The sequence below is a fragment of the Zingiber officinale genome, chromosome 7B, assembly GCF_018446385.1.
Source record: "Zingiber officinale cultivar Zhangliang chromosome 7B, Zo_v1.1, whole genome shotgun sequence".
NCBI lineage: Eukaryota > Viridiplantae > Streptophyta > Magnoliopsida > Zingiberales > Zingiberaceae > Zingiber > Zingiber officinale.
Genome location: NC_055999.1, coordinates 106,038,340 through 106,103,413, shown reverse-complemented (window position 1 = coordinate 106,103,413; position 65,074 = coordinate 106,038,340). Strand labels below are relative to the sequence as shown.

The window sequence follows — 65,074 nt, the reverse complement described above, 5'->3', positions numbered from 1 at the left end:
AAAAGGCTTTCGAGATAAAAATATATATTCAATTCATCTATCTAAAACAATACCTAAATGTTTTTTAACAAATGATGATGAAACTTGGTTGTGGCATAGGAGATTAGCTCACACTCACTTTAGAAATTTACTAAAATTAAATAAGAATGGTTTAGTAAAGGGTTTGCCGAAGTTAGGGAATCCTATAAATAAATTTTGTAATTATTGTCAACAAGGAAAACAAATTAAATCAACTCATAAACTTACTAATCAAAATAGAACTGCATGTTCCTATAGTTAGCATCTCACAAGCACAGTAGGATCCCTTGCTTGATAACTTAGAATGGGTGAGATGCTTAGGACCTAGCCTAAGATTTCAGATGTTTATGTTAGTGCATCACTATAAATCTGGGCTTTAAACAACAAACATAGATCAATTTAAGTTGACTAGCAAGTAAAAACCTGGTTAGTCCTAAACACTCAAATTGACCAACCTGAGTCAATTGCTACTATCTTATGGTAGTTAGCTTAGTACAAAGGTTGGACATTTCATCATAAAGACATTTTTCCTTAGTCTTTTTGCCCATGCTTGGACTTTTAGGTTGTCATCAATTCTAGGGGGAGCCTTGAACTATTATTTTTTTCTTCTCTTTTTGAAAAACTTGTTCAACTTCGTTAAAATTTTCACATTTTTATCTTAATCAAAATTTTTCAAAAAATTATTTTTCAAAATATTTCTATAATTTTTCACTTAGTGGAACTTTTTATATCTAGTAGATTTCTAGATTTATAAAAGTGTTCAAAATTATTCTTGAAAACCTTTTCAAAAATTGTTTAATTTTTTTTTTACACTTAGTACAATTCTTTCATATTTTTAGACTTTTAAAAGTATTCAAAATTATTTTTGAAAAACTTTTTCAAAAACTTTTTATATTTTAATTTTCAGATTTCTATTTTTTAAAAACCTTTTACACTTAGTAAAATTCTTATTTTACACTTGGATTTCATATTTTTCGACTTTTAAAATTGTTAAATTTATTATCTTTGAAAAATTTAGGTGAAATATTTTTCTAAAAACTTAGTAAAACTTTAAAACTTAGTAAGATCTTTTTACAACTTGATAAACCTTTCAAAGTTACTATACCTTGAGAATTTTAATTATACTGGATTGTTAGTGTTATTTTACAAATAAAAGGATAACTCTCTTTATAAACCTAGCTAAACTTTTTAAAGTGTTAAAATTTTCAAACGTTAAGGTTCAAATCTTACTTATACTTGGTTTTTGAGTCTTCCCCTATTTTTGATGTGTGTCAAGGGGGAGAGTTAAAATTTAAAATTACTTGTTTATTTAATTATTGCATATTTTAACTTAACTTTGAACCTTTGTTGCCAAACATCAAAAAGGGGGAGATTGTTGGTGCAAGTTGCACTAGAATCAAACATAAGTTTTGATGTTGTTAAAGGTTCAAGTTAAGTCTTGTTATGATCTAACAAGTTGACCGAGTGTGCAGGATGTTTACTCAATCAGGAAAGACCTAGTTGGAGGCTAGGTAGGAGAAATCTTAGCATATCGTGGAACCCAGGTGCAAGTCCAAGTAGGTCGAGGGGACCCGAAGCTTGGCAATGCGATTAAGAGGTCTGGAGGACCGAAGATCAAGAGAAAAGTCCTGGGGAGCCGATCAAGGCTGAGTGAAAAGTCCAAACTAGATGTGGAGGATCAAAGTTTGGCAGGTAGGTTGAGGTAAACAAACTAGAGGAGCGACAGTGAGGTCGTGTTCCCGAAGGGAACAACCTAAGGTCGCTGATCCAATTGAAGAAACCGGGAAGGTTTCAAAGTTGAGATTAAGATAGTTCTACTGTTTTTCATATTACTCTTACATTATAATATTATTGTTCTAACGTCTGTTTTGTAGGAGATTTTTGCTTAACACTGTTTTGTAGGTACAACTGGATCGGTCGACTGAAATACTGTATCGGTCGACCGAACAAGGAAAAATCAGTGCAGTATTTAGACCAGACCAGAACAGAGTCCAAGTCCGATCAAATACTGATCGGTCGACCGAACCTTATGATTGGTCGACAAAACCCAGATGACTCAGCACAGACAGCAACGATCAGAGCAGAAGGAAAGCACACTGATCGGTCGACCGAACCCATGGATCGGTCAACCGAACCAATCAACATTAAAGGTGCATTAACTGTTGATCTCGACAAATCATGATGAACAGGGAAGGAACCTGTTCGGTCGACCGAAAAATGGGATCGGCCGACTGAACCCTTAAAGAGCATTGATTGCCGGAGATCGAGCCAGCATCAGACTCCAGCCAGAAAGGAGGGGAGCGTGTTCAGTCGACCGAACAGGAGGATCGGTCGATGGAACGTTCAGTATACCTATAAAAGGAGGCTCAAAGTCTACGACTATACAACACTCTTTCTGATCGACTCAAGCTCTGTTTTGCAAGCAAACCATGCTACAAGCCTTCATCAGTTCAGCAAGCCACACTATCCGGAAGTGCCGACCAAAGCTTCAACTGCATTTACTTGTCGGTATATTTTTATATAAGCTTACATTGCAATTCACTTAAGCAAGATAGTAGGGTTGTTACTATCTTGCTCATTTGTATGATCTGTTTCTTTTTGAGGATCTTAGAAAGAAGGGCTATAGTGATTTTCCCATCGGTGCGATCAAGGATCGCGGGCCTTCGAGTAGGAGTCGAGTTAGGCTCCGAACGAAGTAAACAAACTTGTCCCTTTATATTTTCCGCTGCTTACTCGAATTGTTTTGAAATATGAAAAGAAAAGTTTTTAAAAGAGCGTGATATTCACCCCCCCCTCTATCGCTTGCATCCGATCTATCAGGAACCTCAACTCAAGTTCAACAACTTGAGAAAGAGAATTCCACTTTAAAAACGCAAGTCAAAGAACTCAAACACTCATTGGAATGATTCACTTTGGGTTCCAAGAACCTTGATCTGATTTTTTTAAAAACAAAGGGCCATATACAACCGATCTGGACTCGGATATAAGGGCAAACAAAGATTTAGATCATACTTATCTTTAGTAAATCAATTAAATATAAACTTAGTTCAAGCATGAGTCTCCAAGACATGTTTATCAATATTGGATCTCCAAGGATCAAATCCATTATTTTGATATACCTTATCGACGCTATGATCCAGGGAGAGCCAATAAAAGGACTATTTTTGTTATTAAATAGACATGTTTAATGTTTGATTTATTGATTTCTATATTCATGCTTAGATTAAGGTAGATAAGGACTTAGGCTTGATTGACAGTTGACTAGTTAGACCTAGGATTTTCAAAAAGTTTTACAAGGATTTTTTTTTAAAAAAGCTAAGTATTTTTCAAAGAAAACTTTTTTTAAAGCTAAGTATTTAGATAAACTTTTTTAATGAAATTCTTGTTAAGTAATTAGCTAAATGATTAGTAAATAAACTCTTTTTAAAGTTATTTTTTTTTTAAAAAGAAAGTTATGTTGGAGCAATCCCAATGGTCCATGCGACCATGTGTTTTGATGTTTAGGCAAACAGTTTAAGTTAGGCTCACTCTTATATTTGATATGTGTATTTGAGTGTGTAAGTTTGCAGAATACACATATGACTAAGCTTGATGACTTCGGGTCCGGTGAAGGATGGAGCATCTGAGAGACCGTGGATAAGGCAGCAAAGATAAGGGCCGAGGGAAGTGACTTCGAGGCATATGTGAAGGATGACATTGGAGACAAGACGCGGACTTGAATGCATTCGAGGGACGAGAGACAAAGGAAATATGCTTGAAGGCAAGAGGTCAAGGTTAAAGATACGTCAAGTGAGTCGTAAGGGTGAGGATCCAAGTGCTGAGAGACTGTACTCGGGGTACCAGTCGACTGATGGAAATGACAGTTGACTGGTATAATCGATTGGGCAGTTGACTGGGAGCGAACATAATGCTTCTGTTCGCTCGGCCAGTGTGGAGCAGTCGACTGAAATTTTCACCAGTTGACTGGTATCGAGCCGTTAGGTTATAACATCGAATCTCCATAGAGGGCAGTTAACTGGCACTTTCACCAGTCAATTGGTAGGCGGAGTTTTTCAACCCGTGGCCTATATGACCAAGGCTTGGAAGGTTGACGAAATTAGTGGTGGTTAACCCTAATTAGTAGTCAACTAGTGCCCTAGCAATCCGAGTGCTCTTGGTCGAGTTGTGGCGAGGTATCTCTATCGAAAAGGAGGATTGTGCTAGCTGGAGTTTTCGAGGATTAATCCACCGACGGATTGAGGGATTATCCACGTTACAAACAGTCATGGAGTAGGAGCAAGTTATCTCTGAACCACTAAAACGAGCTTGTTAGCGGTTTGCATTTCTTTTCTTTGTCTTTAACTTTCTTTGTATTCATATTATTTTGTATTTTCATTGCGTAAACTAACAGGTGTAGGAAGTGGTAAAGATCATCAAGACATCCGAATCGGAAGAAAGCAAAAGACAAAGAAAGCTAACAACCACTTGTTAGTTTACGCAATGAAAATACAAAATAATATGAATACAAAGAAAGCTAAAGACAAAGAAAAGAAATGCAAACCGCTAACAAGCTCATTTTAGTGGTTCAGAGATAACTTGCTCCTACTCCATGACTGTTTGTAACGTGGATGATCCCTCAATCCGTCGGTGGATTAATCCTCGGAAACTTCGGCTAGCATAATCCTCCTTTTCGATAGAGATACCTCACCACAACTCGACCAAGAGCACTCGGATTGCTAGGGCACTGGTTGACTACTAATTAGGGTTAACCACCACTAATTTTGTCAACCTTCCAAGCCTTGGTCATATAGGCCATGGGCGCCCGGACCTGAGTTTTTGACTGGATCGAGCTTTGACTTGATCTGAACGTTGGGGGATAAAATTTATCCCCCCCAGGACGCCCGGAACCCTTCCAGGCGCCTCGACCAAGGCTATAAATATAGCCTTGGTCCAGAAGCTTTGAATCAACTCAGTAATTAGCATTCCAAACACTTGTGCGCTCACTGTTCTAGTTTAGCTTCTATTTTTGTGCTTTCACCGGTGTAAGAGGCTTCTCCGCCCGAAGGAGTTTTTAGTGCGATCACTTTCCTTGGATTAACAACCTCCCCGGTTGTAACCAAGTCAAACACGGTGCCTCGTTTCTTTCTTGTATTTCTGCTTAACTAATTTTATACAAGTATTAGTTTAAGAGTTCGAGAAGGGTTGCTTTTGTTTTTTTTACAGGGCTATTCAACCCCCCCTTCTAGCCGGCCCAATGGTCCTACAAGTGGTATCAGAGCCAAGGCGCTTCAGGAGGACTAATCGCCGAACGAAGCAACGAGATGGCCGGACCAAACATTCACCTGTCGAAATTCGAAGGGGATTTTGCCATTTGGTAAAAACATATGCAGGTATTTCTTACAACAGATATTGAATTATTTTTAACAATGAAACTTGGCTTTCAAGCTCCAGAGGACAAGGAAATAGATAAATGGACAAAAAAGGAGCATGCCGACTTCGTGGCGAACGGCAAAGCAGAGTACCATCTGCTAAGCGTTCTTCCGCCTCAAGAAGTCAACAGGATCGGTAAATACAACTCTGCAAAGGAACTTTGGGAGAAGTTCCTCGAGCTGCACGAAGGAACGTCCGAAGCCAAGCTCGCTAGAAGAGATCTGCTTCGCAATCAGCTCACCAGCCTACGACTTGGGGAAGACGAGTCAGTCGCGCATCTGCACTCGAGAATAAAAGAAATTATCATCGGACTTTCGAATCTCGGAGAAAAGGTAAGTAACCAAGATTCGCTCAGGTACGCTTTAAATTCCTTTCCTAGAAATACCAAATGGGCATCATTAGTAGATGCATTTTACATTTCTAAAGATTTAGAAAAGATTTCATTAGAAGAATTCTTTTCAACATTTGAAGTGCATGAGTCAAGATGTGCAGGAATGAAGGAGCCTAAAAACAACGTCACCCTCAAAGCCTCGAGAGACGAACCAAAATCGGAATCCTCTCTCGACGATGAGGAAATGGTAATGATGGTAAAAAGATTCAAGAAACTTTGTAAATCCAGATCTACTAACCATCCGCAGGAAAAGAGGAGAAGAACGATCTGTTGCTACCACTGCAATGAAGAAGGGCACGTCAAGGACAACTGCCCCAAGCTGAAAAACAAGGACAAGGAGAAGGGTAAGAAGCCTATCCAAAAGCGAAAGACCCTAAAGGCGACGTGAGATGATACATCGTCCGAATCGGAAGTCGAAGCTTTCTCCGGACTCGCACTGATGGTGAGTCATCAAGACGACGACTGCGATTCAAGCTCTTCCGAAATGAGCATCGAGAGCATCAATGAAGGGGGAGACACGTCGGAAGAAAGCAGTAGCTCAGGGGGAGAAACGGACAACGAGATCGACAAGGTAAGTCAGGTACGATCTCTTCCTCCCGATAAAATGTTTAAGTTCGTTAAACTTTTAACAAAAGATTGCTGCAAATTAGAAAGTGAAAATAAAAATTTAAAAGTAATTCTAGCTAAGTCTTGTCCCTTAGAAGAATTAGATAAATTAAAACTAGCAAATGAAAAATTGAAACTTGAAAATGATGATTTGAAAATTCAAGTAGATAACTTGAGAAACCATGCATGTTCATCTAAAACCAATTTTAGAAGATTTAATAATTTAAATTGGTACTTTAAATATCACCCTGGACAAATTAGGAACATTTCAAGAAAATATGTTCCTAAAAACTTTTTAGTTAATCCAGTAGGTTGGAACCTATATTGGGTTCCTAAATCATGCTTAAACTAAATTTTAAAATTAAAATTAGCACTTTAAGTGAGAAAATTAAACAAAGAATTTCTTTATGAGGTTTTGTCAAGGAAGTGGTTATTGCTCCAATAACCAAGAAGGCCTAGTGCCTCGTCACGACTTAGAAGCCAAAATATTGAAATAAATGTTTAATTACTAATGAAGCATTAATACAAGAATTAATTAGTGTTTTAAAAAGGGTTATTCAAAACATTTTATTTCAATTTAGAAATTTACTTACTTAGAAATTTTTAATTGACTACGTCATGTGTTTTAAAAATGTGCTTAAAAATTCTCAAAAATCATTCTTTCTTAAGTTAAAAGATTTTCTGAAATTAGAAATTTATGCTCAAATTACTTAGAAGTTTTTTTTCGTAAGGTAGATTTTTTTAAAAACTTTACTTAGAAATTTTTTTTATGAATTCTTACAAAAACTAAAAATTGTTTTTATGAATTTCTTTTAAATATTTTTTCAAATTTACTAAATCTTTAACCCTTAGATTGTTTTTCTTGGAACCTCATTTTTTTGTGATCAAAGGAGGAGAAGGGAAAGTATAAGTCTAGGGGGAGGTAGATAGATTTATTTTTTTTATCTTTTCTATCTGTTTGTACTTAAATTACAAATTAAGTTAATTTACTTAATGTTATTTAAATGTCTATTTTAACCCTAGCTTAACTTGGGTTGATCACACCAAAACGGGGGAGATTGTTGGAACCCCAAGGTTGTTTTGGTGTGATCAACAAGTTAAGTTAGGTCCTGTTTGTTGGGGTTGCAAGGTTGCAAACATAGTCCCATATTGGAAACACATGGGAAAGATCATGGGTTTATAAGAGAAAAAGATATCTCCATTGGCATGAGGCCTTTTGGGGAGAGCCCAAGAGCAAAGCCATGAGGGTCTAGGCCCAAAGTGGACAATATCATGCTATTATGGAGATATCTAAATTCTTTTCGATCCTACAATTGGTATCAGAGCCCGGACTGCCAGAAGATTTAACCGCCAACTGTGCACAAGAGCTATGGTCTGATTGAACCATGTGAGTACAATATTGACCTCGAACAAAGAAAGTGGGGGCTCCTATGTTCGGATCAAGAGGACCAGACACCAGGCAGGAAGTCCTAGTTGCGGCTAGGCAAGGAAGTCCTAGTAGGTCGAGTGGACCGAGGGGCAGGAAGTCCTAGTAGGTCGGGTAGACCGAGGGGCAGGAAGTCCTGGTGGGTCAAGGATCGGACGTGGGAAGCCCATGGTCCTTTGTTTGAGGGGGGGATTGTTGGGGTTGCAAGGTTGCAAACATAGTCCCATATTGGAAACACATGGGAAAGATCATGGGTTTATAAGAGAAAAAGATATCTCCATTGGCATGAGGCCTTTTGGGGAGAGCCCAAGAGCAAAGTCATGAGGGTCTAGGCCCAAAGTGGACAATATCATGCTATTATGGAGATATCTAAATTATTTTCGATCCTACACTGTTTGTTTCTAACCTTGTGTCTAAATGTGCAGGAGCTTAGGAACACAGGTAGTCGAGCGGAAGACGCAGCTAGCGAGAAGGACGGCAGTTCGAGGGACGAGGTGCTGCGGAAGAGTACCCCGGTGGACAAGAAGGAAGCGTGCGGTGGTTCCGAGGGACGAAAGCCGGAGCGGAAGATTGCTCGGGGAGCAAGAGACGCAGCTAGCGAGAAGGACGACATGCGGTGCGTCCGAGGGACGAAGACTGCGGATGAGTACGCCGGCGGGCGAGAAGGAAACACACAGCGATTCCGAGGGACGAGAAGCCGGAGGGAAGCTTGCTCGAGAAGACCGGAAGTTGGGTTCGGGTGAGCCCTATTCCGAAAGGCAGAGATCACCCAAGTAAGCGAATCCGGAGCAGAAGACCCGGACCGAGGCGGGACTGAAGCGAAGCAGAGGTCTTGGATGAAAAAGTCAACCAGAGTTGACTTTTGGGGTCTAGGGCGCCCGGAGTTGACCGGGGCACCCGGACCCCTCCGGGGTGCCCGGAACCCTTCCGGGCGCTCGGACCTGAGTTTTTGACCGGATCGAGCTTTGACTCGATCTGAACATTGGGGGATAAAATTTATCTCCCCCAGGGCGTCCGGAACCCTTCCAGGCGCCCCGACCAAGGCTATAAATATAGCCTTGGTTCAGAAGCTTTGAATCAACTCAGTAATTAGCATTCCAAACACTTGTGCACTCACTGTTCTAATTTAGCTTCTTTTTTTGTGCTTTCACCGGTGTAAGAGACTTCTCCGCCCGAAGGAGTTTTTAGTGCGATCACTTTCCTTGGATTAACAACCTCCCCGGTTGTAACCAAGTCAAACACGGTGCCTCGTTTCTTTCTTGTATTTCTGCTTAGCTAATTTTATACAAGTGTTAGTTTAAGATTTCGAGAAGGGTTGCTTTTATTTTTTTTAACAGGGTTATTCAACCCCCCCTCTAGACGGCCCAACGGTCCTACATAGGGGACATTACATTTTGGATAATGAAAATGGAAGTCTTCTTCGACACTAATTGGGACACAATAATGATGATCAAGGAGCCATTCGAAATTCCAAGAGACAAGAAAGGGGAAAAACTCCGACCACGATATCGGACGGAAGACTAACAATCACGATCAAAGGCAAATTCAAAGGTAATATCTATTTTAATTGATATTTTGCCTAATAATGTTGTGAGTTGTGTAGGTGAATACAAGAATGCTCATGATTTGTGGAGTAAGATAAAGTTGTGTCTAAAAGAAGAATCTAACCCTACACGCGAAGAGGTAGAACTCAAGGAGATGAGTTTAATTGCTCAAGTTGAGGAGGAGCAAATAGAAGTTGAGCCATGCTCAACATCCGAAGAGGAGAGTGTGGATGAGGAAACATCCTTAAGGGTTGAAGAAGAATCCAAGACAAGCGAAGAAGAAGTCTTGGAAGTCAACCTAGTAAGCACCTCCATCGAAGTGAAGTCAAAGGACCACATCACTTGCTTCGGGTGTAATGAGAAGCGACGCTACAAGAGTAGGTGTCCGTTGGATAAGAAGAAGATAACTCCTAAACTCATTCAAGTCAATTTAAATATTAACAAGGGTTGTAGGAATGAAGAAGCCCAAAGGAGGAGAATGCGCATCGTATGCTTCACGTATGGAGAAAAGGGACACTACCACATAAGATGCCCAAGGAAGGGAGAGCTCAAGAAGTTGGAGCATTTGAAAAAATGGTAGAAGAAGAAGAAAAGCTCAAGTCGAGAGGGAGTTTCAAGGGTAAGGGAGGTATACCCTAATTTGAATCGTAATTCAAATTCAAATTCTTATGTTCCCATGCATGCTAGGAATAATTTTCATTATTTACAAATGAAAAATTTTAGTTTTAAATATCATGACAAGAATAGGGTAAATGTCGATCATAACCCTAGGAGACCTATGCATGATAGACCTAGGCAAGTTAAATTCTCATTACTTAAAGAGAAGAAGGCAATGAAGAACCAAGGTATTAATCCCAAGAAGGGAAGACACATTCCTAGGAAGGGTAGGTCTAGGAATGCCCATGGTGGACATGTTGACTCTAGGTTTAGGAACCTAGAAAGGGAGAATCAAGCTTTGAAGACAAAGCTTGATCAATTGGAGAAAACCCTAGAGAGATTCAATGTTGGATCTAGAGGGTTAGATATGGTGTTGGGTAGTCAAAGACCCAACAATGAGAGATCGGGTTTGGGATACCGATCTAGTGTATCCAAGGCTAAGGGAAAGTCTTATGCTAGAGTTGCATGTGACTATAGAAAGAGAAAGTTAATAAATGGTAAGGGAAAGCCATTTAATGATAAGAAGAAATTAACCAAGGACAAGGTGTCCAAGGTTAAGAAGGTTAGGTTTGTAGGTCAAGTGTCACCGGAGGTGCATCGATGTGGCCTAGCAATTGTAGATGAGTCACCTAGGGAGGTGGCTAAGCATAAAAGCTCTAGTGGGAGCTCAAAAAGTTAATTTGAGACCCATGGCAAATGGATCTCAAGTGAATTTTACTTGAGAGTCTAGAGGAGCCATGGAGTGTGCCAAATGGTTTGAAGACGGGCTTGAGTCTCAAACCTAGGGAATTGGCACAATTAGGTTGTGTTTCATGCAACGAAATATGACATTGGGGGTCATATTGCATGATAATTAATTTTGGATATATAGATGCCATATATCAATGCTAGGGATGCATTGTGATTTAGTATGAGCAAATACATCAAGAGAAAGTCAAAACTAAGACTTTAGGTCACGGTGAACCATTTAGCTAGTTTTGGGTTTTATGTCAATCTTGGGATTACTGATAGATACATGTTTGAATATATTTTTTTCAAGTAGACATGGGTAAAACAGATCTCTCCACAAAATTTGAGAATTTTTAGATGCTTGTGGAATTTTTTATGCATTTCTGAATGTGGGTCAGAAATGTTGAATTGGGCTGAAAACAGTGTGCCAGTCAACTGGTAACATTATTTATCGAACACAGAATAGTTCTATGGGTTTGTTTCAATAAGGACAGTCGACTAGTACTTTTGACAGTCAACTGATACCAGTCTGAAACTATTTTTTAGCATTGGTTATGACCAAATCAACTCATTTAGATGTATGATATCCATGGGGGATAAATACATGAGTTTAGGATTAATTTGGATAATAAGTTTCGACAATTGGGATATTATTAGAGCTTTTTGATATTAGGCAAAGGGGGATAATTAAGGTTTAAGTGGGAAAACTTAAAATACTTTTGTAGTGGTGAAAATCCTAGCTCGGGAGCTTAGGTGTAGGGGGGGCTTTGTGATAGACTCTTAAATATCTCTGTGGTAAATTCCTAGCTCAATGGGGAGCATAGGTATAGGGGGAGCCTTGAAATAGGTTCCAATGCATGTTTACATTTTTGATTCGGCGGTGTAAGTCCAAGTGTATAGCCTTGGCAACGTAAGTCCATTCGGCGGTGTAAGTCCAAGTGTGTAGCCTTGATAACGTAAGTCCATTCGGCGGTGTAAGTCCAAGTATTTAGTCTTGACAATATAAATCTATTATTTTTAGCATGTTTATTTGCTATTATGCTTTTCCTAATTTAAACGTATTGCCAAACATCAAAAAGAAGGAGATTATTGGAGCAATCCTAATGGTCCGTGCGACCATGTATTTTGGTGTTTGGGTAAAGAGTTTAAGTTAGGTTCGCCCTTGTATTTGATATATGTATTTGAGTGTGCAAGTTTGCAGGATACACATATGACTCAACTTGATGGCTTCGGGTCCGGTGAAGGATAGAGCATCTGAGGGACCGTGGATAAGGCAGCAAGGACAAGGGCCGAGAGAAGCGACTTCGATGCATACGCGAAAGATGGCATTAGGGACGAGCCGCGGGCTTGGATGCATCCGAGGAATGAGAGCCAAAGGAAGTAGGCTTGAAGGCAAGAGGCTAAGGTTGCAAAGAAGCGTCAAATGAGTCGTAAGGGTGAGGGTCCGAGTGCTGAGAGACTATACTCGAGGTATCAGTCGACTGATGGAAATGACAGTTGACTGGGAGAGAACAGAATGCTTCTGTTCGCTCGGCCAGTGTGGAGCAGTCGACTGGTACTTTCACCAATCAATTGGTATCGAGTCATTGGGTTGTAACGACCGAATCTCCATAGAGGGCAGTTGATTGACACTTTCACCAGTCGACTGGTAGACAAGGTTTTCCAACCTGTGGCCTATATAACCAAGGTTTGGAAGATTGGTTAAGGTTAACAAAATTAGTGGTGATTAACCCTAATTAGTAGTCAACTAGTGTCCTAGCAATCCGAGTGCTCTTGATCGAGTTGTGGCGAGGTTTCTCTGCCGACAAGGAGGATTGTGCTAGCGGGAGTGTTCGGGGATTAATCCACCGACAGATTAAGGGATCGTCTAATTTATGGACAGTCGTGGAGTAGGAGCAAGTTATCTCCGAACCACGTAAACGAGCTTGTTAACGGTTTGTATTTCTTTTCTTTATCTTTATCTTTCTTTGTATTCATATTAGTTTGTATTTCTGCTGCGCAAACTAACAAGTGTAGGAAGCTATCGATTTGGGGAATCGTCTATTCAACTCCCTTATAGCCGACCATACATAAGATCCCCAACAAGTTACAGTGATGATTTCAGGGGGAGCTTAAAAGTTAAATTTTTGGAAGAAGATCAAAAGTTAGTGTTGGATCGGATGAGTGCGATAGAGTGGGGGGTGGTGAATATTGCACTCTTAAAACTTTTCTTTTACTTTAAAAATAAAGTTGTGCAACGAAAAGTTAAAGGGACGCGTTCAGTTACTTGGTTCAAAGTCTAGGTCGACTCCTACTCTAAGGTCCACGATCCTTGACCGCACCGATGGACAATCCACTATAACCCATCTTTCTGAAGATCTCGGAAAGAAGCAGTGCGTACAAGAGATGAGTAAGATAGTAACAGCCTACTATCCTACTTGAGTTAATTACAATGCAAGCTAATAAAAAATATACCGACAAGTGTACAAATTGAAGCTCGGTCGGTACTTCCGGACGGAGTAGCTTGAAGAGTTGTAGAAGACTTGTAGCATGAGTAGCTTGCACAGAGGAGAGCTTTGAGATGATCAGAAAGTATATCCTTCAGCCTTAGACCTTGAGCTACTTTTTATAAGATCGTCGATGTTCGGTCAACCGATCCTGGGTTCGGTCGACCAAACCAGCTTCCTTCCTTCCTGGCTGAGATCTGATGCTGATTCGATCTTCGGTATTAATTGATCATTAAGGGTTCGGTTGACCGATCCCTTTGTTCGGTCCACCGAACAGGCTCCTTCCCTGTTCATCGAGATTTGCCGTGATTTGCATTTACTGTGCCTTTAATATTGATCGTTCGGTCGACCGATCCTCTGGTTCGGTCGACCGATCAGTGTAGCTTCCTTTTGCTTTTGATCATTGCTGATTAAACTGACCTGTGCTGAGTCATCCTAATTCGGTCGACCAATCCGTACATTCGATCGACCGATTCGGCCGAACTTGCAACACAGAGTTAAACAAAGTATCCCTGTAACACAAAGGTTAGCACAGTAATATATAATGCACGAGTAATATTAGACAGTAGAACTGTCTTGATCTCAACTTGAAAACCTTCCCGGTTTCTTCAGTTGGATCAGTGACCTTAGGTTATTCCCATCAGGAACCCGACCTCACTATCACTTCTCCAGTTGTTTACCTCAACTTACCTGCCAATCATGGTCCTCCAAACATGTTTGGATTTTGTGTGCTCAATGTCTGATCGCCTGATCCACTAAGATCTTTCATACAATACTATATTAGCCAACAACAATAGTAATGCAGAATACAATGGTAAACCTAAACCTAGATTTACCAAGATCCGATGGTTCGATCGACCTTGCTTGGAGTTCACTCCTCCAAGACTTCTCGTTACCTAAGGTTATCTCTCCCTAGGTTTTTCACCACTTGGCTTCACTCACCAAGACTCAGTATTCGGTTACCCAGGGATCAGGTCCTCCAAACCTATCCACCTAGCTTCCACGATATACCGAGATTTCCCTTGCCTCAGTATTCGGCTACCTAGGGATCAAGTCCTCAAGACCTATCCACCTGGCTTCCACGATCTACCGAGATTTCCCTTGCCTAGCCTGCAACTAGGACTTCCCTTACCTAGCCAACAACTAGGACTTCTCTAGATCAAGCTCTATAGTTAAACATACTTAAACTTATTTGTCTGATATTAAAATCTTGGAGGTCGATTGCACCAACAGTTAATTGTTTTGAAAATTAAGTACTATCTTTACAAGTTAAACAATTTTCTCTGTATTTAGTATTCTTTTTTGATATATGTTAAAGGGGGAGAGAAAGGTTAAAGCTAAATCAAGTAAAAAATAAAACATATTTTTTTTATTTGCCTTAAATTAAGGGGGAGCATTTGTAAATTGTCAATTTTTTTTACTTATACTTAAATTCATTGCTAAAGGGGGAGCATAAGGGTAAAATTTTTTAAATTATCAAATTATTTTACTTATGCTCAAATTCATTGCTAATGTTACATTATTTTTTGTTATGCTTTACTTAATTTTGAATTGTGTTGCCATAATAAAAAAAAAGGGAGAATTGTTGGTGCAAGAAGTACTAGATGATCGAACCTAAGTTTTGATTATGGCAAAGGGTTCAAATTAATATGTCTTGTTGTTTTAACAAGTTGAACTGAGTGTGCAGGAAAGTCCTAAATGGTCTTAGGTAAAGGAAAATTCTAGCTGCGGTTAGGCAGGTGGAAAGTTCTAGTCGTGGTAAGATAACAAAATCCTAGTTCGTGGGACTGGGCAAAGTCTTGGCGGGTTTAGAATGTTAGGTGAAATCCTAGGGTCAAGGATGTTAGGTGAAAATCTTGGGGGTGACAGACACTAGGTGGAAGACTGGACGGGTCAGGATCAGACGTCCAACATGAAGTCCTGACGTCTCGGACACTGAGCAAAAGTCCAGACGATCTGTAGGACCAGTCTACAAAAGGTAATTTCTCCTAAAAGGAGTAGGTGAGGACACGTTCCCCATTAAGGGAATAGTAAGCGTCAATTCAACCTAAGGTTTTCGGGAAATTTGAAAGTCAGAATAGGATAGTTCGAAGACCGTAAAATATTTCTTTTCTGTATTATTTTATTGTGCTAACTTTATGTTGAAGCACCTGCCTGAATCCTTCTTTTATAGAGTCCTAAAGGAGCCTTCAACCCCATGGAAGGCACCTCTAGTTGTAGATTTTATCCCCATAGCATTGGAGTCGATAACTTCCGTAATCTGGGAAGCCCATCTTCTCGAAGGCACCTTCAGACATATGGAAGGCGACTCCAACATTGTTCATCGGAGGCTCTTTTGTGCATTATACTTCCTGCAAGACATATTAGTTCAAAATAACAAATATACCCTACAAAATAAAGTTAGCACAATAAAATAATATGAAAAAGAAATATTTGATAATCTCCGGACTTTCCGATTCTGACTTTTAGATTTTTCGAAAATCCTAGGTCGAACTGATGCCTACTGTTTCCTTAACGGGGAACATGTCCTCTCCTATTCCTCTGAGAGAGATTAGCTTTTGCCAGACCTGTCCTCCAGACCGCCTAGACTTTTTCTCAGCGTCCGAGACGTCAGGACTTCATGTTGGACGCCTAATTCCCGACTCGTCCAGTCTTCTACCTGGTGTCCCCGACCCCCAGGATTTTCATCTAGCGTTCTCGACCCTAGGATTTCATCCAACGTCCTCGAACCGCTAAGAATTTGCCCAGTCCTCTAGACCAGGACTTCGTTTCCTAACTGCAGCTAGGACTTTCAACTTGTCTAACTGCAGTTAGGACTCCTTTGCCTAAGATCACTTAGGATTTGCCTGCACATTCAGTTCAACTTATTAGAACAACAAAAAAACCTTAACTTTGAACTCTTTGCAATAATCAAAATTTAAGTTCGATCATCTGGTACTTCCTGCACCAAAACTTTTAACAAATTAATTTTAGCCATTTGGTCTATTTGAATAGTAATATTTATCTTGGTCAGTTATATCAACACCATACAACGAACCGCCATAGATGTGCATGGAAGACAAATATATGTTCCTTATTGTATTTATTCCATATCTAAAGAATCTGAAAAAGATGATAGATATTTTTTTTACAACATCTGATTGTCGAGTTGAAAGAATCATAGAATGTAGAGTTGTTAATTTCTATTGAGTCCATCGGGTTGACTCGCCCTGTCAAACAATTTAAGCGTATTGAATTGAAATTTTATCAACCCATTTAAAAGTGAGTTCACATGGGTTGACCTGTCTGGGCCCGTGAACCGCGCAACTCGACTCGTGACCCCAGCAGAGACGCCCGCGGCCAGTTTGGATTGGCCTGCGTATTGAGGAAATGTTGAAGCAGTTTATTATGTACCTTAAATTGTCGTCAAGGTCCCTTGGCACTTCTCTTGTGTTCATCGTAGATAAGAGCACACTTTCTGCTCTTTGCAGTGCATTTTGCAATTGGGGCTACTATATTGGTTTATAATCATTTTTATGGTAAGTAATAGGTGTTAAATTCATTTTGCTTCATGAACATTTTCTCTTCATTGGATGAGCAACTTGCGGGCCAATCCAAGTCCATCGCAAAATTTTTATTGAATTTTTGTTGGGTCTGTGGGTTGGCTTACCTAACCTGCAACCCGCCTAGAATTGGGTTGGGTTGGAGATTTCTCAACCAGCCAAGATACCGGGTCAACCCCGCCCTGTCTTGCCAAATGGTCGCCCTACCATAGGTTGGCTCACCCCGCCACAGATCGACTCGTCTAACATCTCTAGATATTGCAAGTAAAACTAATTTTACCTTGCATACTGCTTTATTATTAACGATTAGTATTTCCAACATATTAATGTTGTCAGGATGAAACACGACTAGTAAGTTAGCATGTTTACATTAAATTACAGAGTCTGATGCATTTTCATTACCTTATAGTGAGAAGATATTTTTGTTTGATAATCATCATAATTTTTTTACCTTTGAAGCACCCTTTCAAGTGAAATAAGAAAGAGTTTATAAAAAATGAAGTAGTCAGAAAACTTTTGTCTGTAATCAAGTCAGGAGAGGAAATCCTTGAGGAAATAGATAATTATGGATTTGCACCAATAACTCAAAAGAGTACTGATGATTTAAATAATTATATTGTTAAAGTCTCAAAATGTGGTTGGAAAACATAGAGCATATTTTGGAAGTTGTCATATTGGAAGTATCTACTTATCATTCGACATAATTTAGATGTGATGCATGTTAAGATTTTTTTTATATAATATTTTCAATACTGTGATAAATGTTTTGGGAAAACTAAATACACTGCAAAATCATGTGAGAAATTAAAAGAATTATTTAATAGACATGAGTTGTATCGACATGAAATAACTAATAAATTTCTAAAGATTTGCTATACATTGGACAAAGAAATTAAGTAGATATTATATAGTTGGTTGAAAGAAATCAAATTTGTCAATGAGTATGCCTTGAATATGACTCGAAGCGTGGATATGAATAATTAAAAATATTTGACATGAAGAGTCATGACTGTCACATGCTCATGCAAAGACATATTTTAATAACTTTTCATGACCTACTTTCTAATGATGTTTAAGCAACATTTACAGAATTGAGTATGTTTTTCAGATATTTAACATTGAAAGTTATTATAACGACCGATATATTTCGGCTAAAAATAAACATTCCTCTTATACTATATAAACTTGATCACATATTCTACTTAGTTTTTTTTATTTAATGAAACATCTAGTTTATTTGATTACTATGGTAGACTTGACAAATAATTGAGTTTGAATATATTGTTTTCCCCATAAAAAGGTTTGTGTTATTCAAATATTCATGATATGATTTGACTACAAGAACAAGTTTGAATCTTTCATTTTCATAGTACAAGATGGTCAAATTCTAAGTCTCACTCAAACATAGAAATACTGAACTCTATCAAAACCATGATGCATTTCAAAATGTGAAAATGGAGGTACATTTAGTTGATTTATAAATTTAATCTACATCCAATTACTAGTAGATGTAAATATCACTTACGAAGAAATATATGATGAAGAGATATCCAACAGTAAGAAACTTGATGAACTTATAGAGTTTAGCGATGAAATCTTAGAAACTATTAATCTTAATGATTCATATTATAATAATACTTAAATTTTAAGATTGAAAATTATGATAAAGTAAAAGTGATATTATTAAATTTTAGAATTAATATTAATGATTCAAGCTCAGTCCATACAAAGATGATATTTCTTTAATTGGAAACCATTTTAGTAGAAATGAGGCATCGAGCGACGAGGATGTGAACTGTCCCTCGTGAAGCCACGAATGATTACCTCGAGAAGCTGCAAATGGACCCCTCATGAAGTCATGAGCAAGTGCCTCGAGAAGCCGCCAGGGGTTGCCTCGCACGACTCACACGTTCGTGTGATGAAATCTTCACTGTATAATTGTTTGACAAGAAGAAGGAAGGAGATAGGGTAACTTTGCGTAGAAAAAGTTTAGGTTAAAAAAGGGTTTTAATTATTGAGAAAAAAATTAACTAGGTTTAATAGGATTCATAATACGGTATTTGTAAAAAAATGTCACTATAAATAGTCTAATATGATTTTTTTTATTTTAAAAATTAATAATTTTTTAGTAAATGTCATTAGAAAATACTTAGCGTCACATTTTAAATAAAATGTCTTTAAGAAAAATATCACGATAGTTATATATTTTATTATTAGATGAATGTACTAATTATGTTGAGATTGACCTAACTCTACATATACACAAAAGGGTCTCATCGCATCAAGATGTATCTTCCTACTCCAAATGTATAATTAGAATTCGCATGAATCCCTGGTGAGTTCATTTTTATTGTGTTTTGTGTTTAATATTGCTACGGAACCCAACATGTCAGACATCCAACAGAACATTTTACATCCATTAGGAATTGATCCCAAAATCTATTAAAATAAACACTATCAACTACATTATTTTTTCATCATAGTGGCAAAAAGACGAATACGTTCATCCCCAGCGTCCTTGTCAACCCGTCCAGGACCAATATGGAGGAGATAAATCACGGACGACTATTAGTCTTTAGAATAATGACTAGCACATAAGATTATTTTTTCATCATAGCTCCATGAAGTTGGGTATATCAACCACATTATGTTCATTTATAATTAGATAACAAGACGTGCGTATAAAAACTTGAGCACAACACTCATAACTCAGCTCACTCAAATTGTTTCGTTGATTGTTCGCATTGGTTTCGAGCTTCATTCATGCTGTAGGTGTTGGAGCCCTTCTTGGTTGCTACGGCCACCACTGTGCGAGCAACGCGATCCTTCAATAGCAATTGCTCCATTCAAAAGGAAAGGAAAAGTTACATCGGGCGCAATTTGACCATCTTTGTATGCTTGACCAAGTCGACCAATACGTGACTTGCTTAGTTCAACCAACCCAATTGATGCCTATCATCGACTCGTCTAGCTAGCCTAGTCAATCTTTTAATCTCACCTACTTAATCTTCTAACCTATTTTTGGTAGCTTTTTTAATTTGATGTCAAACCGTCCAAGATCCGTTCCAGCTTTTAGTAAGGAAAGATGAATGCAGTTGACCTTTCGAACTACCTGTAAAATCCATCAGTGCCCTCTATTGACCTCCAACTCAATTGAGATATATATACTGTTAAGCTAATTTGAGCAACCCTTGCATCAAAATATGTCCGAATAGGCACCTTAAATTAAACATTAATTTGAGTTTTTTCAAACCCCATAAAATAAATCTACACTTGTTCTTACCAAACCATGACACATAATCACATTACTCATTTTGGAAGCCAACCAACTTCATCTACCTTCTTGCAAAGATCGATCTATATATAAACACCATCACCTTGCTTCATCCTCACATCCACTCACTGCCTTAGCTCTTAATTATTCATATCGACTCCACTTGCCTAGCTCCCATTCCATGGCTTCCCTTTTCAGTCTCTTTGCCATGACAGTCCTGATTGCCTCCTTTGGGCATTGCCACGCAGCTCGGCATCTCCTTGACGACACAGCGCCGGCTGCTGCACCCCCGGCTGGCTTAGCAGTCCCAACCCTACCAATGCCAACACTTCCGGCAGCGCCACCATTGATGCCGACGGTGCCAACCGTTCCGCAAGTCTCAGCACCATTGATGCCGAATAATCCGATGCCCACCATCCCAACAATGCCGGTGGCAGGAGTGCCACCGTTGATTCCCATGATTCCAGCCGTTCCCAAAGTTTCACTGCCTCCCATTCCTTCGGTTCCGACCATCCCTTCCATTCCTTTCCTCAGCACTCCGCCTCCTGCAGCGTCTCCATAATCCATATCGATGGTGTATTTTAGTTTATAACAGCGTACGTGTCTAGATTATATGTGTGTATGATTTTAGTCATGATCATTATGATGGTTTTGTTAGTATATTGGCAAAACTTTGTGTACTAGTCTGCATTATGTAATAACACTTGAATAACTTATTGTTTCGGTTGTGATTATAACTTTGCATGTTCATTTACTTTAGTACTTTGACATATATCTTACAAGCTTTTCTACATTCAAAAGTCAGATCGAGTTGGCGAAGAGTTGCCTGATGGTGTTTGTTTCCATATTCCAAACAAGGTCCTCCGCCACATAAGCTAAGAAAACAAATGAGCATGCCATTTGACCCGTTTGGCTCTCTTTTAATGCCCAAGCTAACTCGGTTTCTCTAATTCATCTAACTTGTCTAGTCTTATGATCGAATCGATCCGTCGGGCTCTTCCAATCTATTGACTCACCTTGCCTAGTTAGCTTATTCTATTAGTCAATGTTTGTCAACAAGTCAAACATGATACAAATAATATTAATATTTGATAAAGATGACGCTGGGATCGTCATCTGTTAAGTTGACTAAAGAATAAGATCAAGAATAGATGTATGTTTTTATTTGACGGTAGATTATAAGTTGATATTATAATTTATTTATTTTCATATAAATAATATATAATCATTTTTTACTATTATTCTGAAATAATTATTACATTTTTGAATGATAAGAGTGATCCATTCTATCTCATTAACTATGCCTTTGTAAATATGAACAAACCATTTCGATTGGACATGGTTTACATACATGGATCCAACTCAGCACGTTAAAGCCTGGCTACTAAACAGGCCAGCCTACATTCCTTTTGTGAATAACTTTAATTTTACACCGTCCACGATCTGGACCAAATTTTAATGAAGAACTGCAGTGTAGGTGACCTTCTAAACTACTTGAATCCATCAATGGCCTCCGTTGACTTCTCATGAAATTGGGATATGATGTTAAGCTGAATTGACCAACCCTGGCTTCAAACATGTCGTTTTTCAAACCCTCCAAAATCCAAAAGAGGATCCTCTGATCCATTTTTTTGGACCAAGAGATGGTCCACAATATAATTACGATTGGATCGGGATAGTGATTCAGTCGTAATTAATTGTGATTTCTCACTGAGTTCACCTTCCCGGTCAGATTATAATTTGGATCAGAATAGACAATCGAAAACCACCCTCCACTAGGCACTTGGTAGTCCGACCATCCGCCAACCACCGACGACCTCCAATCTACACTCTTTCCTACCAAACCATGACATGCAATTACTTACACAACTCATTTTAACCCTACAACTTCTCCGCCATCCTTTGTTATATATAAACACCAACACAGTCTTAGATATACACTCTTTCCTACCAAACTATGATATGCAATTACTTACCCAACTCATTTTGACCTCGCAACCTCTCCGTCATCCTTCATTATATAAACATCAACACGTCCCCTCAAAGCGGTGCAATAGTTAAAGTATCGTCACGTAAAATCTTGGAGTCGAAATTCAATATGTCTAAACACGTCCTTCTTTATACCTTGACCATTTACACTAATAGCTAATAGCAATATATGGTTTACCTCTTCCTTGTTAATCTAGGAACGAGTTGACAGGGCATTGAGATGAACAAATCATCTTTTACAGCATTATATGAACACCAACACAATCTTAGCTCTTATCCAGATCATCTAAGAATCTACTCTACTAACCTTTCCTATCCTTCCTTTCCTTTCCCATTTTGGCCTCTTTGCCATGGCAATTTTGACCTCTAGCCTTGGGCCTTACGATGCAGCTCGGCTTCCCCACGACGCACCAGCAGTCCTCACCTTGCCCCATTCGCTTTACTATTAAAATCACAAAAGGTACTGAAAACTAAGAGAACCTTCCCAGATACTCTCTACTCACTAGCTGGGCTACCTACATCCAAAGAATAATTGAGATGTAGAAAAGAAAACAAGAGAGTTTAGAAAAGGCCGACAGATTTGCAAAGATTATATTGGAATATCAAATGTGTCATACAAATGCTTGAAATTCATGAAGTTTTGAGTTTTGTATTGTGTTATCCAGTGAATTTACAAAACTACAGTGTTCGGCTCGGAACCTATGCCTGATGTATTAATCCCAATCGTCGTCAAAGAAACCAGCGTCCTTCATTTCAGAGTAGTACACATTCTCCAAACGCATATCTTCTTCCTGTAAAGAAAAAATGGATATACATATTAAATATATTGTCGAAGCAACTAGCTCCTCAGGTCAAGGACATAGAAGGTAATGTGAAAGAAAATACCTGGAAAAAATCTGCCAGGAAGACGACATATAAAAGGGGAAGATAAAGGGAGTGGTAGCATACAGTTGTCAGATTGAACAACCTACAAGAAACACAATTGGCATTTGGCATCACATATTATAATAGACAAGGTCTTGAATGGGATATAATCAATATTCAATACCATATTCCAAATCCAGATCCATTTGCAGCAAACAGACAGCCAAACAGGGACATTGTATTCAGCAACAGCATAGCACAAACATACTTGTAGAATGATGGTCTTGCTGCTAATGTGTACAATAATTAATAACTGACAGTGAAGAAGCAACGCTGTGTTTGGTAGAACCCAAGAAGGAAATTAGGATTACCAGGTAATCTTTCTCTCCACTTTGATTGATGCATGAAGAAGATGAATCCATAGACTGCAGTAAGCAACAGCTTATGGACAATCCACAAACTCCATCTTGCACGATTTTCTTTGTCGTTGCTGTCTGCAAATAGAGGAACCCTAAATCCATATATGTAGATAGTCTGCAGGGGGAAGACCAGTCAGATATTCCTCATTTTATTTTATATGGTGATGTGAGGACCACAATGAAGGCCTATGGATAACTAAGTAAACTACTAGTGAAGTTCATTCAATAATATTCTCTTATTTATTAGTGCAAGAACCAAACGTAGAGAAGATGTGCTTCTTCCAAATCAACATGATCCTCCACACATTATGAAGTAGATCAAAATCAATACCGTCTTCAGTCTCAGCTAATGCTAGAGACTAACATGAATTGAAGTAGTCAGTGAATGGGAATAAACATGATCCTTCTGGTTCAATCTAAGGACAATTTATATGGCATATCCCCGATGATTACAAAAAATGTTTCACAAGTATTTGTTGGAGTGAAATTGCTTTTGAAGTTCTATAAATGCACACGATATATACACATCATAAAAATGCCAACAAATAACATTATTGCAACCCCTTGCACTTAGATAGTCAAAGAACATACACACACTGTACTCTGCAGAACCAATAGGGACATATGTAGATGACATTATTATACAATTCCGAAATCTAACCATCTCAAACTATGCAGGCAGATTCCACAGGAATAAGACAATGGATTTGACTGAATAGTAGAAAATCTGCTCCAAGGCACCAATTGGTTGAACTATCAGAATTCTGAAGCTGGCCAAGGCATCAACTAGATCTTCTAGAGCAGGCTTGACCACCCATTGTCAGACTATGATTAATTAAAATGAATACCCTCATCTTTTGGACAAGTAGACGGTAAAAATATATTAATTTTCACAAGACAAATGTTACTTACCATTTGACATATTATCTAATGTTAAAGATTTGCATCATCAGAAATTTCATGCCTTTCATATTCCATTTTTCATCATGTCCACCAATCCTGGCATACATGCCTCCAACTTTTTCCTTCATCTTGCCTCCTCACTATTTTTCTATAGGTTCTATCATTCTCTTAACATTTTTATCTATTTCTCTTGGTATTAAGGTTGTTTTTCCCATGAGACAACATTAACCCCATTTTTAAGATCCTAATGGATACTTGAATTGGACATCCTTGAGCAAAGTATGGTTAGTTAAATGTGGTCATGCATTCATTGTCCTAATATAGATAAGATAGTTTGTATATTCTCGATAATACTAAAAATCTCAAAGCCTGAGATAGTACATACACAGTAATGGATTTAATTATTTTACTCTAAATTTGGTGTTATCAATCTGTTGACTAGCACAAAGATCCATCAGTTTCCAGACAAATACTTTAATCCAAAAAGTGGAAATAATAACTTTGTCAAATTATATTCTAGCAGAATATTTTTACCTAAAAATCCTTATTGAAAGGGATTGAAAAAGGAGCACTATAAAGGCAACTTACTGAATAATAGAAATACATTTAGAATTTTATTACCTTCAGTAGTGTATCAGCTGCAACAATTACTCCAGACACTACAAATGTACGTGTCAAAACATCCAATCCACCTGCATGATTTCCTTGAAGCAGAAACGCCAGCAAGCTTATTTCCATGAATAACAACCCAGTTTCCGCAAACAAAGATAATATATTCCATGAAGATTCCTTTGCAGAAGTACACTGCCACACCTGCTTCCAAATAAACAGATGAATAAACAATTGCAAACATGATATATTATGGCCAAGATGAAGAACCAAGTTTGCTGATTGTCAGAGGCATTTGATAACTGGAAATAGATAATAAAAGAAAAGGTCAATTTACAGCAGAATGATCTTTCAAATAAAAGTAGCTGCTTCACAACAATAACATACTTTTGTCCTTTTTGAGTCTCAAGTATGAATCTCAGCAAGGCCATCAATTTCATCAAGGATTTCCAATTTTCTTCGTTTGTCTAATTAGTATCTTTTTGGATTATTCAATCAATAAAATGAGCAATTAACAGAAAAAAATAGATATTGTGATTATCAATTACAGCTAAAATCTAGAATATAAAGGATAGCATATCTCACATGTTGATGCATTATTCTCTCTCTATTCCATGGAATATTAAGCTATGATGACATTGGCTTAAGGATATCATGTCATGTAGCCCAAATATAACACAATCAAGTAATCAGACCAAATGTATTCCAGAATGCTGGAAAAATCAATTCCTAAGCTTTTCTTTGATACTTATAAACCATTTCAAAAGGTACTAGAATTTTAGACAATGTTTATTTATAATTGTGTTTGAGACCAACGAAACATTGCTTTGTTTCAAACTCTACTTTGAGTTCCAACAAAGTATACAGATGTTTGCTGGTCCACAATAATTTCAAATTATATTTTCAGTAATGCTAAGTGTCTATAATTTGCCAACGGTATCTATTTTCTCAGAATCAGGACAGAGCAAGGTCTGTTGTTATGTCACCTTGTGTTAATTCCTACATTATCTAACTTGCAGCAACAACAGTTTACTCCATGGAAATCTTATATAAACCTAAGTACTAATGGAAATCTTGCAGCAACAACAGTTGATCGTATGTTTTATAAATTTCCTATCACAATAATATTATTTTAAGCATGACATCCATTATAGTTTTATCCAACAAGAAGGAAATGAATACTAAGTCAAGGAAACTGTACAAACAGCAGGTTGTGTTGTATAAACCAATTGATGTAGTTAGGTTGACCTAAGAATTATTTGATTGCCAATAAGTTCTATCAGTATATCCTCCTCATTTGAATATACGAATCCATGGGCAGAAATAAAATACTCAAAATTATTGGACATAAACACATAATAGGGTAAATGGATTAAAGAACCATGTTTGCATAATCAGGCAAGTTCCGAATAAAAGAAAAAAAAAATATGGCAAAAGTAACAGCAGCAAATGATACAGGACCTGGACTAGGCACCATAAGAGATTGAGCAGGCTGACAAGCCACAGGAGCGCGTAGTAGGCAACCATCAGATAAGACTGACCGGACGTGAGCTTAGCGAAGCTCCTCCTCGCCAGGGAAGCGAGGTAAGCTACGAATAGGGCGGAGGGGACGATCAACGCGAAGTTGTACAAGGGCCCATGGCAACCCACGAACCATGAGGGGGAGGGTGCCGGACCCTGGTCGGTGACCATTGGTAGCCCCGGCGGCGCAGCCGCGAGGGACATCGCGGCGAGCAGTTGCTCCGGCGCTCTCATATCTGAGAATCCTGGCGCAATATCATCAGCGCCGAGGGCTCTACCGTCGAATCGAAGCTGATCGCTGGGTGGAGAATAGGCGGAATCGGAAACCCTAACACTGGATTCCTTCTCGGAACCTGTGAAAGAGGAGAAAGGGCACCTTTTTCTTCAACTCGCGAACGCAAACGAAAACCAGAAATAAAATGCTCTAAACTCGAGGTTGGTCCCTTTGAAGTGGCCCACGTAGGCCGTAGCCAATCCGACTCTATTTATCAACACGGAGGCTGTTTAAAAAAAATAAAAATGAAAATAAAAGAGAGAAGCAATCCTGACGTCAACCTTCAATCACGTGGCGTCCATCGGATTCACAGTGATCTCGACCGTTGCTAACCCATCCATGCGCACCCGTTTATTGCTCCAGTCGCCGCTGCCTTGGGATTCCGATCCCGTTAGGGCTTCCTCTCTCCGTCGTCGTTCTGCTCGATCGTCGCCGGGCCTTCACTGGTTGGTCCTCCGCATCACTCTCCTCCTCCGTCTCCGATCCCATCTTCCTAATTTAGCTTTTCTGTCAGATGGTGAAGGTACAAAAACTGAAGAGGAGGATCCAGGAAGTTGCTTCCCTGACTCCGTCAGAGAAGATCAAAAAGAAGGGGAAGAAGAACGAGGAGAATCATCCAAAGGAGAGTAATCCTCCGACATCCTCGACGGCGGACGCTGCTGTGAATTCCGTTGCCAACACCAGCAGGGCGGTGGAAAATGGGAAGAATAAGGAACCTGCCGCAGCCACTCCGGTCGAGAAGAGCTCGGGATTCATCTTTATGTGCAGCAGGAAGACGAAACCCGAGTGCTTCAGCTTCCAGGTATTTGGACTTCCTGGTGGAAAGAAGGAGATTGTGGAGAGGATCAAGACAGGCGCCAAACTGTTCCTCTATGATTTCCAACTGAAGCTTCTGTACGGGGTTTATAAGGCCACCTGCCAGGGTGGGATGAACCTGTCACCGGAAGCTTTCAGAGGCGCCTTCCCAGCTCAGGTAAATAAAGTTGTGGTTTTCTTAGATCTAATCTTCTAGCTTTTTTTCCCCGCAATTATATTCGTTAAATGTATACTTATTGGTGCACAACACTGGTCAGAAGAGTACTGATGGCAGTAAACTTGCTTATCGGAAATGAAGATGAATATCATTCCCATTGCATTTTTTTTCTTCATTAAAATTTTATGGTTGCTATGAGAGGATACTAATAAGTATTACTGCATCGAAGGGCACCATTGTTTCATCATTTAGAGTAGCGAAGTTTGGATCTAGAAACAATTAGAGACAGAACAATGTCACACATAGGCAGCTCAAATCCCTTTTGTAAATGTGATTTTGTTTATTAGATGTCGCTGGGATATCATTTTTTTACAGCATGTTTGCTGTTGAAAAAAAAGAAACACAAAACCCATCTAAAATACTTTTAGCAATCAAGTTTATTAAGAGTAATCAGTCCCTTGATTGTTTGTCTCCTTTTTATGGTGTTTGGGAATTTATGATTAGTAATCAATAAGGTTTTAGGCATATGCAGGCCATATGCTGTTAATGTAGAGATCTTTCGTGAAAAACAATAACATACGCAGCGGAAAAACGATCCCTCTAGAGATCAAACTGAATACTGTATACACATTATTCTACTCTATCAAGATAGAATAGTTACTTTGTTGCGTGAAGGGTACAATCCCGGTAGCAACTTTGATTCGTCGGATCTCAGCGTGATCAGAGTGGCCACGCCTCTTAGGTATCCACATGAGCACGCTCTTCGTTCATCTCATGAATTCAGCCTTCGGAGAAGAACTACCTTCGTTGTGCTACCCACTCTATTGATTCGGCTAAGAGAAGAAGAAGAGGAAGAAGAAGATCAAGAGTCTCTCTAAAATTTCACTTAAAAGGGCCTTTTTATATTCATCCAATGAATACCAAGGGTTTTGCCTTTTGATCTTCTTCCATTAATGATGAATTAATCTTCATTAATCTTCTTAACGGGTTAGATTTAGTATATTGGATTAACCATTACCCAATAAGCCATTAGCCCAATAATCCAATTAGTCTAATCTGTATTCATTTGAGTCTAACTCAATTAGTCAAATTCGGATTAGAATCTTAGGGTTCATCATATTTTAGTCAAACTAAAATATATCCAACTCCAAACTAATATATTTTTCGTGAGTGTCCCAATAGGTTCTCGTAATTTTGGCAATATCTCTAAAATAACATTTTAGTTACATAAACAATGATTGACATCTAGCAATGATGAGCAATGCATTATTGCTACTTAAATGATGGGAATATCGAGATCTAACCTAACCTTTCTATGTCAATTATATTGTATAACATGATTCGTTTATCGTCGATATCTAGATTGATCAACGAGTTATAGACCGTGTCATCCTTTTATCAATTTTTGTGTTTCTTGATCTCCAAGTAGACTCACTTAACCAAATGAGCTCAATATCTCATATTGACTTATTTGAGCATGATCATGCATTTTAGTAGTCCTATTTAATCAAGGGGCCCACAGATATCACTTCCATCATATGAAAGGGATAGATCTCATCTACATCACTCACATCTCTCTGCATAACTTATTGCATACCCAGTACTTTGTTACTGGTGACGTTTGTTGATGCCAAAGTACACAACACCTTATGTAGGGAACAGTAGTAACTTCAGGTCTAAGGACTATTCATACTAATAGTTACTATGAGAATATTTATGACACTTGTAGAACGATCCCTGAAACATTCTCATGACAGGTTTTATGGCGGGTTAATTCAGTACATATTTTCTAATATATATTAAAATCTCGATCCATGACGAGATTTTGGTTCCAGACCAAAACAATACAGCTTCGATATCGTATCGTGTCGTGCAGATATAGTTTGGGTGTTTCTTTAAATTTTAAAAATAAATGTATATTAATTTTATTAATATTTGATTATTAAATATGCTTTATATTTTGAGATGTTCAATTTATATTTTAATATTATCTCATAAGATAATGGCTATTAAATTTGTATAAAAAATATTTTAAAAAATAAGTAAGTCTCAAAATTCAAAACTAAATATAAAATTATAAAATCATTTGAAAAAAGTAAAAAAATTCTAAAACTAATAAAAAAATTTAAATTATTTTTTTAATGTATTTGTAAATTTTCAATTTTAAAAAAATATTTGAAATGTTTAAGAATTATATTTAATTTTAAAATTATTTAAAAATTTAAAATTATTTTATAAAGTATTTATTAATTTTTAAATTTTGAAATGATTTTTAATATTTTATAACTATTATTAATAATAGTTTATTTATAAAAAAGTACATATTTAAAAACTAAAAAATTAATTGAAAAAACAAAAAAAAAATTGCTATTGTAGTGACCCGTAGAGGTCGTCACAGCACCATGGCCCACGCGGAGGGAATATATAAAATTTTATTAAAATTTTTAGAGTTTTAAATAAATTTTTATAGATTTTTTAATGAGATAATTCGATTAGGATTTTAAGAAATATGTTTGACTATCTATTTAAGTTAGAGGTGGATCCATTAAAAATAATAATAACATAGCTAAGAGATAAATAAATAACTAAATAAAATTTATTATATATTTTAGAATTAAAATAAATAAAATATGTAATTAATTATATTTTTATTAGGATTTAATTAAGCCTTTTGGGATTATCCCTATCATAGTTAGGAGTTGATTGCCTAAGTTCAGTTTTAATTTTTAAAAAAACTGTTGACACATTGCGATCTCGGGCACAGCCGTTGGGGTCGCATGACCCCTCCGGCATGGCTACGGGTCACGTGGGCCTTCTGTGGCCACCGCAGGGGTCGTGTGACGCCTCCGCGGTTGTCGCCCGCCCAGCTTGGTGCTAGGTTGTGCCCGTGTGGATCGGCGAACAGAACAAAATGTTTCACCCATTTCGATCGGCTCAACACGATATTTCAATCCTTGGGTTAAAAGACTTCGATTGAGAAATATTTCTTTAGTTTTGGTTTCCCTTAGAGGGAAGGAAAGAAATACTACATAAAGGTAAGACATAGACTTTTTCTTCGTACCATTTCCTTTGAAGGAAGAAATCAGAGAGAGAAATTTATTTAAAACTTTATTTGTTAAGATATGAAAAAAAATATTAATTAGAAGTAGATTTGGATTTTTTTTTTAAAATATTTCAAGGTCAGATTTTCTTTGCATTGCGCACAAGAACATGATATTTTCGCTCAAATCAAATAATCAATCAAAAGTATAATTGGGAAAAACTAAGAGAAGGTTTCCCTAGTCTTTTCTTTCCCCCTCTCTCTCTGTCAAAGAGAACAGATGATTCTCTTAATCACCTTAACTCCCCAGATCCCCTACTAATAACTATTGTGCTGTGAAAGTGAAACCATGAACAACCAGCCTTTCCTCTTAAGAACCCTAAGGGTGAGCTACTTAGCGACAACAGCGACAGGAACATCTACTTAAAAAGCAACCGCGAGGAAAGAAGGAACATAGGTTCAGTTGAGGGACTCAAATTCTTTGTTCTAAAATTGAGCTTCTGTTGTTTTTTTAGCTGTTCTTGAGAGGGTCCAGTGAGGCTCCTTTTTCTGTCCTTTAGGGTCTTCGTTCCCTTATTTGTTTTCCTCACCAGTACTTGAAGGAATGAACTTGAACTCTTTCTCCCCTTAAACGTGAATTAAATAGAAAGAAGGTCGCTCCTTGCAGCCACTGAGTTGGCAAGGGCTTCCTTTTGTGCCAATTAACTTGGTTTCCCCGTGATGAGTTAATATGGTCTTAGACAAGGGATGAGAAATTCTTATTAATGATTTTCCTAATTTGTCACTGGGAAAGTCTTTCAATAACCTTGCTTTTGTTCTCATTTCCTTCCCTTGTAGGAAGCATGCTTATGTTGGTGGCAAAAGCCAACACCCTACACGACTGGTTCCACAGTCATTTGTAGAGAGATAAATTACGGGTGGTTTTGCATTTGAATAGTGACCATTGTATAGGGGAGGGCAAGAACCGGCAAGCATTTCACTATCAGGAATTGACTTCCAGACCTCTTAAACACATGCTTATCTTGTGTCTACATCAGAGGAAGGGAGCCCAAATAGAGGGAAGGGAGATGGGAAAGCAATCATTTCCCTTCTCTACTTTGGTGGAAGAATTTAAAAACTAGGGGAAGAGAAACAAATAATTTGTCCTCTTTTCCCACTTTTGTTTCCTTCCAAAAGTTGGCAGAAGAGGAGACAAAGAGAGAAAAGGGTATTGATAAGACTAATTTAGCTTGCATACCTTGAGAATAGCAAATGTTTCATTTTCTTTTATTTTTCTTCTTTTTCTCTCCTTTCAGGTAGACAACTGTCCCCCCTCTCTTCCTTCTCCTCTTTCCTCTGGATGCTCTTCCTTTCTTTCCCCTCTTCGGCCCCTCAAGTAGAGACAACATTAATCTTCATGAACTTCAGTACTATACCGTACATATAGTTAGGGAATAAACGAATAGTGACTCCTTTAAAATTTGGGTCAGCTCATAGAATCTTTTTTCAAAGATCATCAAGTTCAATACATGTTTCATCGTCAATGTTTCTCAGTCATTGCATTCAGTTTTGTGTCACTAATATCATCACCAAGCATGTCATCACTTTATGCTTTTGTTTGGTATTTTTTTTTATGTAGGAAGTAAGATGCCAATGTTTTTAAAAATAGCCTTAGCAACTATATATGTAGATATCGTAATGATTGTTGATAATCACAATGTTTTCTTTTATTTTAGGGTAAATTTATCAATCTATCAGGTACTATATCCTCTTTTTCAAATTTACTTTCATGAAGTTTTTTGTAATCTATTTGCATCAAATCTATTATTGCATTTAATATCAGTTAATTTTTTGTTAAATGTTGGTGTGACAAAATGACCAATCACTAAATTCGACCTCACCCTCTAAACAACTGTATTGTTATATACAAAAAATCAAGAACCTAAGGCTATCGCACTCCTATCCCTTGTATCCCCTTTGTGCAGCCCCTCTCCGACATCCTAACATTGGCAATCATCCCTCTTCCCCTGACCTTTCATTCACCAAACAAGTATGCCCACTGCTCGTTGCCCTCCTTTCTCAAGCAAGTCTTGGACCTGGAGTTGAGCTCTAAGAACTTGTACTGTGGCTTGTGCTTCATCCTTCTCTTCTCCAAGATCCACCTTTCTAGTTTGAACTCCAAACAATCCTTGCCGTAAATCCCCTCCTTCCTCCCTATGGTGTATATAGACACTTGAATCTTTGTGCCTAGTTTGACTTTATGGTTGTCCGGTATGTTGGCTTGCTGAGCCACCTACTCTTAATGGAAGCGGAGGAAGAACCAGAGCAACTCACACAATAATATGCAAGCACTCCAAATTCAGGGACAAACCATCATCAGAGCTTGATTTCTTCTCGTTTTGAGCTGCACACTTCAGTTCATTGAGAATCTTCCATTCCACTGCTTGATTCTTGAAAGCAACCCAAAGACCAAATGTGCCTATGCTAGCCCCTTCCGGCTAACATAAAGTTCATGGCTGTGTCACAGAACCTATCAACTTCAGTGGACTTTTCATCTTCAGCATCCTCATCATTGTTGTTGATGTAGGGAGATAAAAATCTGTTTTCATTTGCCTTCTGGTTACGATTGAGGCAGGTTCTTATCTGCTATGCTTTTGGCTATGAATTAGTTGATTTCTTCACCTGCAAGATCCAATTCCTTCTCCATGCCAACTTGCAAATGCCTCATCTACTTCCACCACATTGGGGACTTTATCTGCTGGAGAATTAATGCTGCCAATGTTTTTCCCACCGCCTTTGTGAACAAACCTGAGTGAGAGGTAGTACGGGTCGAGTCTAACACCAAGTAGCATGTGATATCGAATGACTGGTATGATGCTCAACGACATTGCAATTCAAGAGAGGGGCTGCATGAGCAGGACAAGAGTGGGCATCAGGATAGGAGTGCATTGGCCTTGAGGTTTATTTTTTAATATCATATGGTTGATTGGAGGGTGAGGTGGCATGTGATTTGTTAAATTTGACAACTGGTCATTTTGCCACATTCACATTCAATAGAGAATTAACAGAAACTTAACACTGCAATAGATTTGATATAATTTATAATATATATGATAGATTAAAAAATTTAAAACTCCGTAAGAGATTTGGAAAAGAAGGCATAATATGTATAGATTTAGAAATTCACCTTCTATATTGAGATAAAATGTTTTATGCTTACTTGTTAATATTACATGATTAATTTGAAGCTACTACTTTTCTGTATTGGAAGAAAATTAATCATTCCAAAATGAGTTTCCAACCATGCATATTCAAGGACTGGATATTAAGGTACTTTCTTTGCAAATAATTTCCAAGGAAAATGTTTTCCTATCATTATATTTTATGTGAATTGTACTAAGCATGGCAATTTTGAGCTCATGCTGGAAAGAGAATTTAAGGAAGAAGAGATGAATGGGCTGGAATCTGAGAGAGCTGCATATGTATGAATGTATGAGATAGAGAGGTGGAGGATCTTAAATGCCTTAATTTTTATAGGTCGAAAAGGGAAAAAAAATGCAGCTTTTCTCTGCCCGTTGTGTAAATCTTCAATAAATTTAAATATTTGAAATAACCAATAGAATCACTCAAAAAGGGGTGATTCACCTATTGGGCTACCTGTCACACCTTGTAAATGAATGACCATTCTTAGAATTATCAATCTCTGGAGCTTTCTGATATAGCCACTGCGGCAGCTGATGTGTTGTTAAAATATGCTGACATCTCAATTTCAGTCTTGCCACAATTGCCTCCATTAACCTGATTTTTTTAGGTATTGTAGTTCCTATTTTTAGAAGTATATTAATTGATATTATAGTTTGTTACTACACAGTGTCTGTTTGCTTTGTTCATATTTCTTGATTAGGATTGCCTATGAAGCTTTCATTTTAATACTTGTACTTCCTAACATATAGTCATCGCAGATCTTCAAATGATTAAAGGTTAACCTCTTAGTGAACAATAAATTTTTATTGTTATATAGCTTTGATTGATCATGATAATGCCGACTCAATTTTTAGCTGGATGCATCAATTCTCATTGAGTACATGCCCATTGCTTCTTCATGTGTTCTTTGGCGTAGGTGAAATTCAAGGTTTATATGGACTGTCAGCCACTTCCCGAGGCTGTATTTAGATCTGCTATTATAGAAAATTATAACAAGGGCAAATTTACTCCTGAGCTTAATTCAAAACAGGTACTTGGAGATCTTGGTCTGTTGTCAGTCATCCAAGATGACAATTTTTGTGTATATAAATATATTTCAAACTTATCATCTTCATCCTGTGCCAATCAAAATGCAGGTTCGTAAATTGTTATCATTGTTTCGTCCTATAAATGAGATATCACAATCAGCACCTTCTCTCCCAAATGTGTCATCATCCACCAAAAATGTGGGTGGGCATATCATGTCTACTAAGTATGTCCAAGATCGTCCTCATCTAGTCCGTTCACTAAATGAGATATCACAATCAACACCTTCTCTCCCAAATGTGTCATCATCCACCAAAAATGTGGGTGGGCATATCATGTCTACTAAGTATGTCCAAGATCGTCCTCATCTAGCTCGTTCGCTTCTTGACGATCGATATAGGTTGGACCATATGCCACATATTGCACCTATCCCACCACATTTGCCTCTTGAAGATACGTTTAGGTTGGATCAACTACCACTTGTCACATCTGATTTACCACTTGAGAATTCGCATAGGTTGGGCCATTTGACACATGGCCCGCCTCATCTGCCCATTGAGGATCCAATTCGGTCGAGCCATTTGACACATGGCCCTCATTTGCCCATTGAGGATCCAATTAGATCGAGTCATTTGCCACATGTAACACCAATGGAGTTGAGATATCTTCGTCAAGCCCATGCAAATGATTCCTATGCTTACTCCGTACAAGCTCCCTCTATAATACCTGCAACCACTCAACATCTATCGAAGGCTACACGAGCTTGCTATGTTGATAATCCTACACGAGGAGAACGGTATGTAATTACTATTGTTTATTTTCGCATCTTTGTGTGTTCACTTCTATTGAAACTATCTATATTTGCATAAATGCACCTTTGATTCGTAGGAATAAGTATTCTACTTCTTATGAAATCTAATGGAATAATTCTTAGCATGTTTGTGTACTAATTGGAGAGGAGCCTTGGCGCAATTGTAAAGTTTCTACCGTGTGACCTAGAGGCCATGAGTTCGAATCATAGGAACAGCCTCTTGCAAAGCAGGGTGAGACTGCGTACAATAGATCCTTCCCGAGTGCCCGCATTGGCAGGAGCTTTGTGCATTGGGCTACTCATTTTTTATGTTTGTGTACTAATTATGGATAACTAATCTTCATAGAATTGATATATTTTTTGTTATCCTTCCTAAGTATTCCTTTCACCATTTCAAAGGATAATATTGATACTATATTTTATTTTCCAAGGAATACAAATATCAAGTAGATTGGATGAGTTGGGGTGATTGAACTAGTCCAATGAACCAAGAGGGACTAGATGGGTCATGCGAGTGAGTTGGACAAGCCGACAACTTGAGTAGATTAAATAGACTAAGTGGATTTAATGTACTAGATTGGTGGAATAAGATGGACGAGTTGAGCAGCTAGAAAGAACATACAAAATGTATGAATTGAACGAACTGCAGGGAACCACATAAGTGAATTAAACAAGCCAAGCCAGTTGAACAAGCTAGATGGATTACATGAGGCTGGCAAATCATGCGAGTTGACCAATAGATGAGTTAAGCCAACAAGGCAAGATAAGCAGGTCAAGTGGGCCATGCAGGCTACAGCTAGCTAACAAAACTAGATAAGAGAACTAATTTTGTAGGCTAGCAAGCGTGAGTCATAAATAACTATGAAAAAGTATACATTCTAATAAAAGTGTAATTTGTTGATTATTTAACTATTATGTTGCATTCTTATTTGTTCAATTTTCACTTTTGATCTCAACCTATGTCACCTATATAGCATGAAGGAGTTCTAGCATGTGACCTTTGTCATGGTCATCTATTATTGTGACCTTGAGGTCGCAATGGGCTTTTTTAAGATTGCATTGATTATTCTTTAAGAGGTCAAATTAAGTAGAGGTTCTTTTAAGATTGCATTGAGGGGCGGATCTAAAATATGACATTTGAAGACGTTCTAAGATGTCATTAATGGGCTTTTTTAAGGTTTCGTAATATGTAATTGCTCTTTATGTTAAAAGAACAATTATTTGGAAGGTAACAAGTCTTATAATCAAAGGGACCAATTTTAATGAAGTCTTTAAAGTTAGGTTATATGGTTAAATTAAAAGTTCGATGATTTTAGGTGAGGTAGTAGCTATTGATGCTGTTTTCAAATTGTTACTTCCTAATAATATACCTCCCTTTCAGCTTGAATTTTTATATTTTTGTTTTGTGAAATTTTGTGATCACAGTAGGATTTATGATATGGCTGCAAAATTGAATCAAAACCGAGATAGAATCTGAATGAATTGATAAGCAAATGGATAATTATCTCACACAAAAATCTCACATAGAGAATCAGAGAAGTAGAAATTTTATTACTTGAAAAATGATCAATTCATCGAAACACTAAAACAGAATTAACTCTTATGAAACTTGGAAACAGATATTGAATATTAGTAAACACAATTATCCCACAACTACTAAATCGAAAGATTCTCTTACCAAACTAAAAGTTAGCTATCTTTTTGACGCCAAATAAATAATTACTCAAATTAAAATTAAAATTGATTATTTTTCTTGTTTCCATTATTTTCTCCTATGCCACCTGACTTCTTATAGGTGAGAAATTGGTCCACTTTATTTGTCTTCTAAATCTTTATATTTTTTCCCCTTCTAGGTACCTTTAGTGTAGGGTGAAGATGATATCCTCACCTGCACAATCGTCACAAGGTTGAAATTTACAATGTTGAGGATGAATCCACTAGGAAACTACCCATCACAAAGTCAACATAATAGACAGGGCCACAGGGGCTTAAATTTCTCTTTCCAAGTTAGCATATTCCTCAAATTCAAAAATTGAATTAGTGTTAAAATAATTTGACATGATACACAACCAAACATTATAATTAATTTCCTAGATAATGTGACTTAAGTGATTGAACATCATACTCCTAAAGTAGATGATATGAATCAATCTGAATTTATGAATGTGATGATTTATTGCATCATTAGGTACTTTATAATAATAATAATAATTAATCAGTGCAATTTCATTCCTAATATCCATGCGTCTTTTGTATCATCTTAGTAGATAACTCATTGTGACAATGAGTGGTAGACATCTCACTGTGACGATCAGCAGTTTACATTCTCATTGAATTTCTAACATATATCCACTAATAAATCAATGGGTTTACTGTCTTGTTATCGATACTGTGGTGCCTATGTAAACTCTCAAACTGGGGTTAGTATTTTTTCACATTTTTATTTTAGGTTTATAAATTTATATAGTTAACCCTTGAAATCTAGTGGACTATGTTTCTTGATCAGTGTTCATTTCACCTCAAGCTATGTGGAATGAATTTTGGCTCCAAACTATTTCACTCAAAACTGGGTAAGCAGAGGGGCAATCTAAGTTGATAAGAAAGTGGCAACAAAACCTTTATGGCAACTGTGCTTGTTTGTGCTCATTCTCCTAGGGAAACTGTGCTTTTACACTTTTCTAGTGGTAACATTGTGTCCAACTCACAGTCTTCGCAGTGCAAGTGGTGTTGGGTTTTGGGTGGTGGTCAGATTGTAAGTGGCAGTGGAGGTCGAGGCAACTGGACAAGAAATAGGCTGGCTCAGGTTGTTGTGCTGGCGCAAGTTTTAAATTGCCAATTAAAGTCCTTCATTGGCAATTGTAAAGATTATATTTTGAAGCTTGCTACTAGAATTGACAATAGGCCTTGGTACTAATTCCAATTAAAACCATCCCAGTGTCTGTTATTGTTTATTGTATTGAATGTTCATGAATTGCTCAACATCATCTATTTCTTATCACAAGGAGAGTATCCATGTTTACCTGGGCCGTCCCTGGAATTTCCAGGAATAAGAGTTTGGATGTGTAGTTTGTGGTCTGGTACTCTGTAGCATGAATACACCAGAGTTTGTTCAATTACTAGATTGCTTTGATTCATAATATATTTTTTTTATTCTCATGTTGTGCAATTTATAAGTAGCAGAAATGTTCATTTTGGTGCTGAGTTGTCTTCTAGCCCAATGACATTATTGTAATTATCTTCATTCGCACTGCTACTGAGTTGTGTTTATCAATGCCCAACTAATATTGTTCAATGCCAGTCTTGTGTACAGGTTAGTTCCTGAGAGGATTCCGGCTACAGAGGGAGAGACCCTTTCAAATCCTGAGCAGAGGATCTATGAACGAGTCATGAACCACCGAGTGGCAGGATATGAAGATCCAAATGTACCAAGCAGGGTTGCGACTGTGGAGACTGTGCCTGTTTCTTCCCGCTACGTGTTTCCTGGGACTGCCACTGTGTATCGCTCGTAGTCGCATGGAGAACTTCTAAGATGTTGTAATGGTTAACTGCAGGAAGACAGGATTTTGAATATCTGGCATGTAGCTTTTGCCTTGGAGGGATAAGTTCCTAGAACCTCAATCTTTTTAAACACTTTGCATTTGGTAGTTAATTAGGGCTGGTACTTTTAACATTTACTATGTCGTATCAGCTCGCTCCTATTTGCTTGTTTTGTTTTTCCAAGTAGAATTTGAATTCAATCAATATGACAGTAAACATTCGTTCTGTTTCATTTCGAGTTGTGATAATGGATCTTGATCGTAATGAGATTGTATGGGTGCTATGTTGGTGCCTACGAGTAGCGTTGGTTGGCACTGCTCGTGGAGGAACCTTGAGGAAGGACTCTATGAAGAACCTATGACAAGTTGAGGAAGGAATAAGAAACCCGGGCTGAGGCTGCATGTTGAAAGAGGAAGAAGGGTCCTTTGTTGCTCGAGAACCATCTTTAGAAGCTGTGTATCTCAGTGAGAAGGAAGCTCAATGCTACTCAAGTTGGGCATATTCTGTTGTTGTAGCAACAAGTGATTATTGAGTTAGTTTATAACTGACTGTTAAATGATTGGAGGTGGAAAAAGTTTTTTTTCTGAAAAATATGTATCCTTTAAAAATTGATCCCCCTCATATCCTGCTATTGTGCCACAGCTGACAACACTTGGTGCAGAATTGTAAATTTACGTGGTAAGCACGAAGGTCCTAAGATGTTTACCCACGGACAGGGATCCTGTTCCAGGATTCCTGGACCGTACTCATTCATTGATGGGTAGACGGTAGATGGAGAGCTTCAATTTTTTAGCGTGTAATCTTTTGTTTATAGTCGTAACCTCTTTATATAGGAGCTCAGATCAATGGATAGCGATCGTTTAATGATCATTATTTGTCAGTTGTAAAACATCAATGTTTCACTCGGCTACCTTAATTTTTAATTTAATGCATCTATTATACCCTTAAATAAACAGCAAAAAGTTTATGTAGTAAAATGTTGGTTGTTTCACTTGGGCAAATTTTGTCTCGACCGGTTCGGCATTCGGCGCTCATAGGTCGTGCTCACACACGAATCTGTAGGACCGTTGGCGGCCGGATATAAGGGGGGTTGAATAGCCTGCAAAGTAAAAGAACACCCTTCTCGAACTCTCAACAGAACACTTGCATAAAAGTAATAGCAGAAAGTAAATAAATAAAAAAAAACGAGGCACACCGGGATTGACTTGGTTACAACTGGGGAGGTTGTTAGTCCAAGGAAGATGATCGTACTTAAAAACTCTTTCAGACGAAGAAGCCTCATATAACGATGAAGCACAAAGGAAAGAAGCTAAACTACAACTGAGAGCGCACAAGTGTTGAAATTATAATTTCTGAGTTGTTGTGAAAGTTTCTGGACCAAGGCTATATTTATAGCCTTGGTCGGGGCGCCTGAGGGTTCTGGGCGCCCTGGGGGGATAAAACTTTATCCCCCAACGTCCAGATCGCATTTGACGCGATCTGGCCAACTTTTCAGGTTCGGGCGCCCGGAAGGGTTTCGGGCGCCTCGGGCAAGTCCGGGCGCCCCGGACCTTGAAGTCAACTCTGGTTGACTTTTTCGGTTTGGGTCCTTTGCTCCGGCTCTGCTCGCCTCGGTCCGGATCTTCTACTCCGGATTCGCTCGCTTGGGTGATCTCTGCCATCCGGAAAAGGGCTCACCCGAACCCAAGTTCCGGTCTTCTCGAGTGGGCTTCCACTCCGGCTTCTCGTCCCTCGGAATCGCTGTGTACTTCCTTCTCGTCCGCCAGCGTACTCATCCGCAGTCTTCGTCCCTTGGTCGCACCCCGTGCCGACCTTCTCGCTAGCTGCGTCTCTTGCTCCCCGAGCAATCTTCCGCTCCGGCTTTCATCCCTCGGAACCACCGCACGCTTCCTTCTCGTCCGCCGATGTACTCTTCCGCAGCGCCTCGTACCTCGGACGCACCGCGTGTCGTCCTTCTCGCTAGCTGCGTCTTTCGCTCGATTACCTGTGCTCCTAAGCTCCTACACACTTAGACACAAGGTTAAAAATACACAGGACCTAACTTAACTTGTTGATCATACCAAAACAACATTGGGGTTCCAACAATCTCTCTCTTTTTGATGTGAGCAACCCAAGTTAAGCTAGGGTAAAAAATAGATTAAAAATAAATAAATAAAACTAACTTAATTTGCAATTTAAGTGCAAAAAGATAGAAAAAATTATTTTTGGTCTATCTCCCCCTAGATTTATACTTTTCCTCTCCTCCTTTGATCACATAAAAAAATGAGGTTTGCAAGAAAAATCTAAGGGTAATACTTAGAAAATTTTGAGACTTAAAATTTTTTCACAGAAACCGTCTCTAAGTAAAAACAACTTTCTAAGAATATTTTCTAAGTGAAATTATAAGTAAAAGAATTTTAAAAAAAATTCTGACGTAGACAACTTTGTAAAAGATATTTTTGAAAATTCTAAGTAAAAAATATCAAAGAAGTTTTCTAAGTTAAATAATTTTTCATAAAAATTTTGAAAGATTTGTTAAAAATTATTTTTGAAGACTTTTCTAAGAATAAAATTTTAATTAGAAATTTCTAACTTCAAAAATGTTTTTGAAAAAAAAATGATTTTTGAGATTTTTTTTTTAAAAAAATTATTTGAATAATTTTTTAAAGTATTATTTAAATTCAACCTTAATGTTTTTTATCAGAAAGTTAATTAAATATTTTATTTCAATATTTTGGCTTCTAGGTCGTGGCTAGGCACTAGGCTTTCTTGGTTATTGGAGCAACAACCACTTCCTTAGACAAAGTTTCATAAAGAAATTCACTATTTAATTTTCTCGCTGAAAGCGCTAATTTCGATTTAAAATTTAGGCTAAGCAAGATTTAGGAACCCAATAAAGGTTCCAGCCTACTGGGCTAACCAAATATTTCTTAGAAACATATTTTCTTAAAATATTCCTAATCTGTCCCTGGTGATATCTATAATACCAATTCAAATTTTTAAATTTTCTAAAGGTAGATAAGCATGCATAGTTTTTCAAATTATCTACTTGAATTTTCAGATATTTATTTTCTGATTTCAATTTCTCATTTTCTAATTTTGATTTGTCTAATTCTTCTAAGGGATAAGACTTAGCTAGAATTACTTTTAAATTTTTATTTTCATTTTCTAATTTACAGCAATCTTTTGTTAGAAGTTTAACGAACTTAAACATTTTGTCGGGAGGAAGAGATCGTACCCGACTTACCTTATCGATCTCATTGTCTGTTTCTCCCCTTGAACTGCTGCTTTCTTCCGACGTGGCTCCCCCTTCATCGATGCTTTTGATGCTCATTTCGGAAGAGTTTGACTCGCAGTCATCGTCTTGATGACTTGCCATTAGAGCAAGTTCGGAGAATGCCTAGACTTCCGACTCTGACGACGTATCATCCCACGTCGCCTTTGTTGGGACCGAAAATGTAGCTAGAGGGAGGGGGGTGAATAGCTCGGCGCGATCTCGTGCTCGTCGTTGCTTGTTTCTTCAAGATGATAGCAGCGGAAAATACAAGAGAACAACACAACAACGCTAACTCTAGGGATTTACTTGGTATCCACCTCAAGAAGAGGTGACTAGTCCAAGGATCGATACACTCACGCACCCTCCACTATGTAAACACTCCTTTTCGGTAACTACCGAAGGCGAAGAAGCCTTACAAGCTCTCAATACAAGAAGAAAGGAAAGGGAAACAAAATACAATAAGATCTTACAAGTTTGCACAAGAAACCCTAACCCTAACTTCTTCCTCGCCTCTTAACTTGGAAGTGCACCAGCACAAGCCTCCAAGAATCTTCAAAAACTGGCGGTGAGAACTCTGTGGAGAAGCTGTGGAATCGTTGGTGTCGCTGGAGAAGAAAGCCAAGAGAGTTCTACCGACGAAATCACACGCCAACGTCTTTATCCAGCGCCAACGGTCGAATCCCAATCGATTGGATTTCTCCCGATCGATTGGGGAGGCTTTGGATCGATCGGTCAGTCGATCCAGAGTGCCTATGTGCTCTCGGGAATTGCCTGGATCGATCAGCCGATCGATCCACGACTTATCTCGAGAAATCGTAGCTCCCAATCGATCGGCTGATCGATTGGAGGCTCTGAATCGATCGACCAATCGATCCAGAGCTATTCTGTGCGATCGCGAGCTTCTCCCAATCGATCCACTGATCGATTGGGAGGAGGCTTGTCGCGGGGACTCACCCAATCGATCAGTCGATCGATCGGGCATGAGCCAATCGATCGGCTGATCGATCCAGCTCATGGTTTTTGCCCAAAACCAAGTCCAAAGTCCCCTAAACCAACATCCGGTCAACCATGACCTGTTGGTACATCATGCCTAGCATCCGGTCACCCTCGACCTGCTAGGACTCCCTCACCAAGTGTCCGGTCAATCCATTTGACCCACTTGGACTTATCTCCACCAGGTGTTCGATCAACCTTGATCCACCTGGATTTTCCTTGCCTGGCTTCACTCACCAGGACTTCCCTTCTGCCTAGCTTCACTCACTAGGACTTCACATCTGCCTGGCTTCACTCACCAAGACTTTCATTCTGCCTAGCTTCACCCACTAGAACTTCTCATCTGCCTGGCTTCACTCACCAGGAGTTTCCTTCTGCCTAGCTTCACTCACTAGGACTTCTCATCTGCCTGGCTTCACTCACCAGGACTTTCCTTCTGCCTAGCTTCACTCACTAGGACTTCTCATCTGTCTGGCTTCATTCACCAGGACTTTCCTTCTGCCTATTTTCACTCACCAGGACTTCTCATCTGCCTGGCTTCATTCACCAGGACTTTCCTTCTGCCTAGCTTCACTCACTAGGACTTCTCATCTGCCTGGCTTCACTCACCCGGACTTTCCTTCTGCCTAGCTTCACAGTTAGGACTTTCACCTGGCTTCACTCACCAGGATTTTCCAGTCAAGTATTCAGTCAACCTTGACCTACTTGACTCTCCTTCACAATCTCCCCACATGAACAATTGCACCTGCAATCTCCATGTATTGTCAAATATCGAAACTCAAACATCAAGACTCGAGCTTAAACCAATTCAAGCTTAGTCAACCAGGTCAACCTTGACCTAGGGAATCTTGCACCAACAGCCTTTAGGGCCTTTCGCTTTTGGATAGGCTTCTTACCCTTCTCCTTGTCCTTGTCCTTGTTCTTCAGCTTGGGGCAGTTGTCCTTGACATGCCCTTCTTCGTCGCAGTGGTAGCAACGGATTGTCCTTTTCTTTTTCCCTTGTGGATGGTTAGTAGATCTAGAATTACAGAGTTTCTTGAATCTTCTTACCATCATTGTCATTTCCTCATCGTTGAGAGAAGATTCCGACTCAGGTTAGTCTCTCGAAGCTTTGAGGGCGACATTATTCTTGGGCTCCTTCATTCCTACACATCTTGACTCATGCACTTCGAATGTTGAAAAGAATTCTTCTAATGAATTTTTTCTAAATCTTTCGAAATGTAAAAGACATCTACTAGTGATGCCCAATTTGAATTTCTCGGAAACGAATTTAATGCGTACCTTAGCGAATCTCGGTTACTTACCTTCTCTCCGAGATTCGACAGTCCGGTGATGATCTCTTTGATTCTTGAGTGCAGATGCGCAACTGTCTCATTTTCCCCAAGTCGCAAGCTGGTGAGCTGATTGCGAAGTAGATCTCTTTTGGGGAGCTTGGCTTCGGACGTTCCTTCGTGCAGCTCGAGGAACTTCTCCCAAAGTTCCTTTGCCGAGTCGTAGTTTCCGATTCGATTGACTTCTTGTGGCGGAAGAACACTTAACAGATGATATTCTGCTTTGCCGTTCGCCACGTACTCAGCCTGCTCCTTTTTCATCCATTGATTTTTTTTCCTTACCCTCTGGAGCTACAAAGTCAAATTCCATTGTTAAAATTAATTCAAAATATGTTGTGAAAAATACCTGCATCAGTTTTTTCCAGGTTGTGAAATCCCCTTTGTATTTCGGCGGGTGGATGCTTGGTCAGGCCATTATCTTTGCTTCGATTGGCGGTTAGTCCTCCTGAAGCGCCTCGGCTCTGATACCACTTGTAGGACCATTGGCGGTGTTGGTTAGTCCTAGGAAAATCGTACCGGTTCCACTGTATAAAAATTTTGTACAAGTGTCGAACCTTTCCTTAAATAACCTATTGTGTTCTTTAGAAGTTAAATTAGGAATCGCAGACGGAACTTAACATCATTGATTCCAAATTTAACTTATCTGTTCTTAATGGTTCAGATTTGAATCGCAAGCGGAACTTAACACTATTGATTCAAATCCACCTATGTTATTAATTCCATTAAATATTAATTTTTAAAATTGGCTTCCAGGACTGCATGGCGAGGTACATGACCTTCTTGGATATGGGAGCAACCACCACCGCCTAGACAAAGCCTTTTAAGAAAAGCTAATATTTAATTTCCTTAAATAACTCTAGGTTAACCAAAAAGAACAATCGAATCACAAATTCGACAAAGTAAAAAAAACACAAACTCGAAAACAAATTCGAAAAACTCTAGAATCATATACCTCTTGTGTTTGGTATTTCCAAAAATAACTATACAAAGAAAACTAGTATGATACGGAAAACAATTACTATTTATACCTTTCTTTGTAAGCAAAAATAACCTCTTGATCTTCTATCGTATTCCTCTTCTAACCTCGGACGTTGTGTGGGCAACGATCTTCCGAGTTGAGAACCATCAAGCACCTTCTTCTTCCTTCTAGGTTTCGGCCACCAAGAGCTCCTCCAAAGATGAAGAGGTTCGGCCACCACCAAGCTCCAAGGGATGCTAGAAATATCGCCTCCTTTTCTCTCCTTCTCCAAGCAAGATCCGGCCACCACAAGGACTCCAAGGAAGAGATGAGGTTCGGCCACAAGATGAAGAAGAGAGAAAGAGGAGGGGCCGGCCACACCCAAGGAGAAAAAGAGAGGAGAAAAATAATAGAGTCGTTAGCCATGAAGACACCTCTACCCCCTCTTTTATAATCCTTGGTCTTAGCAAATAAGGAAATTTTAATAAAAATTTCCTTAATTCTTTTGCCATGAAAAAGGAAAAATTAATTTTCTTTTTCCAAATTACTTGGCCGGCCACCTATTTCCCCAAAACAAGGAGAGTTTTAATTAAAACAAAAATTAAAACTTCCTAATTTGTTTCCGGAAATTTATAAAAATTTCTCCAATAATTTTTCCCTTCATGGTGGATTATAAAAAGAAAATTTTATAAATTAAAATCATTCTTTTAAACATGTGGATAATTTTCAAAAAGGAAAGTTATTTCTAAAAATTAAAATCTCCTTTCAATCTACAAATAAGGAAAGATATCAAATCTTTTCTTAATCTTTTGTAGAAACTTATAAAAGAGATATTTAATTTTTAAACTCTCTTTTAAATCATGAACATGGTTAAAAAAGAAAAATTTTCTCAAAATTAAAATCCACCTTTCAATCTACAAATAAGGAAAGATTTCAAATCTTTTCTTAATCTTTTGTAGAAAGCTATAAAAGGAGAGATTTAAATTTCAAACTCTTTTTTAAAACCATGATATCCACATAAGAAATAATTTTAATAAAAAACCCTTTTTAATATGATGTGGTCGGCCACCTAAGCTTGGGCTCCAAGCAATTGGCCGGCCACCTTAAGGCTCAACCTTTAGGCTTGGCCGACCCTAAGCTTGAGCTTCAAGCTTGGCTTGGCCGGCCCCTATAGGTTGGGTAAGAAGGTGGGTATGTGGTGGGTATAAATCTCTATATACAAGAGGCTACGATAGGGACCGAGAGGAGGAATTGGTTTTGGTCTCCCGATGAAATTAAGCTTCCTGTGTTCGCCCCGAACACACAACTTAATTCCATCAATAATAATTCATTACACTAAAGAATTATTATTGAACTACCGCACCAATCCCAAATTACATTTTGGGCTCCTTTTTATTATGAGTGTGTTAGTCTCCCTGTGTTTAAGATGTCGAATGTCCACTAATTAAATGAGTTACTGACAACTCACTTAATTAATATCTTAGTCCAAGAGTAGTACCACTCAACCTTATCGTCATGTCGGACTAAGTCCACCTGCAGGGTTTAACATGACAATCCTTATGAGCTCCTCTTGGGGACATTATCAACCTTGATCACTAGGACACAGTTTCCTTCTATAATCAACAACACACACTATAAGTGATATCATTTCCCAACTTATCGAGCTTATTGATTTATCGAACTAAATCTCACCCATTGATAAATTAAAGAAATAAATATCAAATATATGTGCTTGTTATTATATTAGGATTAAGAGCACACACTTCCATAATAACTAAGGTCTAGTTCTTTTATCAAGTCAGTATAAAAATAACTTACCTAAAATAGTCCTACTCAATACACTAAGAGTGTACTAGTGTAATTTATTAGTCAAGATAAACTAATACCTAATTACACTACGACTATTCCAATGGTTTGTTCCTTTCCATCTTAGTCGTGAGCTACTGTTTATAATTTATAAGGTGTTGATAACATGATCCTCTGTGTGTGACACCACACACCATGTTATCTACAATATAAATTAATTGAGTAACTACATTTATCATAAATGTAGACATTTAACCAATGTGATTCTTATTTCTAGATAAATGTTTATACCAAAAGCTAGGCTTTTAGTATACACTCTAACAGGCGGCCGGTTAGAAGGGGGGTTGAATAGCCTGCAAAATAAAAGAACACCCTTCTCGAACTCTCAACAGAACACTTGCATAAAAGTAATAGCAGAAAGTAAATAAATAAAAAAAATGAGGCACACCGGGATTGACTTGGTTACAACCGGGGAGGTTGTTAATCTAAGGAAGATGATCGTACTTAAAAACTCCCTCAGGCGGAGAAGCTTCGTACAATGATGAAGCACAAAGGAAAGAAGCTAAACTACAACTGAGAGCGCACAAGTGTTGGAATTACAATTTCTGAGTTGTTGTGAAAGTTTCTGGACCAAGGCTATATTTATAGCCTTGGTCGGGGCGTCTGAGGGTTCTGGGCGCCCTGGGGGGATAAAACTTTATCCCCCAATGTCCAGATCACGTTTGACACGATCTGGTCAACTTTTCAGGTCCGGGCATCCGGAAGGGTTCCGAATGCCCCAGGCAGGTCCGGACGCCCCCAACTGTTCCGGGCACCCCGGACCCCGAAGTCAACTCTGGTTGACTTTTTCGGTCCGGGTCCTCTGCTCCAGCTCTGCTCGCCTCGGTCTGGGTCTTCTACTCTGGATTCGCTCACTTGGGTGACCTCTATCATCCGGAAAAGGGCTCACCCGAACCCAAGTTCCCGTCTTCTCGAGTGGGCTTCCGCTTCGGCTTCTCGTCCCTCGGAATCGCTGCGTGCTTCCTTCTTGTCCACCAGCGTACTCATCCGCAGTCTTCGCCGCTCGGTCGCACCCCGTGCCGACCTTCTCTCTAGCTGTGTCTCTTGCTCCCCGAGCAATCTTCCACTCCGGCTTTCGTCCCTCGGAACCATCGCACGCTTCCTTCTCGTCCGCTGGTGTACTCTTCCGCAGCGCCTCGTACCTCGGATGCACCGCATGCCGTCCTTCTCGCTAACTGCGTCTTCCGCTCAACTACCTGTGCTCCTAAGCTCCTGCACACTTAGATACAAGGTTAGAAACACACAGGACCTAACTTAACTTGTTGATCACACCAAAACAACCTTGGAGTTCCAACAGAATCAACTTGGTTTAGTGAAATCCGGGCTCTGGATTTGCACCCCCTGCGCACCCACGCGTGAGAGAGTCTTTCCCCATGCATTTGTCCACATCATCAATGCATGTGAATCAATACAAACCAACCAATATGCATTAAAACTCCCAATGTGGGACAAAAGTCACATTCACAATGGAGCTTCATGCCTCTTCCACCTCTTCTCCATTCACATATATCCAACAATCCCCCACACGAATCGAGATAGAGTATGTGATAGCATTTAGCAGTTGAGCCCAGTATAGGACAAGTAAATTTTATCCTTTGAACTTTGCCTTGTCAAGATCTGTTTGCTTACTGGTTGACAGTAGACGTGATGTCCTTGAACTATTTTGCCGTCTGTATAAGCATTGACATATCTCACCCAAGACTCTCCCTGATACAACTCATTTCTCATTAGTATGTTCATTCTTGGCAATGAATACGACTGATTTTGTGAGAAGTTCTAAGAATTGTGTTTCCAATTCTTTTCGAAGCGGCTCCACTTCTTTCTCATATAGGTGATCTCTTAAGAGTATTCCACATTACTCTTCTTAGACTATTAAAAGTCGTGTACTTAACCTCCATCTTTCACTGATTTATTAGGTCATTCTCCCACAGTAAGCAACTTTATCGTTACAATTAGGTTGTCTCTTTGAACCTAGTTCTTAGGATCTCCAGTCTGCATAGGTTAGGTTTCCTTTGCACCAATACTTCTTGTTAGCATCAAACTCATCCCTCGCGATGAGCTTGCAACTAACTCTCTGTTTAACCCCTTAGTTAACGGATCTACTAAGTTATCCTTTGACTTCACATAGTCAACAGCGATAACTCCTGTTGAGAGTAGTTGTCTAATGGTATTATGTCTACGACGTATATGTCTAGACTTACCATTATACAGATGGCTATATACCCGACCGATTGCTGATTGACTATCGCAATATATGCAAATTGTTGGTACATGTTTTGGTCATCTCGGAATATTTTCTAAGAATTGCCCTAGTCATTCAACCTCTTCACCACATTTATCAAGAGCTACAAACTCATATTCTATCGTAGATCTGGTTATTATCGTTTGCTTAGAAGATTTCTAGGATATAGCTGCACCTCTAAGAGTGAATACATATCCACTCGTAGACTTAGAGTCTTTTATATCAGATATCCAACTTGCATCACTGCATCCTTTGATCACAGCAAGATATCTCATATAGTGCAGTTCATATTCACGAGTATACCTCAAGTACCTCATGTAGGGAATCGGTGGTCGGCTTGAAGGGGGGTTGGATAGACGACACCCCCAAATACTCGCTTCCTACACTTGTTAGTTTGCGCAGCAGAAATACAAACTAATATGAATACAAAGAAAGCTAAAGACAAGAAAGAAATCAAACCAAGCTACACAATCATTTAACGTGGTTCGGAGATTGCTTGCTCCTACTCCACGGCGTGTCCTTTGGGTGGGCAATCCCTATCCGTCGGTGGATTAGCCCCCAGCAAACTCTGGCTATTTCAAGTCGCTCCTTGTGGGTGGAGAAACCTCACCACAACACCAACCAAGACTCTTGAGACTAGTAGACTACTAATTAGGATTTACCACCACTAATTTCGTCAACCTTAACCAAGCTCCCAAGGCTTGGTTATATAGGTCACGGGTTGAAAACTCCACCTACCAGTCGACTGCCAAAACCATTAGTTGACTGCCCTCTTGTGGAAATTTGACCGTTACATCCCAACGGCTCGATACCAGTCGACTGCTAAAAGTAGCAGTCGACTGCTCCACACTGGTCGAGTGAACAGAAGCATTTTGTTCGCTCCCAGTCGACTGCTACAGTGCTGCTACAGTACTGCTGCAGTAACTGCTATAGTAAAATCCTAAACCTAGGATTTTACCCTGAGTATAATCTCTCATGTACTCGTTGTTGGTGCAACCTTAGGTCAAGGTTGACCTGGTTGACCTGACTCGAGTTGACCTGACTCGAGTTGTATTTTGATGTTTGACTTAGGAAGATTCTTGGTGCAACCTTAGGTCAAGGTTGATCTAGTTGAGTTGCATGTTGATGTTTGACACTCGTGGAAGAGTTGTATTCTTGATATGGGACAAGAATAGATGTTTGGGAGATTGTTGGTGCAACCTTAGGTCAAGGTTGACCTGGTTGACCTGATTCGGGAAAAAGTCCAAGCAGGGAGCTTGGCACTAGAAAAGTCCAAGCAGGGAGCTTGACACGCGAAAAGTCCAAGTATGGAGACTTGGCACGGAAAAGTCCTAACTGGGATGTTAGGCAGTGTGGAAAGTCCTGGTGAGTGAAGCCAGGCAGTCGGGAAATCCTGGTGAGTGAATCCAGGTGAAAATCCTAGTGAGTGAAGCTAGGTGAAGGTGAAAGTCCTGGTGAGTGAAGCCAGGCATTCGGGAAAATCCTGGTAAGTGAAGCCAGGTGAAAATCCTAGTGAGTGAAGCTAGGTGAAAGTCCTGGTGAGTGAAGCCGGGCAAGGGAAAATCTAGATGGATCAAGGGTGATCGGACATCTGGTGATGGGAAGTCCAAGTAGGTCATAGGAGTGACCGGATACTTAGCACGAAGAGGAAAGTCCAAGTGGGTCAAAGGGATTGACCGGACACTTGGTGGAGAGTCTTAGCAGGTCAAGGGAGTGACCGGATGCTAAGCATGATGTACCAATAGGTCAAGGTTGACCGGATATTGGTTTGGAAGGTTTGGGACTTGGTTTGGGCAAAAACCAAGCTCTGGATCGGTCTGCAGACCGATCCAGTGATACGGTTGTGTTTCTGATCGGTCTGGTGACCGATCAGATAACAAACAGAAGGCAAAGCCATCGGTTCTGTGAGCTTACTGATCGGTCTGGGGACCGATCAGAGACGCAGCCGAGAGAGGTGGGATCGGTCTGTGGACCGATCCAGATATGGCCTGATCGGTCCACAGACCGATCAGGAAACGAACAGAAAGATTGGGCAACTTTCTGTGGAGCAATCTGATCGGTCTAGGGACCGATCAGCCCAGGGCCTGATCGGTCCCCAGACCGATCAGAAGGGTCCTGGACCGATCAGGGTGGAGCCTGATCGGTCCACGATTCGACCGTTGAGTCACAACGGGTCGCTCCGTCTTCTCCGCTGGCTTCTGTCTTCGCTGTGCAGGTTCACAGGTTATAAAAGGAGATCAAGGCTTTGGTGCAACTTCTTCTTCTTTCTTCTCTTCTGCTGAAGATTTGTGGACTGCGATAAGAGCTCTGTTGAGTTCCTCCCGAAAGCTTCGCGTGAGCTTCCCCGACTGGAACAGCTGCTGCTGTTAGGGTTTTTGAAGCTGCTGCTTCATCCGGACTCCAGTCGACGAGAAAGCAAGATTGGTAGAGTGCTTGTGTAATCTTATTGTATTTCTTGCTTATTCTTTGTACTTGTACTCCTGTTTGCTGTTGCAAACAAGTGTGGCGAGGTTTCTCCACCCAGAAGGAGTTTTAGTAGCCGGTTTTCCGGGGACTCATCCACCGACGGATTGATTGGGTTCGTCCACCTTACGGACACGCCGAGGAGTAGGAGCATCATCTCCGAACCTCGTACATCGCTGTGTTAAGGTTTGATATTCTTCCTTTCGTTTCTAGTTTATTTTTCCGCTGCGCTAACGAATTGTAGGAAGAAACGAGTGATTTGGGGTCGGCTATTCACACCCCCCCCTCTCTAGCCGTACGAAGAGATCCCAACAAGTTGTATCAGAGCGAGGTCGCTCTTCGCCGGATTAACACCCGAGGGAGCACAAGCTAGAGATGGATCAACTCGGAGAGGACATCACGATTCCACCCTTCTACGATCGCGACGACTTCGCGTTTTGGAAGGTAAGAATGAAATATTTTCTTATGACTAATCTTGAGAATTGGAGGTTTGTGCAAGTAGGTTTCACTCCTCCGGAGGATGAAGAAGGAAAACCTCTCAAGAAGAAGAGGTGGACGAAGGAGCAAATCCACCAATCAACCATCAACGATGAGGTAACGAAAATCATTGAATTTTCTTTACCTAATGATGTTTTGTGTAGGATAGGTGGATACAACGATGCCAAGGAGTTGTGGAATAACTTGGCAAAGCTCCATGAGGAGAACTCCACTTCAAGTCATGAAGAGGAGTCAAGTGAGCCAAGGAGCTCATTTCATGGAGGAATGGATTTAGAAGTTGAGGGCTACTCAACATCTAAAGAAGAAGAGGAGAAGAGTTCTTCTTCAAGTTCGGAACAAGAAGAAGAAGCGTCTACCTCCGGAAGGGATGAAGAAGAGAGCTCTCATCCACCCTCAAACCTAGGTAACTCAAGCATTTCAATTTCAAATAAATTGCATATATTATGCTTTGAGTGTAGGGAATTTGGACATTACAAGAGTAAGTGTCCAAAGAGGGTTAGGAAGACTCCACCGGCGCCAAAGATCAAGGAAGCCGGAGTCCCGATACGCAAGGGCAAGGAGCACGTGGTGTGCTTTCAATGCAAGCGAAGGGGACACTATAGGAGTCAATGTCCGAGGGGGAGGCAATCTCACAAGGACAAGAGATCGAGCACATGTATAGGGGGAGCTAGGGCAAACCCTAAGGTAATCTCTAAGGCACATTCTTGCAATTCTAGTAGGATGCATGCTAGTAGCCTTATTGCTATTGTCAAGAATGATAAGCATGATAACATTAGAAATCGATACACATGCTTAGGTGCTAAATATGTTAGCCTAGATAAGGACAATTCTAGAAATGTTAACCCTAGAATTAACTCATCTAAGGCTAAGGAGAATCTAGGTAGAAATCCCAAATCAACTAGACACATGCCTAGGAATACCTCAAAGAAAAATGATAAATTAAAAATTGAGGTATTAGAGAAGGAGAATCAAGTCTTGAGGTCAAGACTTGATACTTTGGAAAAGGCTCTTAAGAACTTGGAGAAGTCATCTCTAGGGTTTAAGGGTCAAAAACCAATGTCCAAGGACAAGAAAGGTTTGGGTCACAAACCTAAGTCCCAAATGGTCAAGCCCACCTATCATAATGTTCCATTCGATTATGGAACAAAAACTAGGGCTAGGAAGACCACCACCAAGGTCACAAGGGGAGTCACCCCTAGAGTTGATCTTGATGAGTCCCAAATGACCAAGGCTTTAAAGCCTAAGAGGGTCATTAGGAGGGTTGCTAGGGAAGTTATCCCTAGTGAATATTTAGTGAACCCAATGAGCTCAAATAGGTATTGGGTTCCTAGGAGCATCTTCTATACCCCATAGATGGGTTAGAGAGTGTCAACTCCAATTAGAAGGGTAGTTAACCCAACTTTGAGGAAATTGACACTCAAGGAGCATTTTCAAGATTTTGTGAACCTTTGAAAATGAAATGGAATTATCATTTACTCCTTGGAAGAGTAAAATGTGCCATTATGGAAAAGAATGATTTTAATTGGCACAATTTGGGAAAATCTAGAGAACTCTCGAGGAAAAATGAAACATGCCAAGTTTTGAGGATAAATTTGATCTTTAAGTGGCATGAATTAATTTAGAGTTCAAGAAGTGTCAAAATTAGGATTTTGGCATTTTAGGGCAATCAAGGGTTAAATTTTAGGTTAGCAAAGTGGTTAAGGATACTTAGATAGGTAATCTAGGTATATTTATTTATGCTAAATCTTGCCATGATTGTTTGCCCTCACATGTCATGACATCATGTTTAGTTTTATTATCATTTGAAATGTCATGATAATCATTAGGCTAGTTTATATGTCATGCTTTATTTAAGTTTTCAAACTTTATGCCATGACATCATGACATTGGCACATGTTTTTACTTATGATATCATTATGTGCCATGTCATCATCTCTTGCATTATAATCAATGAAATTGATTTAAGGACAAACATATAATTTGATATTGAGATCAAATTGGTGTTTAGAAAATGCATGAGAACTTAGCCTAAGTTGACCTTAACCCATATCTCACATCAAATTGACTTGAATGTGGTTTGACACACCTTAGATGTGTGTGAGATATTAGGATCATGAGTTAGGATCAAGGTGCATAGTTCTTGTACCTAGATGAGACTAATTCAAGAAATTAAGGATCATAGGGAAAGCTTGTGTACAAGTCATGTACATCTAGCCCTAAGATTATGATCCTAAATTAAAGGGTTTAAAATCATTTCAAAATTGATTTGAAAAACCTTGATGAAGCTTTCCTAGTGATTGCATTCATCATTGAACATTGTGATACAAAGTTGAGTTAAACTTGAACTATTTCAAAGTTTTTGAACTTTGTATCAAGATTGAAAAATGGAAGTTATTTTCATAGAAAACTATTTTTCCATGATAGTGTATGATATGAGGAATGTATCCTCAAAGTTTCGTAATTTTTGGAATTTTCTTGAATTTATTAGGAGTTTCTGATTTTCCGGAAGGGGAAATCAGAAGCTCTGATTTCAGTGGCTGGATCGGTCCGGGGACCGATCCAGGGAAGATCTGATCGGTCTGCGGACCGATCCAGAGTATTGTGGATCGGTCTGCAGACCGATCCAGTGAGTTCCAGTAGCACGAGTGCGATCTGGTGAAGGGCTGATCGGTCTGGGGACCGATCAGGGCGTGCCGAATTTCTGATTTTTCAGCAGTTGTCTGAAATTTCAGTTATGGAAGTGGTGTTTTTGGATTTCTAAAGGTTTGGAACTCTCAAAGACATTGTTGGTGCAATGGTCAAAGGGGGAGTTGATCTTTAGGGAGAGTTTTACCTAATTGTCAAGGGGGAGTTGACTTTTAGTGGGAGTTTTTACTCCTTAAGACTTTTGAGGATTAGTGATATGGGATTATCACTAAGTTGATTGTTGAGTTTAGTATCAAGGGGGAAATTAAGAGTTTCAATGAAAGGTATGGGACTTTCATTAGGAAGAAACTTTTGACCTTGATACCCTCCTTTTCTTTTTGATGTGTGTCAAAAAGGGGAGAGTGTTCATTGGAGAGTTATTGGAGAACCCAAGTTAGGTTATCGGGTTAACCTAAGCTAGGGGAAGAATGTCAAGGAATGTTCGAGGAAGAACATTGGAATTCTTTTTGATGTGTGTCAAAAAGGGGAGAATTATTGGAGAACCCAAGTTAGGTTATCGGGTTAACCTAAGGGGAGAATGTCCAGAGAATGTTCAAGGAAAGAACATTGGACATTGGAAGATGAGTGGAAAACCTAAGTTAGGTTATCGGGTTAACCTAACATGATTATGGGTTTTGTCAAACATCAAAAAGGGGGAGATTGTTGATGCAACCTTAGGTCAAGGTTGACCTGGTTGACCTGACTCGAGTTGACCTGACTCGAGTTGTATTTTGATGTTTGACTTAGGAAGATTCTTGGTGCAACCTTAGGTCAAGGTTGATCTAGTTGAGTTGCATGTTGATGTTTGACACTCGTGGAAGAGTTGTATTCTTGATATGGGACAAGAATAGATGTTTGGGAGATTGTTGGTGCAACCTTAGGTCAAGGTTGACCTGGTTGACCTGATTCGGGAAAAAGTCCAAGCAGGGAGCTTGGCACTAGAAAAGTCCAAGCAGGGAGCTTGGCACGCGAAAATTCCAAGTATGGAGAATTGGCACGGAAAAGTCCTAACTGGGATGTTAGGCAGTGTGGAAAGTCCTGGTGAGTGAAGTCAGGCAGTCGGGAAATCCTGGTGAGTGAATCTAGGTGAAAATCCTAGTGAGTGAAGCTAGGTGAAGGTGAAAGTCCTGGTGAGTGAAGCCAGGCATTCGGGAAAATCCTGGTGAGTGAAGCCAGGTGAAAATCCTAGTGAGTGAAGCTAGGTGAAAGTCCTGGTGAGTGAAGCCGGGCAAGGAAAAATCTAGATGGATCAAGGGTGATCGGACATCTGGTGATGGGAAGTCCAAGTAGGTCATAGGAGTGACCGGATACTTGGCACGAAGAGGAAAGTCCAAGTGGGTCAAAGGGATTGACCGGACACTTGGTGGAGAGTCTTAGCAGGTCAAGGGAGTGACCGGATGCTAAGCATGATGTACCAATAGGTCAAGGTTGACCGGATATTGGTTTGGAAGGTTTGGGACTTGGTTTGGGCAAAAACCAAGCTCTGGATCGGTCTGCAGACCGATCCAGTGATACGGTTGTGTTTCTGATCGGTCTGGTGACCGATCAGATAACAAACAGAAGGCAAAGCCATCGGTTCTGTGAGCTTACTGATCGGTCTGGGGACCGATCAGAGACGCAGCCGAGAGAGGTGGGATCGGTCTGTGGACCGATCCAGATATGGCCTGATCGGTCCACAGACCGATCAGGAAACGAACAGAAAGATTGGGCAACTTTCTGTGGAGCAATCTGATCGGTCTAGGGACCGATCAGCCCAGGGCCTGATCGGTCCCCAGACCGATCAGAAGGGTCCTGGACCGATCAGGGTGGAGCCTAATCGGTCCACGATTCGACCGTTGAGTCACAACGGGTCGCTCCGTCTTCTCCGCTGGCTTCTGTCTTCGCTGTGCAGGTTCACAGGTTATAAAAGGAGATCAAGGCTTTGGTGCAACTTCTTCTTCTTTCTTCTCTTCTGCTGAAGATTTGTGGACTGCGATAAGAGCTCTGTTGAGTTCCTCCCGAAAGCTTCGCGTGAGCTTCCCCGACTGGAACAGCTGCTGCTGTTAGGGTTTTTGAAGCTGCTGCTTCATCCGGACTCCAGTCGACGAGAAAGCAAGATTGGTAGAGTGCTTGTGTAATCTTATTGTATTTCTTGCTTATTCTTTGTACTTGTACTCCTGTTTGCTGTTGCAAACAAGTGTGGCGAGGTTTCTCCACCCAGAAGGAGTTTTAGTAGCCGGTTTTCCGGGGACTCATCCACCGACGGATTGATTGGGTTCGTCCACCTTACGGACACGCCGAGGAGTAGGAGCATCATCTCCGAACCTCGTACATCGCTGTGTTAAGGTTTGATATTCTTCCTTTCGTTTCTAGTTTATTTTTCCGCTGCGCTAACGAATTGTAGGAAGAAACGAGTGATTTGGGGTCGGCTATTCACCCCCCCCTCTCTAGCCGTACGAAGAGATCCCAACACTCGTACCCTCACGACTTACTTGACCCTTCATTGTAGTCTTGACCTTTAGCCTTGATCAAGTCTACTTCCTTTGGCTCTCGTCCCTCTGATGCATCCAAGCCCGCGGCTCGCCCCCAATGTCATCCTTCGCGTATGCCTCAAAGTCGCTTCCCTCAGCCCTTGTCCTTGTTGCCTTATCCACGGTCCCTCGAATATTCCATCCTTCACCGGACCCGAAACCATCAAGCTGAGTCATATGTGTATCCTGCAAACCTGCACACTCACATACACATATCAAATAACAAGGGTGAACCTAACTTAAATCCTTTATCCAAACACCAAAACACATGGTCACACGGACCATTGGGATTGCTCCAACACCTTAGTACTATTGTTATCCCTTTCCAGTGCTCAACACCGGGATCACTCGTGAATCTACTCAATTTACTTACTGCGCAGGCCAAGTCTGGCCATGTACAACTCATCAGGTACATTAGACTTCCAATCACTTAAGAGTACTATATTTGAGAAATATTTTCATCTCGATTTTTTGATAGATGTTGGCTCATATCTATCAGCGTTCATGCCAACACAGTATCACCCGTGGTAAATTTTTCAAGAATCTTATCCACGTAATGAGACTGACTAAAAACAAGTCTTTCTGTTATTATAAGAATTTTGATTCCTAGAATCACATCAGTTAGACCCATGTCTTTCATATCAAATTTTGAGTTCAACATATTTTTAGTGAATTTAATTATCTTATCATTACTCCCAATGATAAGTATGTCATCTACATATAGTCACAAGATGACGTAGTCATTCTCTGTGACATTCATGTTGGTACAGGGAGCACCAGACGATCGAACCTAGCTTTTGATTATGGAAAATGGTCTAAAGTTAAGGTTACTTGTTGTCTAACAAGTGTGATTGAGTTTGCAGGAAAATCCTAAGTGTTCTTAGGCAAAAGTCCTAGTGGATTCTAGGCAGGTGAAAAACCCTAGAGGGGGAGGTAACCCTAGGTAAAGGAAAGTCCTAGTTGTGATTAGGCATGAAGTCTTGGTCTGAGGGATTGAGCGAAATCTTGGTGGGTTGAGCACTTTGAGCGAAATCCTAGAGTGGGGGACTTTAAGTGAAAATCTTGGTGGTCGCGGACTAGGTGGAAGTCTGGATGGGTCGTAGAGCGGGCGCTCAGCATGAAGACCTGAAATCTCGTACGTTGAGCAAAAGTCAAGATGGTCTAGAGGATCAGTCTAGCAAAAGGTAAACTCTCCTGAGAGGAGTCGGTGAGGACGCGTTCCCCGTAGAGGGAACAGTAAGTGTCAGTTCAACCTAGAGTTTCAGTGAAACTCAAAGTCAAAATCGAACAGTCAGATGCTCTCAAATTCATATTATATATATTGCTTATTGCCTAGACTAACTTTATTTTGTAGAAAATAAGGAGGTTGAAAAAGTTGGTCCAGGCGCTCGGGAAACCTTGCCGAGGAGATTACTCCTGAGCAAGGCGCTTGGGCAGGCGCCTTCGCGGTCCGAGCGCCCGAAACTGCAAATTTCATCCCTTTGCCATGTTGGAGTATGTTGATTAGACGACCCTACATCACGGTCTAGGTACCCAAAAGGGATCTAGGCATCCAGAACAACCTATAAAAGCAGCATTCGACCAGAGGCTAGAACACAACATTCTAAGCAACTTTTGCTTCTTCGTACTGCTGTGAGAACGCTTCCTTGATGCTCAAAAGCTACCCCGACGAACACCGCGCTAAAGATCTAAATTTTTGAGTCATTGGTATTCTTTAATTTTTAGAATTATTTGTAATCATTGTACTTGTACTCTGTTCGATTGATTAGTGATTGCCCATCGAAAGCACTCTCATGCGAGGGTCTTGGAGTATAAGTCGCCATAGGCTCCGAACCATGTAACTGTTAGTATTTGCAATTGTTTTGTTGTGTCTTTATTCCGCTACCATTACTCTTTTAACGAACATGAAAGCCATGAGCGCTATTCACCCCCTCTAGCACAATGATCCTATAATTGGTATCAAAGCGGGGCCGCTTCGAATTGGTGAAACTACCATTCAAGCAAATTTTTTTCTGGTATTAGTTTCTTCTCGGAGTCGATCAGAGTTGGTACAGTTGCCTCTTTCCAATCAAATTTTATCGCAATCGAGTTTTCTTCTATCTCGAATTTGGTGCAACAACACTCGAGTTCGCTTACTTGTTTAATATTTTATTCCGCACTACTAAGTCAAGACCTAGTCTTAGGACAAGTTTCTGTATTATTTTTGTGCAAGATCTTGTTTCAATGACCCACCAAGAAGGCTACAACACTGCACACCCTCCTCTATTCTCCGGTGAAGACTTCAACTACTGGAAGGGCCGAATAGAGTACCATCTCAAGACTCAAGTAGAGATGTGGATGATCATCCAAACCGGCCTCGCGCTTCCACTCAACAGCACTGGAAAACTAGTATCATGCAAGAACTGGGACACAAGTTTGATGAAGAAGATTGAGGCCGACGCTAAAGCAACATATACTCTACAATGTGGCCTAACCAAAGAAGAATTGAATCGGGCCGGCCCCTTCAATAGCACAAAAGAGTTGTGGGAAAAGTTGATTGAGCTACACGAGGGTACTTCCGACACTAAGGTAAGCAAACATGATTTAATATTAAATAAATTATAAAATATAAAATGTAGGAAGATGAGTCGGCAAGCCAGTTACATGCTCACATCCAAGATCTTCTGAACGACCTCCACGCGATAGGACAGAAAGTGGAGAATTGTGACGTCATCACGTACACACTAAACACTTTTCTGAAGAATACATTGTGGGCATCAATGGTAGATACCTACAAGGTATCTAAGGATCTTCGTTAATTAGACTAGATGAACTCTTTTCAGAATTTAAACTTCATGAATAGACTAATGCATTGCCAGTCGAGAAAGGTATTGCTTTGGTTGCATGTACAAATAGAACGAGGGAACCCAAAGCCAAGTGTCTGACTGAACCCGAGTCCAGAGATGAATCAGACTTAAAAGAAGATGAAATCACCACCGAACTAGTCAAACTAGTTTGGAAAGCACTTAAGAAGAAGAAGGTGACTCAATCGAACATGAAGGCCAAGTCTGAAATTAACTTGTTACAGTTGCAACCAAAAGGGGCATTACAAGCTGGAGTGTCCAAACTAGAAGCAAAAAAGAAGGAAGGACTTGAAAGCAACGTGGTCCAAATCCTCGGAAGATTTCGACGAAGAACACGAGCAAACAAGCTTCCTTTCTCTACCAGTACAAGCGTACATTGCCGAAATCGATTCCGAATCTGAAGTTGGAGCCAAATTAAAAGCAGAGACCGAAAGAAGCCACGAATCCGTATCTATTTCCGAAGGACCAAGTAATATTGTAAGTTCTCTTATTGCTAGTACTCAAGAAGATGATTTACAAAATTTAATTTCATATCTATTAAGGAAGTTGGTCAAATCCAATATCCAGGTCAAGTCACTCCAAAAGGAGGTATCAGCCCTTAAGGAAGTGACTAACCCAAGCTCCTTGACTGAATTTGTTCAGACTAGAACTTTAACTCAAGTCCAACAAGTTGAGGAAGAAAATTCTAGCCTAAAAAGTCAAGTCAAGGAACTGAAAGATACATTGGAACAGTTCACTTTGGATTCCAAGAATCTTTATCTGATTTTTGGAAAACAAAGAGTCATATACAATTGATTTGGACTTGGATATAAGGCTAAACACAAATTTAAATCTTATTTATCTCTTGTTAATCGAACAAATAAAAGAATAGTCCAAGCATAGATCCCCAAGTCTAACTTGATTAATCAAGTTGGACTTGGTCAATATTGGATCCCCAAGAATCAAATCCACTACCTTGATAGACCTTATCGAGGTTATGATCTAAGGGGAGACAATAGAAAGACCATTTTTATCATTAGATAGAATTATTTGATGTTTACTTTATTGCTTTTAGTATACATGCTTAGACTAGGGTAGATAAGGACTTAGGCTTGATTCACACTTGGCTAGTTAGACTTAGGATTTTGAGAAAGGAAATTAAATATTTACTTTCTTTAAAAGGCATTGTCTAGAAGTGGTTGATGATCCAATATCCAAGAAGGCCTAGTGCCTCGCCATAACCTGGAAGACAATTATTGAAATAAATATTTAATTGACTAATTGTTAAACCTTAGTGATCCTGTCCGAAAGTCGAAGAGATGGAAATTCAGGGATGTGGCGCTCCCGCTGATCGCCCGTAGACTCCGCTCGGACCTACAACACAAACTACATCAGTGACGAGCCAGGGAAGGGGTCCCCGACGGTGCCCTCCGAAGCTCAAGTCAGTCATCGACGATGAAGTATAAGGTGGAGCGACAAGAAGACTGTAGCGTAAACAGTGAATATCGTATACCTCTGTCGATGCATAGACCCCCCCTTTATATAGAGCTCCAGTAGCGTGCGAGCACGCTTCCTAAGGCGAGCACACTTCTCAAAATTTTTCCTGAAAAGACTTGTTAGTAAAGTGTCCCTGACATAGTACCTTAACAGGCCGAGCATATCTCTGAAGTGACAATGGAAGCTCCCGCTATACGATCTTCTGGCTGTCCATGCCTGGTTTTGGTGGCACCAACTCTCAAAAGGATGTCGTTGGATATCAGAGGGAGTGTACTGCAAGGCCGAGCGGGTTGACCGCTCGGCCGGGATATTGCCGCTCTGGTGCCCCCACAAGTCGACCAGGACCTCGCTACTTCTATGCCTGTGTCCGCTCGACCAAAGCTCCATTTTGTCACTATCGAGTCCTACTGTCGGGCTAAGCGGGGCAGCCGCTCGGCCGAAGTTGAACTCTACCCATATGAAGCTCTGCTGTCTGGCCGAGCGGGGTTGCCGAACGGCTTGGCTTCTGCACCTCGTCTCCCTTGAGCGTCGATCGTTTGACTTCTCTTCGTAGCGAAGGCGACGGCGGGTCGGAGCCATTTTCTCGTTCGGGGCATGCTTCGCCCGACCGATCGATGTCATCTACGCGTTGACCGTCTTGACTTTGACCTCGATCGTTACTGTAGACACAGGTTTAAGGTCGTCGCTCGATCGTTGAAGGAGACAAGACTTTAAGGTCATCGCTCGACTGTTGGTGGAGACAAGAGTTTAAGGTCGCCGCTCGACCGTTGGTGCAGACAAGAGTTTATGGTCGCCGCTCGACCGTTGATGTAGTCCGGGGTTTGAGGTCGCCGCTCGACCATTGAGGGAGACAAGAGTTTAAGGTCGCCGCTTGACCATTGATGGAGACAAGAGTTTAAGGTCGTCTCTCGACCGTTGATGGAGACAAGAGTTTATGGTCATCACTCGACTGTCGATGGAGACAAGAGTTTAAGGTCACCGCTCGACCGTTGACGTAGTCCGGGGTTTAAGGTCCCCGCTCGACTGTTGAGGGAGACAAGAGTTTAAGGTTGCCGCTCTACCGTTGATGGAGACAAGAGTTTAAGGTTGCCGCTCGACTGTTGATGGAGACAAGAGTTTAAGGTCGCCGCTTGACCGTTGATGGAGACAAGAGTTTGAGGTCGTTGCTCGACCGTTGATGGAAACAAGAGTTTAAGGTCGCCGCTCGACCGTTGACGTAAACTCGGGTTTAAGGTCGCCGCTCGACCGTTGATGGAGACAAGAGTTTAGGGTCGTCGCTTGACCGTTGATGGAGACAAGAGTTTAAGGTCGCCGCTCGATCGTTGATGGAGACAAGAGTTTAAGGTCGCGGAGACAAGAGTTTAATGTCGCCGCTCGACCATTGGTGGAGACACATCTCAAGAGGCATTCTTCGCTTTTATTCATATTTTACCCTACGTTCAGGAAACATACAAAAATACATGGTATTCACTTGCACACCTCTCATTAGGCCCTGCAGGGTTGGAGATGATTCGCGCTCTATGGCCGCTCTGCCTCCTTACGTTCTTGATCGGTCGTGATTAATATGGTGGCCTCTGTCCAGCTTGGGTGAATTTGGACTTCTCCTTTTCTTCGTAGACCAACCCATGGAGCTTCTTGGTGGCGGAGTTCACCTCCAAGCGCGGATTCTTCTGAGCGCTTCTTGCTTCGGTTTTGACCATCTCGACGTAGGATCACTGAGCGACCAGCTGATCGCCTCGGACTTCACCCACCCGGTCATCCATCGAAAACTTAATCTTTTGGCAATAGGTAGACACTACCGTCCGAAATTCGTTGAGGGTCGGTCGACCCAAGATGACATTGTAGGCCGACGGTGCGTCCACCACGATGATATTGGTGGTCCTGGTTCTCCTTAATGGCTCTTCCCCGAGCGAGATGGCTAGTCGGGTCTGTCCGAGTGGCAGTACCTCGTTGCCCGTGAAGCCGTAGAGAGGGTTCGTCATGGGCAGCAACTCATTCCAATCAATTTGTAATTGATCGAACGCCTTCTTGAAGATAATGTTCATCGAACTTCCTGTATCAACAAAAGTTTGGTGAATAGTATAGTTAGCAATTACCGCCCAGATGATCAGCGCATTGTCGTGAGGGATCTCCACTCCCTCCAAGATACTGGGGCCAAAGCTGATATGGGGCCCTTCGGACTTCTCCCTGCTGCATCCCACTACGTGGATCTCCACCCGCCTAGCGTACGACTTCTTGGCTTGGTTGGAATCGCCGTCGGTCAGCCCTCCGGCGATCATGCCTATCTCTCCTCGGGATGTGTTGATTCTGTTTTCTTCTTACCAAGCGGAGGGTCTATTTCGCTCGACTGGAACTCGAGAGGGATCAGTGTCATCCCGTTGATGTTGATGGTGTCACTCAGGCACCCTTCTTTCATCCTCCCTCCACCTAGTAGATCAGTGTCTTTGTCGTCGATTGGGAGAAGGAGATCGGCGTCGGTATCCTCTTGGAGCCGGTCGGCTGACGATTGGTGTCAGACCGTGGCAATCACGCGTGTTGTGGGTCACCGACTGGTGGAAAGAATAGAACATCGACGTCCATACCTTGCCTTTTGTTGCCTTCTGCCGATCGGAAGTCACATGCTACACGACATGTGTCCTGGTCTCTTGGTGCGGTTGCGCTCCTTCGGCCCTTCGGCCCTGGGCGGCTGATGGTTGCTTGATGGTCGGCGCTCGGTCGTCGT

The 65,074-nt window shown here is 40.1% G+C and overlaps 3 protein-coding genes across 3 annotated transcripts; 2 read left to right on the top strand and 1 right to left on the bottom strand.

Moving 5' to 3' along the window:
* Positions 1-20,205: 20,205 nt before the first annotated feature.
* Positions 20,206-20,819, top strand: LOC122004026 (protein app1-like). Its single transcript, XM_042558978.1, has one exon. It carries the CDS (start codon positions 20,264-20,266, stop codon positions 20,642-20,644), a length of 381 nt encoding a protein of 126 aa, XP_042414912.1. The 5' UTR covers positions 20,206-20,263; the 3' UTR covers positions 20,645-20,819.
* A 1,829-nt stretch (positions 20,820-22,648) lies between these two features.
* LOC122006734 (protein CANDIDATE G-PROTEIN COUPLED RECEPTOR 2-like) lies at positions 22,649-26,838 on the bottom strand. Its single transcript, XM_042562339.1, has 6 exons — positions 26,328-26,838; positions 24,879-25,070; positions 23,307-23,469; positions 23,120-23,222; positions 22,957-23,038; positions 22,649-22,862 (listed from the first exon to the last, which is right to left on the bottom strand). Exons 1-6 carry the CDS (start codon positions 26,619-26,621, stop codon positions 22,785-22,787), a joined length of 912 nt encoding a protein of 303 aa, XP_042418273.1. The 5' UTR covers positions 26,622-26,838; the 3' UTR covers positions 22,649-22,784.
* A 110-nt stretch (positions 26,839-26,948) lies between these two features.
* On the top strand, positions 26,949-39,463 carry LOC122006733. The gene is made up of 5 exons (XM_042562338.1): positions 26,949-27,107; positions 27,176-27,634; positions 34,774-34,887; positions 34,994-35,679; positions 38,993-39,463. The coding sequence occupies exons 2-5, from the start codon at positions 27,176-27,178 to the stop codon at positions 39,201-39,203; spliced, it is 1,470 nt and encodes a 489-aa protein (XP_042418272.1). The 5' UTR covers positions 26,949-27,107; the 3' UTR covers positions 39,204-39,463.
* The last annotated feature ends 25,611 nt before the right edge of the window (positions 39,464-65,074 follow it).

Bases quoted from the DNA above. Each gene is read 5' to 3' on its own strand.
- LOC122004026 (XM_042558978.1), top strand. From the start codon at position 20,264: ATGGCTTCCCTTTTCAGTCTCTTTGCCATGACAGTCCTGATTGCCTCC.
- LOC122006734 (XM_042562339.1), bottom strand. From the start codon at position 26,621: ATGAGAGCGCCGGAGCAACTGCTCGCCGCGATGTCCCTCGCGGCTGCG. The intron at 23,039-23,119 runs GTATTGAATATT...TGTTTCTTGTAG, and splicing joins GGATCTGGATTTGGAATATG to GTTGTTCAATCTGACAACTG. The intron at 22,863-22,956 runs GTATTTTCTTTC...TTTTCTTTACAG, and splicing joins TCCTGGCAGATTTTTTCCAG to GAAGAAGATATGCGTTTGGA.
- LOC122006733 (XM_042562338.1), top strand. From the start codon at position 27,176: ATGGTGAAGGTACAAAAACTGAAGAGGAGGATCCAGGAAGTTGCTTCC. The intron at 27,635-34,773 runs GTAAATAAAGTT...TCTTTGGCGTAG, and splicing joins GAGGCGCCTTCCCAGCTCAG to GTGAAATTCAAGGTTTATAT. The intron at 35,680-38,992 runs GTATGTAATTAC...GTTCAATGCCAG, and splicing joins AATCCTACACGAGGAGAACG to TCTTGTGTACAGGTTAGTTC.